Source organism: Micromys minutus, assembly GCF_963924665.1.
Source record: "Micromys minutus genome assembly, chromosome: 12".
In the NCBI taxonomy this organism is placed as follows: domain Eukaryota; kingdom Metazoa; phylum Chordata; class Mammalia; order Rodentia; family Muridae; genus Micromys; species Micromys minutus.
The window spans coordinates 27,788,392-27,860,100 of record NC_137981.1 but is presented as its reverse complement, the minus strand read 5'-3'; the positions used below and the strand labels follow the sequence as shown (position 1 = coordinate 27,860,100).

The window sequence follows — 71,709 nt, the reverse complement described above, 5'->3', positions numbered from 1 at the left end:
CCTGCCTGCTCTACATAGTGAGTTCCAGCCCAGCTAAATCTATGCAGAGAGACCCTGTCTGAAAAAAACAAAACTCCAAACTAAACAGCAGCAGGAATAAAAGTAGGATAGGTACAGAAGCCCCTAAGTGTGACAAACATATTTACATATAGGAACACAACACATTAGACCCATCAGGGACACCAGAGCCCATGCTAGGCCCCAGCCTGCCACAAACAACATGTGCTAAAGATGACAGGAATGAGGAGACAGAGGAGAATGCCGCCTGATGATCTTCCTTGACATCTCTTAGGGACCATATTAATCACTGTCTACCACATCCAGGCATGGTATCTTGAGTCTTTAATCCCACCCATGTAAGGCAGAAGCAGGCAGATCTCTGAGTTCAAGGCCAGCCTCCACAATTTGGAGACAAATTCAGGACAAGAAGAAAGCAAGAATCAGGGAAGTAGGATAAGTTAATGCACACGGAGGCTGTGGCCTAAGAAACCTTCAGATGCGTGGATGCCGTGACCTCACCAAGCTGCGCGTGTCAGGATTAGAAAAAGAAGATGCACTAAAAGACTCCCGTAACCTAACAGTGTGTCACAGCATTTATCCAACTAATTCTAGCATTTTCTTTTTTTATCTCTTCCGCTAGTCTAAAATCTATGAGGTGAAAATAAATTAGTATCTCATTGCTAGAATATGCTTTTCCTTTAATGAACATAGATATATATTCCCCTTATTTTCTTTCTTGGTTCTTATTTTTCTTATGCCTATCCCAGGAATCTTGAGAGAACAGCCCTTACCCCCATCACAATATCCTTTGCAACTTGAAAGCGAATTGTATTAGTCAGGGTTCTCTAGAGGAACATAACTGGCAGACTGACTTTGCTTCTTGTGGTCCCTATGGGCAAGTACCTAGAAAAGGGCATTTTCCAGATCAATGACTTCATACCGTGTACCAGGAGATGTGTTAATCTGCTCAAGTAAGGACACTACATCTGGTTCAGCAGCTGCAGTTGGAGTCACTATCTGATTTAGTTTTTGATAGTGAACTGTCATTCTCCATGATTCATTTGTCTTCTGCACTGGCCAGAGAGGAGAGTTAAAGGGAGATGTGCTGGGAACCTCCACTCCTGCATCTTTCAAGTCCTTGATGGTGGCACTAATTTCTGTAGTTCCTCCAGGGATATAATCATGTTTTTGATTCACTATTTTTCCTGGCAGAGACAACTCTAAAGACTTCCATTTGGCCCTTCCAAATAACATACCTCACTCAGAGGTTCAAGGAACCAGTATGGGAATTCTGCCAACTCCTAAATACATCCATCCTGATTATATATTCTGGAACTGGATAAGCAACTACAGGATGAGACTGTGTGTATGTAGTTGACTTATTGTGAATCAGATTTCAGCCAAGACTCCATTATTCACCTGATGTCCTTAAGTTCCTACTGTAACTTGAGGACCACAATGTTTCTTAGGGTCTCCCAGAATCCGTGTCAATTCAGAACCAGTATCCAAAAGACCCCAGAAAGTCTCATTCTCCACTGTCTTCCACTCCAACAGTGTAAAGTTACTACTGTGAAGGGTCTTAGGTCTGTCTGAGAAAGGACAATAGGTATTGTATCCAGGACTTCCTAAGGGGAACATGCTGTCTTGAGTCGGGAAACTGGTCCATAGACAGAGATTCCCTTTTTCCATGAACCAATGTAGCTTTTCTTTTATTTACTTTTTTTCTCTGCTTATACTTACCAAATAAATGTGCAGTCGGCTTCTTATACAGTTTATCCTGAAACTATATATATATTGGTTGATATGACTGATTAGCCAGTACATAAGGTTCATATAAGTCACACCATCATAAAACTCACTTTGTCTGTACCGCACATATGGATCAGGCCCATTGCTTTGTCGACGCTGCCCATTATGATAACTACAGTTGTGGGTTGATGTTAAAGTGACTATTTAGTTGAGTTCAAAGGGTGTAGCAGAACACATAAAGCCCACCACAGATTTGGGATGTGTGTGTCTGAGGTTTGGCAACAACATGTCAAGGAGGAGTAAATGAAAACAGCACGCCAGGGTGGTTGTATCCACCCGGGACAGAAACAACACGGGTGGTGGAGTTAATCGGGCCAGAGTTCATAGAGGCCGCTAGAGGTTCCTGTAATGCAAGATGGCTGTGCAGGAACTGGTCGCCAGTGTTCCAGACTAAAAGAGAGACAGCTGAGAGAGAGTGGTGTGGGGACCGCATGGTGTGTGCTCCGCTCTATTAGAGCGGCATCCGCAGAGTGAGGCCGAGGGGCCAATAAAAATAGCCACTTTTTAATATTTACCGCAACAACAGTCATCTTGCCTTTGGAGATTCGGTGTCACCACCCGGCCCCTACTACTTTGGGGCCCAACTAAACCCACTGCATCTAATCCATCCAATGGAACAGCAGCATCTCCGACCCTTAGGTGTGGCACAAGCAGAAGGGTGACGGCAAAGCCCTGCAAATGTGCAGGTGACCCTCTTACCAGCTTGTGACTTAGCGAATTGGTGAAGGGCATGTCTTCCCATTGCAGCACTCCAATTTTGCTGAGGCTTAAAATCCCTTCATCAGCACTAAGCCAGGGGATATCAGACATCTCCAACTCATTTGGACAGTTGGTCATCTTTTGACAAATACTTCAGCCAACTATTCAAACTTCTGACATATTCTTTTTTACATATTTTTAAAGTATTTATATATACATTATATATATACACATCTGTAGCTGTCTTCAGACACACCAGAGAGGGCATCAGATTCTATTACAGATGGTTGTGAGCTACCACGTGGTTTCTGGGATTTGAACTCAGGACCTCTAGAAGAGCAGTCAGTGCTCTTAACCACTGAGCCCTCTCTCCAGCCCCATCTCACACCTTTAACATCCATTCCCATACATATTCCCCAGATTCTGCCTGAACAAGTTAGCGAAGTCATGGAGCGCTTCAATAGTGTTGCACACCTCCTTGTGGTGTACTTTTTACCACTCCTCTAGGACCTTCTTAGCCCTGGGTTCTCATGTCCTCAGGGACATCAGCAATGTCTTGCCTCAGGCAAGGAAGGATTAATTTCTTCAGTCAGCAGCCAAAAAGCAACATTTTAGGGATGGGGGTGGGAGAACATCTTTTTGTGAGAGTAGAAGGACTACCTCCTCAGGTGAGATAAACCCTTGAGAATCTGAGTTCAAGGTTCTCGGCTTCTTCCACTCCCCATCCCAAGTTACAGTATTCCATTCTTTATCAGTTAATGGCCTCACTTTAACTGCCAGTATCCTCCAAGTCTCGGACTTGAATTTGCTCTGTAATTCACTCTTATCGATGAGGACTGCCATTTGATTTTCTACAACTTGAACTCTGTGGCTGCTGGAGAGATGTTCCTCCAGGACACACTTAGAAACCTTGAGACTGTCCATATGAGCTGACCCCTTTATCATGGTCATCTTTCACCATATTCTGAGATGCTACAGATTGGCTAATTTTATTACTGAGATGATTTTTTTCCTTTGTCAATTTATTTGGAGATGCCAGATACCATCCACCATCATCATTTTCTTTATTTTTTTTTCTCCACAAGTTGTCAAAACTTATACAGAGCTACCAAATCCATTGCCTCACAAAACTGGTAAATCAGGATAATCAAGTGCATTTGTCTCCTTAAGTGTGTAAAATAGTTCACACCGTGGGTTTTCAGTACCCTCTCACCTCTCAAGAGAGGTGTCAGCATCTGGAGAGGCTTCATAACTGTAGGTGTTGGCAAATTGAAAAGCTTATTCCAGATACTTAAAAAAAAATTCATCCTTATACTTCTATTGCTATAGAACCACTCCTGGTACCAAAACCTGTGTTAGTCAGGGTTCTCTAGAGGAACAGAACTGATAGATATACGAGATTTATTAAAGTGGCGTACAGGCGGTGGTCCACCTAGTCCAATAATGGCTGTCTACCAACAGAAAGTTCAAGAATTCATTAGTTGTTCATTCCATGAGGCTGAACATCTCAGATGGTCCGGAATTCTGAAGAAGTAGGCTCAAATGCTATAAGAACTGGCAGGCAGAGAGACAGAGAGACAGTGAGATAGACAGAGACAGACACAGAGAGACAGACACAGAGAGAGACAGAGACACAGAGAGACAGAGACAGAGAGAGACACAGAGACAGAGAGACAGAGACAGAGACAAAGACAGACAGAGGGAGAAAGAAAGAGAGAGAAAGAGACTTCCATGTTCTTTATGTAGGCTGCCACCAGAAGGCTGGCCCAGATTGAAGATAGATCTTCCAACCTCTAAAGATCTGGATTAAAAGTAGGTCATTGCACTCCAAATAATTCAAGAAAAGTCTCAGTTGTAGTCAAGTTGACAACCAAGAATCTGCAGATGTTTCATTTCTCACACATTCTTAAGATAAAAGTCTCCAAAGTCTTTGATCATTCTGTTTATGACCTTGGAGGCCATATTATTTTCTAGACTTTGAACTATTGTTTTTTTCTTCCTCTCTCCCAGAGTTGACTGTAAACTAATCACTGCATTATTCGGTGCAGAGTCTAGTTCCGTGTCTGTGGCTGTTATGAAATACCCCGGCAAAAAGAAACCAAGGGAAGAAATGCATCTTTTGGTCTACATGTTCAGGTTACAGTTTGTTATCATTTTGTCTAAGCTCCACCCCACAGTTACCTAGCAACAATCAGGTGTGCCTGACTCACTATAAAAGGGGCTGCTTGCCCCCCTTTCTTGCTCTTGCTCTTGCCTTCCTGCTTTTGCTCTCTCCCCATCCCCTCTCCCATCCATATGCTGATAGCTGGCCTCTACTTATCTACTTCTCTATTCTCTCTGCCTTTCTCTGCCTCTACTGCCCTCTTGACTCCCCATCCCATGCCCTGAATAAGCTCAGGGGAAAGGGATGCCTCAGCATGGGCCTGTCTAGGCACCCCTTCCCCCATACCTGACTATACCTCCATAGAACATCTCTCCTCCTCTCTTTATCGTTTTATAAACACATCCTAGTCTGTAACTATCGGGAAACTGAGGCAGGAACTTGAATAACTTGCCACATCACATCACAGTCAAGAGTGTGAAGAAATGACCATGTGCATGTTTACTTGGACTCAATTCATTTTCTCCACTTTTCACAGTTTATGACTGTTGCATATTAAAACTTGACAACAGCTCTGCCATCTTATCATTCTGTTGCTTTATTTTGTAGCTCATGACCTTAACTTGACCTACTGTTCCTTGTCCTGACAAAAACAACTTGTATTTTGTCACTGAGCTTCAGAGCCTCGTGGACTTTGGAGATCCCCTAAAAGATCTCAAAACCTAGGAAATAAAAAATTTTCAATTCCCAGGCAAACAAACTAGGCCTCTCAGAGGGAGCCACTGACCGTGGGCCTTTAGTCAGTAATGACCCCAACTTAGGGAGGATAAGTCTGGAGCTCAGCCAGCTCCTGCGACACCTGGTTAGAGGAGATGACAAGCCCAGAACTGAGCTGGTTTCTGAAATTCTTCAAGGTCTCATCACATATGATGGAACTAACTTAGCAATCATCAAAACTGTACTAATGTCACGGCTTGGCCCCCTGCCAATAATATTAGAGGTTATCTAGCCCTTCTAGAAAATCATTCTAGGTCTGTCTAAAAAGGAGCCTGCATTCCCCTTAGTGGGTGGCCATTTTGATAAATGGTTGACCCCTATGTGCTGGTGATATCTGCAGAATAAATGTTCTTTACCTTTGAATGCTATTTGAGTCTGGGGTCTTCCATCAGTAGTTCTTGGATCCTAACACCCCTAGCCTCCTTGCCTCTAGACCCAAACTGTCAGCTTATGGGTCAGACTTTGTCTAGGTAGCCTAGAAGTTGTAAAAATCACAAATGCACTTGTTCGGCTCTTTTTTCCATATAAAAACTGGTTCTGAGAACCAAGAGAAGTCGAAGTTTTAGATCCTGACTTCTGGCTGCATCCCAACCATCCACTCCTGACTGACATTGGTGTCTGAGTGGTTAGTGTGGCTATTCCTGGACACCTGAGACCCCTTGATGACTCTTCCCACAACAGTTAACTTTATTAAGATAATCCTCCACCCTCATAGACATGCTGTTGTATAACAAAACTTTTCCTAGGTAGATGTAACATGCAAGCTTTTTTACCCACAACAGACAAAAGTATTGAACACCACCTAAGTCCTGCTTAGTGACTCATATTGGGGTTCCTTACAGGAGCAGAAATGATTCAAAGACAGCTGCATCACCAAAGCCCACCCCAGAATCCCACAAAGCGGGGAAGTTGGGACACACTCTGCAGCCTGTAGGCAGCTGAACTGGAGAGTGTCCTTTCTGGGTACCACAGTTTATCTAAAGCTCTTCCAGGCAGCTGGTCTGATCTCTGAACCTTCTTCAGAGCTTGGCTTGTCTCGGCTCTCAGTTTTGACTCAGGCAGGGAGGGATTACCGGATCTGGTCAGTTTCACAGACTTCCCGAAGCTATTTTGAGTTGTTTACTTTCCTGATTAAGGAGCTTCCCTGTGGGAAGGAATGTTTCAATCTCAGATAAAACTGTTACACAACACAGCCTCAAACCAACCCAAAGTAGACAATCCTGGATTGAGACTTTTTTCCAAGGTGATCATAGGCTGTGTCAAACGGGTAAAGCTAGCCCATCACAGAGCATTAAACAGGATGGATAACCTCGGGCTGCCAAATCATCTCTGTTCTTTAAGCCAGTGAGTGTCAAACTTACTTAACTGTGAAGTTTTTCAGAAGTTATGTCACTAATGCAGCTCATATGATCTTCTGTCCATGAACATCTCTGCAAAGCTCTTCCAACCTTTTCCATACCTGCTGTGTTTTAAATGTGTCTCCCCAAAGGTCACGTTGGAAACATAGTCCCCAATGCAACGGTGTTAGGGACTGGGATCTTTGAGGGCTTCCTTCGTGAATGGATCTATGCTGGCAGAGGGTTTGACCTCTGGGCTCTGTTCAATCTCTTGCACTCCTGACAGGATCATCCCCTGCTTTGGAAGGACAAAGTAAACAATCCTGATTTTTCTCCCCTCCTCTGCCTTCCCTTGTGTCTTTACCTTTCCTCCACGTCTTTCTTCCATGAACCGGGGATTAATTGCTTCGTCTCTCTAGAGTCTAGTCTGATGAGACCTTCCTCCCTTAACAGAAGGAGCCCACCATGTTCCAAGTCTGGCTAATGAAATGGTCCTGCTCTATTTTAAATTAAAACAGGTTTATAAAAACAAAAACCCCCAAAAAACAAAAAAAAAGTAGAAACTAAAACTAAAAATAAGCTTATATTTGCAGGAATCCCCACCCCACCAGGCTGTTTAAAGGAGAACATTTCTTGTCATTTTTTGCTTTCTGGGTTTTAGAGACATCTTGTTCCTTTGTGCTTCCAAACCCCGCTCTCTGGCCTGCCTCTCTACCCCAGATCCTTCCAGAAGACTTTCTGCTCTTAGATTAACCAGTGGTTTCTGCTGCTGATATCCAAAATACCTTGAGGAATGCTAAAGATGAAGAAACAGACAGGTTTCTAGATTTCAGACCCAATTTGCTTGGGACAGACACTAAACAGGCAAAACAACTGTAAAATTACTTATTGGAAAATATACGAACTAGGGGCTCTCAGAGAAAGCAAACGGGGGGCCTAGTTAATATTATGGGGCCACACGCCTCAATTAGGATCTTATGCAAGAACAGGCATAAGCCAGACAAAAAGTGCAGGGGAAGAGCCTCTCTGTTGAGGGCACAGAAGAGGCAAAGGCCCTGCCTGAGGCAGGGATGAGTTTGTTGCTAGGGTGTGTAGGAGAGCCCCTGAGCTGAAGCTGAGGAGGCAGGATTGAAACTATAAAAAAACCTAACTCTGTGTGTGTGTGTGTGTGTGTGTTGTGAGCATGTGTGTGTATGAGTGTGTGTGTATGTGCACATGTATGTTCATGTGTTGCATGTGTGTGTGGAGGGCAGAGGACAGCCTTGGGTGTCATTTCTCAGGGACTGCCCTTTAACAAGGTCTTTCACTGGTTTAAAGATTGCCAAGTATAACTAGGCTGTCTGGCCAGTGAGCCCCAGGGCCCCTCCTGTCTTTCCCTCCCCATCACTGGAATCACAGGCATACTACCACCACACCCAGCTCTTTAATTTCCTGTGTTCTGTGGCTTAAATTTAGGTTCTTATGCTTCCAAAGCAAGCACTGTACCAATGGAAGAATCTCTCCAGTTCTACCTGTTTGTCTGTCTGTCTATCATTTATCTACTAATTTTTAAAATAAAATCTCTTTTACTGCTTAAAAAAGATCTAACTTATGAGAGATAGAAAGATTATATGTAGCCTGGTGAGGTTGAGGGGGTGGGGGCTAAGAGCAGGAGAGAATGTCTTAAACACGTCTAAAGCTGATCCAGAAGGGTAAACAACCCTAGTTAAAATGGCTGGAGTCGGTGTGCAGACCTGCTACACCCAAGTGGACCTGCTTTGCGGGTTTGCATGAGAATGCTCTCCACAGGTTCATGTATCTAAATGCTTGGTCCTCAGTTGTTGGAACCGTTTGGAAAGAGTTAGGGGATACGGCCTTGTTGGTGGAGGTGTCACAGGAAATGATGGTCATAGAAGTTTCAAAAGACTTTTGCCATTACCAGTGTGTTCTCTGCGTGTGGTTGTGTCTCGGGGCAGGAGCTCTCAGATGCTGCCCCGGGTCCCCTTCGCCTGCTACCGTAGCTCACAGAATGTATGTTGTTGACAATAGAGTGGGCCGGTGAGGTGGCTCAGTGCTTTAGAGCACTTGTGAAAGACCCTAGTGCAATTCCTGGCGCCCACATGGCATCTCGAAAACATACATAACTCTACTTCCACGGAACCCAGTGCCCTTGCTGGCTTCCACCCTCCACTTCTGGCCTCAGGTACCAGACACTCAGGTAGTTCATGTCCACACAGCAGACCGCAGAGCTGAGTCTCTGAGTGGCTCCTCTCCTGCACTGCTGCTAACTCAGTGATGGCCCTGGAGTCTGCAGAGCCTCCAGCAGTGCCTGTGGGCGTGATGGTGAGCCTCCATCCACTGCTTTGTGCAGGCCACTCCTGTGCTGCTGAAGTGAGGCTCCGGAGGATGATCACTGAAGGTCTGTGCAGCCATTTCTACCCCTTCCCTGTGGTTTATGTAACCAGAAGCAGGCTTTGTCCAGTGCATAAGTCTTTTTGGCCTAATCATACAGCCCTATCACTTCTCTACCAGCTCTGCCTTCCATATCCTTTGGACCATTATGGGTTCTCTTCCTGGAACAATTCTACTCTTTGTCCAATCAGTGTCTGCACTGGTGGCATCAGCATCGTTGGGGCTGCAGATCAGTCTCTCACATCGCAGCTTGTTAGAAAGGCAAAGCTTCTGAGCTCTGCCCAGACCTCTGAAAGAAACTACAAGGGTGGCCCTGTCAGCTCTACTGGAGTAAGCCTTTCAGGTTATTTGAGATGCACCAGAATTTTAAGAACCACTACTCTTACGTTTTTTCAGGAAGAGCCACTTGGGCTGTAGCCAGCTGAGCTCAGCTGAAGCTATGGTTTACATATCTACATCAGGGGCTGATGTCCCTGACATTACCCAAAAATTGGGGCCCAGACTTTTGAAAGATGGTGACAGCTCAAAGCTGAGGAACCTAGTAAACTTGTCCAGGGTCTCCACTGGACCCTCTCAGCAGCTCTTTGCCCTCTGCAGCCAGGGACCAAAGAAATCTTCAAGGGGATCACAGGGTAGAGGTTCAGCAAGGAAAGGCATCCTGCACTTATGGCCTTTGGCCTTTGACCTCATGTCTCTGTTGCCCAGAACATTAATTGATTGGGGTCAGGCTGGCTTAGGGTAGTGGTCCCTCCTTGAATAAGGGGCTCAGGCAGGGGACACATAGGAATCTTTGTGGGCTCCTGTTTTAATTTTTGGGACCTCAATAAGAAAATATCACAGGCTAGTAGCTTTAACAATAAAATCTTGATTTTTAAATAATGTTTTTTAATCAATAATGTTTGATATATTAATTGCATGTGTGTGTATTTGTGTGTGTATGTGTGTAAAGGCATAGACATGCTAAGGCATATATGTGGAGGTCAGAATATAACCTTGGAGCATGGCCATCACCTACATATTTTGGAAAAGGTATTTCTTGGCTCTTTGCCACTGCATTCTTCAGGCTGGATGACCTTGAGCTACCAGGGGTTCTCCTGTCTCCATCTTCTTTAGGGGCACCGTGATTACAGCTGTGCACTACTGTGCCCAGCTTTAAAGGGTTCTGGGGATCTAAACTCTGGTCCTCCTGTCTGTGCCACAAACTCTTTATCCATCAGTTTATCTCTCTGAATTTGATCTTGTTCCGGCTAGTTCTAAAAGCAAGGTGTTGGCAGGTTTAGTCTCAGGCTTCCTTCAGATCCTATCCTCTTTGATCCCATGTAGTCCAGGCTAGCCTAAAGAATTCCAGTGGTCACACTACTCAGAATGGTTAAGGCAGAAGGATGGAATTTCAAGGCATCATGGATATCACCAAAGAAAGTGAGAATAGGAATGCTGAACATGGTGGCTGTCGCCATGGTTACCAGGAGGACTTTTCAAAGATCACATCTGAGACATGGCCTATGTATGTGTTCCCAAGATAGAATGTCTCACAGAAGCATGGAGATCTTAGATAAGCAAGCCTAGGTGGGAGCTGGGAAGTATGGCTCCATCTCTGGTCCCCAGAGCCCATGGTACGGGTTTCTCCCAGTGAGTCTGGGACAGGGTGAGCTTCTCCACTCACAGAGCCACTCAAGGCTCGAGAAGTTGACTCCTGAATTAAGTTCTCACTTACTTAACATAAGAGAATGTTCTCCCTGAGATTTCTCTCAGCAAAGTTTCCCTGGGAGTAGGCTGTGGATCACTGGGTCAATCGCTGGGAAAAAGCAACATTTGCCCAGGAAAAGGAATGTTTTCTTCATTTTGCAGGGTCAAAAAAAAATAAGATAACCTCATTGCTTTACTGCTGCTGTGACTGATAGAGAGCAAGCCTGGGAAAGAAAAGGCTCATTTGCCTCATGGGTTACAGTCCATCACTGAGGGAAGCTGAGGCAGGAAGTCAGGGCAAACACTTACAACAGGAACCAGCAGATAGATGCTGCTTAAGGCTTGTTTCCAGGCTTACCTTCAGCTATGCTTCCCATACAGTCCAGGCATATCTGTGCAGGGACAGTGCCACCCACAGTGGGCTGTGAGCTCTCAATTACCAAAAAAAAAAAAAAAAAAAAAAAAAAAAAAAAAAAAGTCCTCACTGACATGGCCACAGGCTATTTGCTAAAAACAATCATTAAATTGAGGTCCCCTGTTTCCCAATGTGTCAGGTTGACAACAAAACTAACCAGGACAGATGGGGGTGGGGTGGAGAAGTTAGCTATCCCTTAACCTCTGTAGAAAAATATGAAAACAGAAGGTTTTCCTATCTCCCGGCATTTTTATTTATCATCCTGCTCATAGCCACTGATTAGATTTGGGTCTCATTGAGTCTCTGGTCTCTGCAGTATTTCAACATGATAGAAGAAATTCCCCAAATAGCATTTGTTGAATAAGAGTCAAAGTGGAGGTAGAAGTGAGGAAGAAACACTGGGTCATCAGATGATAAAGACAACAAGGAACAGGTTATTTTGACTCATGGTTTCAGAGGTTATAGATCATGGTTGGCTAATGTCATTGTTTCTGGAACTGGAAGCTTGACTCTAATGTTTCCCTGACCTGTGCATCTCGCTCCCATTGCTGATTTAATCCATAATGTTTCTCGTCTGTTGAACTCTATGAGAACCTCTTGCAAACACTGAGCCCTCCCAGCCAGGATACACAACAGCATGTATGGTGTGACAGTTCATTTGGATTGCCAACTTAATGGACTAAGAAACACCTGCTGCCTTAGTGTGGCACACCTCTGGAAGTGTCATGAAGGTGTTTCCAGAGGGTAAGGAGACCTGCCCTCAAAGTGGGTGACATCATCCAGTAGGATTGAGTCCTGCTCTGAATAGGAAAGAGAGAAAGCTAACTGTGTGGTGGCAACCTTCTTTCTGCTACTGTCTACTGGGATGTGAGCAGGCAGCCTCATGTTCCTGCAGCCAGAGCTACAAGCTGTTCCTGTTGCTGCCTTCCCTGCCACCTAGGACTGTAATGCCTCAAATTATGAGTGACTAAGTAATCCTTTCCCTCCCTTAAATTGTCTTTATCAGGTATTTGGTCAAAGTAACAAGGCAGGTAACTGACACTAATGCAAAGTCACCAACCAGGTGAGTCACCAGAGCCTTGGGGAGTTATCTACATAGGCATTCAAGCCCCAAGGTTGTTTGAATAAGAATGACCACATAGATTTAAATGCATGGTCTCATAGATTTAAATGCATGGTCACCAGGAAGTGAGACTGTTTGAAAGTATTAGGAGGTGTGGCCTTGTTGGAGGAAGTTCACCATTGGAGGAGTGTGCTAAGGTTTAAGATCCCATGCCAAACCCAGGGTCTCTCCCTTGGTCTGCAGATCAGGATGTAGCTCTTAGTTACGTCTCTAGCACCATCTCTGTCGGCACACTGCCATGCTTTCTGCCATGATGATAATGGATGGAACCTCTGAAACTGTAAACCAGCCCTCAGTTAAATGCGTTCTTTTATAGGAATTGCCCTCACAGCAATAGAACGCTGATTAATACAAGCCCTATGGTCAGGCTTGTATTAATACATAGTCAAGGTTCCCACTGTGAGTCACATCGTTAACTTAGACTATCTGGAATTCTGGAATGGTCTAGAGCTCCTAGATAATCAGTGACATTTAGTCGAGCAGGATCTTTCTATTCAGGGTGAGGAGATGATCAAGAGCCAAAGGTTTCTTTGCAGCATGCAGGACTTGTACCATTTAGCCTTGGTTAGCTAACATTTTATTATACATGTATCTTCCTGCTCATTCTATCAGACAAAGGTGAAAGCAAAAGTAGGAGTGGGGGGTGTTATTTATACAACAAAAGGCATAGATACAGGGAGAGGTGCAGGGCTGAAGCCAGTGATACCATTGACTTTGTGAGGTCTGGGTAGCAATAGTAACCTTAACTGAGACTTGTTCTTAGCCAGGAGGTAGATGCACAGATCAGTTCTAGATGCTGTTTCTAGTCCAGGGTTGTCAGACTACCCTCTTGGTTCCTGCCTCTTTCTGTGGCTGTGTTGAATTAGTTAGAATCTTTACAATCCATGCCCCACTGCCCAGGCCTGTAAGCTACTTTATGAGCAGCTCTATTGCCTTTTCCGTGGCAGCCACAGCATGAATGTGGGATTGTGGACATGTGGTTTAAATCCGAACAACCCTTGGGCTATCTCGAAGCAGAGCTACACCAAACAATCACACAATCTGATTCCAAAGATGCCCTCTGTCGCCAAATTTCACCTCACTGAAGCCTACCTTAACCCGAAGTATGAAGCATGTCACCAAATTTCACCTCACTGAAGCCTACCTTAACCTGACGTTTGAAGCATCCTATGTACCTCCAAAATCACCTTCTTCTTTAAAAGAGTTTATTTATTTATTTATTTATTTATTTATTTATTTATTTATTTATTTATTTATTTAGTGTGAATACACTGCAGCTGTCTTCAGACCCCATTACAGATGGTTGTGACCCACGGTGTGGTTTTGGGGAATTGAACTCGGGACCTCTGGAAGAGCAGTCAGTGCTCTTAACCGCTGAGCCATCTCTCTAGCCCCCAAATCACCTGTTAATTGTTTTCTTCTTTTTAAGTGCTGTTTCCCCTTCAGGTTAAAGGCCATGTCCGTTCAGAATCACCTGCTCCTCACATGGGTCCTCATGGCTTAGTTCTTTTACAGTAGCTAGCAGATGGCCTCAAATAGACCCAGTGTCTTAACGTTAGGTCAAAACCCAAAGACAAAGAAGTCAAATGAGCTCTATGCCCATCCCATCCTTACCAACGCAGAGCCAAGGAACGAAGGAAGAGATTGGCCATCCTTAGGTAACAAAGCTAAGGTGGGGATTCAGACTTCAGGCCTCCCAAGATCATGATTTAAATACTCTCTCCCCTCCTCTACATATTCAGGAGTAGCAAAATTATGACCACTCAGAAATATCAAAACCAGCCCAAACAAGACAGAAATAAGCAATGAGAAGTAAGGAAAAGCCAGAGGAACAGGTGGTATACACTCTCAAGCCAGGGACAAGATTGAAACTTACTCTATTCGAGTCTTTAGCCTGCTACCTTGGAGATGGGAATAGTCCAGAGGGAAGCTAGTCTGTATAGTTTTCTTCTGCTCCATAAGAGCTGATTGTGTGGCCTAAAGCTACAACCCAGACAGGGTCACCTCTAGTTTGTCCCTACATGAGACCTGTTTATGGAGGATACCCCAGCTTCCTTCTGGATCCCTATGAGTGAATGCACAGTGAAGGCACCATGCTGACAACGTTAGTGGCCAGAAGTGTTCTGGGAAGGCCCATCTGGGGCCAAGGTCCAGGTAGAAGTTGGAGGAATCCTTCAGTGCTCTGTAAATGTTGATGTCACACATCGCCACGGGGCTTTGTTAAAATGCACACTCTGCTGCAACGGGCCAGAGGGTGGTAGCCTGCGAGGCTGCTGCCTCATGTGGTCCTGGTTGGTTTGAGTACCAAGATACCAGAGTAGCAGTGGCCCTCAAGGGCTGGCAGCAGGTCCAACATCTGCTATAGCTAAGAATTCTGATCCCTTTTAGCCGTGGAAGGATGGCCTGGGGTCATAGGTTCTCCGGGCTCAGACCTTCATGAAAGCATCAGCATCACCTCCAAACTTGCAACCAGTTCAGATCTCAGATCTTCTTCCAGACCTCAAAAATCAAAATTGTGAGGGCGGGGTCCCAGGGCCGGAGTTTCACCAAGCTCTCCCGGGTTCGCTGAAAGTGGTCAAACTACATTTTTCCTTGTTTTCCTCTCCTAATCTTATGCAATGAAAGGAACATGACATCACACAAAGTCAACAATAGGAGTTTCTTTTTAGAAATATTTGATCAAATCTAATCAAGAGAAAACAGATGTTCTTAGGCCTGACAATGATGTGTAGTTGTATCAGAATATCTTATAATCTATGATACATACGTGAGGAGTATGTTGAAATATATTTAGTGGTGAAATGTCAAATATCTGTAGTCTAGTTAAAATGTGTATGTGTGTGTGTGTGTGTGCATGCTCTCACATGTGCACACGCTTATGTAATAAGAGAGATAGAGATAGGAAGAGATTCTTGACTGGCAAACAAGAGAAGCGGTTGGTTTATAAGAATCTAATATGTAGTGCACCAAGGGCTTTCCCCACCCCCACTCATCTCCCTAATTTTACGAAGACTTGAGCTGTTTCATAATAAATGAGAAGTAATAATCTTGCTCATGTTCCAGTGCTCTCTGGTTCAAAGACTTTGGGATAAAGCTGAATATTAGTATAAAGTTTCACTCTCTTGATTCAAATGGACACCCAGTAGTACCAAGAACCTTGATTCTATGTGTAGCTGTTTTGTTTTGATTTTGGAAACTGGGTACAGGTATTGTTTCTTCAACAGGGCCATGGAAGCACTGGTGTCTCCAGGCCACTGGTTTAAAATGCAAATCCTGAATCTACAAGATGCTCAGGAATCTCTGTGTCTGGAGCAGAACCTTGGGGGAAGCACCATGGAGCAGTCTGGTGATAGTATGTGAGAATCCTTCTTGGAAGCTCCATCAAAGGGTATTAAGACACAGTTCAGGTGGTACCAGATCCCTGGGGTAAAACAAACAAACAAAGCAGGCCACATGCAAGCTGACAGGGGGTGTCTGGGACTGGAGCCAATGAGAATACATATGCTCAATTCAGAGTTCCAGCATCAGCTGATGCTAACAAAATGCTTTGCTGGTGCGACCCAGTGCAGCCAGCCATGTCCCACTTTTAATGTCACATATCCCACTCCAAATGTGTTAGCGATTAAAGGATATCTAAGCACCGTTCAATATGTCTTAGACTATAAAATTCAGCTTACTGAATATCTCTGAGCGTGTGCTCTCAGGTCCATAGTTCAAGTGTCCATGAAAAAAACTCCAGTACCCCACACTCTGGTCATAGCTTCATGTCCCCAACAATGGCTTCCTTTGCCAGGGTCCTCCAAAGCACTCAAGACAAAGTTCATCTTTCATGGCACTGTGTGTCCAGTCTCCTTCTGGAGCATTGGCTGAGGGAGAAGATGAATTCAGCATAATAAAGGTGACCTTCGGAGCTGGGTGGCATGGCATACCAGTGTCTCTCGCCAGCAGCTCAGAGCCATAGACCATAGCACCATACTTGTCACCCCTTGGAACCATCACAGAGCAAACATCTGGGAAGTCACTTGGTGAACTGTCTTGGGACTGAGAGCAGACGCGCTTCGTGAACGCCCCGCTCCAGACAGAGTCTTACACTGAAGACTTCCTACAGCTCCTGATCCAGCTGCTGTCTATAGAAAGCAGGATATGATGGCTCTGGTCCCATCAATATGTCCTGGTTTGTGGCTGGGGCAAGTCACAGCCCTGTCTGCCCTGACAAATGTTGCCTATGAAAGAGGATTATTGTCAATTTTTCAGCAGCAAATTTTTTTTTAATGTTAGTGAATTTTTACAACCAAAATCCCCCAAATAACTCAACCACAATAGAGGACTTCCTGGAGCAGATTCAGGGCTGACTAAGTGTGATCAAGACTCGCCCAACTTGTCGTGCACCCATTAGAATCCAGGGAATCGAGTTTGAAAACCACGAGGATTATTTATTTTCTCTGACTTTCCCCAATCTGGAAATGTCACACTCTGGATGCTTATGAGCAACTTCATGTTTTAACTAAAACCACAAGGAAGGCCACCTCTCTAGACAGTTGCTGAAGTCTCCTGGTTATGGAGAGCTAAGCTAGACACTATAATGGAGTCTAAGTGTGACCTTCAACCCTCAGGACTACAGTTGACCTGGATAGTGGTGACTGCTTAAATCAAAGTGTCTCCCAGCAGGAGCAGATGGAGCTGGCTAAGCTTCTGGAGGTCCCTGGAGTCCCAGACAAAAATGAGTTAACACTGTACAGCCTCCAACGTCCCCATCCTCACCCCCCACCTTTCTAGCTCATGGCTGGGCCATGACCATGGCTTAAGCACACATGACTGCAGGTGTATATAGGTCTGAGCACATAGTCCCTTCTTAAGAGGCCATACTTGGGAGCAGGTGACCCTTGGCTCCTCCACCAATCTGAAACCACTCACCTGAATCCTGAATGGTGCATAAAAGACCCCAATGACACTGGATGCCTCAGAAGATGGACAACGTAGCCTGGGGTAGACAGGGAGGCCAGAAGCTGGTATTTACTGAGATTCAGTAGGGCTCAAATGTGGGAGGGGGAAACAAGCAGGAAACCCAAACATCTGACATCCAAATAATCCGTCTGTGACAAAACGGCTTCCAACTAATTAAACACAGAAAACCCTCTTTTAGCAGAGATAATCCCACTGAATCAACTTGCATGATTTTTTCCAGCCAGCTTCTGTCTCTTGGAGTTTCAATTAAAAGCTGCCTGGCAGATGGTACCTTCTGAGTCAAAGTTAGTCTCTCTGGCAACCATATGTGTTTTCTGGCTTCTGGGGGATTCTGGCCATATAGATAGGGAAGAGAGCCCTTTCTGGGTGCCCAGTGACATGCACTCATCCACTGGAGCACACAGACCACGGCATCTCACATCTTATGGGGCTAGTTGGATGGGATCTCTGCTCATTCAGAAATCTAGGGCCCTGGAGCCATAGCAGGCCTTAAGGAGTTTGAACTCTAGAAGGGAAGAACTCGGAAGAGACACTGTTTAAAGTTTCCTCCCAAATGAGTCAGAGTCGGAGAAAAGATGGTGGAGCCTCTTGTCTGTACTTTGGGTACCCAATGGGTCTTCTGGACATTTTCTTGCATTCAAGGAACTCCTTGAGGGAAGCTTATCAAAGACTTGACAAACTGACTGGGGGCAGGAGGCTTGGAAAAGTCACTGCCTCCTGCCTCTTAACAGGATGTGTGTGTGTGTGTGTGTGTGTGTGTGTGTGTGTGTGTGTGTTTGCACACACATACATATATATTACAATTTTATTCTTTTCTCTTTAAGACCCCCACAAATACAGTAGTCACAGCTATCAAATAGCCCCAAAGCCAAAAACTGGTTAGAGGCAGCAAGGATAACTTTACTCAGGACTACTGCTGCAGCTGAAATAGCCTCAGCTAGCTCTACCAGAACACAAGGCAGAAGCAGTATGCACCAGCGAGATGCACTGGGTGAGCTAAAGCAAAGGTTTGAAAGGGTGTGCATTTGGGGGTGGGGGTGACGATGACAGCTGATGTCATCGGGCCTCTCACATTTGTCAACTGAAGCTCACTAAAGATAGATTCCCACTCCTCCACAGAGCCTAGGAAACAGAGGGGCAGAAGCCCCATCTGTCTTGATGTTTACAATGTTCTTGGATCCTTGGAAAAGATATTTCTGAGTTGTATGGCACATGCCATAATGGGTCAGAGAAATGATTCACAATGATCAAGTATTTTGTTTGTTAAGTAAACATTTCAAGGCGAGGGAGGGCAGGGACTGGTGGATTTTAGGACAAATAGTAAATTCTTTCAATAGAACTGAGCTTTCTTGGAAGGCACTCAAGAGGCCTGGGGTTGTCATAGGGATGTAGCCCTAAGCTACTAAAGACTGTTTTGAGTTTGAGGCTCTTAGTTGCCAGTGGAGAAATGATGCAAAGGCTGAGAGGGTACAACTTTGCAGGCAAAGACTAGGGCCTGTCTGAAGAGAGGGCTAGGAGGAGACACACACACAATTTTGCCCAAGATCAGTGCCACCTATCACAGTGTGTGTGTGTGTGTGTGTGTGTGTGTGTGTGTGTGTGTGTGTGTCCATGTGTGTGTCTATGTGTGCATGTGTCAGTGTACATCTCTGTATCTCTGTGTTTCTGTGTGTGTCTATGTGTCTGTGTGCATGTCTGTGTGTGTCTGTGTATCTGTATGTCTGTGTGTGTGTCTATGTGTGTGTGTGTGTATATGTCTGTGTGTATATGTGTGTGTGTCTGGGTTTGTCTGTGTGTGTGTGTCTGTATGTGTGTGTGTCTGTGTGTCTGTGTCTGTGTATGTCTCTGTGTGCACACTAGGGATTGAACCTAGGGCCGTGTAGCCTTATAAAGTGCTGTACTATTGACCTGTCCCCAGCAAACTGTCCTACTTTGAAGTTATATTTGAGGCAGAGTTTACTGTTGCCCAGGCTGGTTAGGACCGTACTGTAGCACAGGAAGTCTCAGACTTTAACCCCCTCGCCTTCACATCTTCAGTAGCTGGGATGCAGCCTGCACCACTGTGCCTGGCAGAGCATCTTTGTCAATGCTCTTATCAAACTTGACTGTCTTGTCTGTTGATTGAAGTATAACTCAGTGTTCCTCAGGGCAGTTTAACCCTGTGCCTCCGTGTTCTATGCTGTTTGGAGGCTGGCCTATGTTCTATATAGACTCTTCATGTTCTTAAAATCATGTTTCCCAAGCTAGAGTTCAAATTGTTTGAATACAAAGAACATACATTATATCCAGAAAAAAATAATCCTTTATACCTTCTAACTAGCTAGCCTGATAATCATCATTGGCCCCAAACTTCAGATTGCTTTCTGTTCTCAGTAGTGCCACCGAACAGACATTCCCCATGTCCCATTTCTCTAACCACCTCCGAGATGTCGTTTTTCTCCTTGAACTCTTTTTTTAACAAGAGAACAAAATAAGATTCAGTGACTTACTCTTTTGTTTTCTGTCTTCCAAAAAGGTTCCAAAGGATTCAGATACTCAAATATTTACTGAGCACTAAGGTCCTGGTCAGCACCTTGACACAACCCAGAGTCATCAAAGAGGAGAGCCTTCGCTGAGTAAGTGTCTCCATCTGATTGGCCTGTGGGCACTTGTCAGTGAGGACAGTCTTAATTATTAATTGATCAGGAAGACCCACCCACTGTGGAAGGAGACGTCATTCCCCTGGGTAAGAGGGCTCTGAGCAGTGTAAGAGAGAAATAAGCTAGCCGGTTGCAGGAAGCAAAGAAGGACCTTTGCCGTTGGCCTCTTTCTGCCCTGGACTGTGGATATGATTTTTTTAAGTTCCTGCTCTGACCTCATAAAAATTATCTGTGACCTGGAAGTGTAAGCCAACTAAACACTTTCCATGTTGTGTTTTGGCCAGGATATTTATCACAGCAACAGAAATGGAATTGGAACACAAGTCTTGGATGCTGGGGAGGAAGAATCAGCAGGCCAGGCTTCCTGCTCTTAAACCAATCAGAAAGCCTGGCAAGTACATCAGCAAGCCAGATTCCTAGTGAGAGCTCTGAGACAGAGGTGAATGCTCAGAAGAACCTCCTAACGTGTGTGTGTGTGTGTGTGTGTGTGTGTGTGTTGTTGTTGTTGTTGTTGTTATGTTGTGTGTGCATGGTGGTGTGTGTGTGTGTATGTTGTTGTTGTTGTTGTTGTTATGTTGTATGTGTATGGTGGTGTGTGTTGCTGTTGTTGTTGGCATTCCTTCTAGGCTCTGTCCAATAGCTAGGTGGGCCTGGCTTGTTATAAAAGGGGCTGCTTGACTCCTCCTAGCTCTTTCTCCCCTTTTCATTCTCTCTCTCTCTCTCTCTCTCTCTCTCTCTCTCTCTCTCTCTCTCTCTCTTTCCCCCTCCTCTTCTCTTCTCTTCCCTCCCCTCCATGCCCCTCCCCTCTCCTCCCCTCCCCTCTTCTTTCTTCTCCTCTCCTCTGTCTCTACTTTCTTCTCAAGTCCCCTTCCATGCCCTGAATAAACTATTCTATACTATCCCTGCTGTCCCACTAGTAGCTCAGGGGGAAGGGTCCCTCAGCACGGTCCTGCAGAGGCACCTCCCACTCACCATAAGGTGCTCTACAAAAGATATCCTGGCTCTTTTTATAAAACGCAGCAGTAGTTACTATTTGTTTGTTTTTGTGGTGAGAAGGCTAGGCTGATTCCATGACAGGCTTCAACTGACAGTTAAGGAGACTAGGCCTAAATCTCTGTTTCCAAGAACTAGTCAAGTCCAGACAAGTCCAGGCTTCAGAAGCTGCCCTGCCACCTGGACTAAGGCAAGGACAATGGGTCAGCAGCAGTTTCCAGACTTCCTCAACTTCTTCCTCAGTAACAGTTTCCAGACCTCCTCAGCAAGTTTCCAGAGAGATGGATCCAACAGATTAACATAGAGGTCACCTACCCTGGAATTCCCTAGTGTGCTTTATTTAAATCAGACCTTCGAGCTCACTTGGTGGTCTCTCTATTCTGGTAATGGGAGACCCCAGCATGCTGGACTTCTGCAGAATAAAACACTCTTTGCGTTTACACACTATTTATGTCCAGGGTGTCATTCACCAGGATGGATCTTTTCAGTAGAGCTCCAAACAGTGACTCATAGAAGCTTTGTGGACTTTTGAGTGGCTCCAGTTTACAAGGCTTTTTGCTCTCAGCAGAAGAGGTATTTCTCAAATCTCTGTCCTGTTTTTAGGTGCTTGATTTGTTTAATCTGTATCCAAAGGCCTCTGAAGCTCCACTACATCCATCTATTGTTCTGTAACTGTTTATTCAGCCTGTGTCTCCCTCCTCCCCCACCCCCACAGGTCATTAGCTGGGCCTGGTCCTAAATCCATTCCCTTTTAGCCAAACTGGTTGCTCAGGACCTAGTTCTGTCTGGAGTCTGCGGTTGATAAATTGGTATTTTGTTCTGTTTTTCTCTTTTCTTCAGAATTTGTTTTGTTTCGGAAGGATGAACACTGTGTAGCCTTTTCCCTCACCTCTGTGACCGATGATAGTTCTTGGCAATAGCACTTTCTTGAGGCCACACTTGACTTTGCTCATCGCCACATTTTCCTCTATGTAGTTTAATCTGCCCTCCCTGGGGAAATCACCACCTGGGGTGGGGGCTGATGCTTGTTTCTGTTTGTAATTATACTTCTACCCTATATAAATATACAGATAAATAAGGTTTCAGGAACCAAGAATTTATTGTGAATTCAACAAGTGCCAAAAGAAGATAAAAGTCTTTCATTGTGATAGTGTTGAGAACTGGCCGGACTAATACAGTTAAAACAGGTGGAATGCATAGGCTGGTAAGCACGAAACAAATTAAACATGGTTTGTAAACTCAACAGTTGTCTTACAATGTGGAATTTCTTCCCTCATGTTTCTGTCTCTCTTCCTCTCTCTCTCTCTCTCTCTCTCTCTCTCTCTCTCTCTCTCTCTCTCTCTCTCTCCCTCTCTCTCCCTCTTCCTCCCTCCCTCTCTCTCTCCCTCCCGCCCTTCTTCCCTCCCCCCTCTCTGCTTGTATGTATGTGTGAGTGTATGTATGTATGTGTGTGTGTGTATGTATGTATGTATACGGGTGTTTTTGCTGTAGGCTATTCTCTGCTGTGTAGCAAACCAGCTCTAAGTGGGTCAGGTGGTTGACTAGGCTCTTTCGGGCAGTAGCTAGGCATGATATCACCTCAAGTTTCCTCATTTGCATGTTTGGTACCCTGACTGAGAAGGTTTCTGCCTGAGACTAGAACAGATGGATGCTTCATGAATTCCTCTCTCTCTCTCTCTCCCTCCCTCCCTTCCTCCCTCCCTTCGTTATTGTGGAGCCATTCATCACAACAGCTCTCGTGTGGTCAGAGAGTCAGACTTGTCATGAGGTGGCTGATGACTTTTATGGTGAATTTCCCAACACAAACCAGAAGAGGCTACAAGGCCTTTTCTAATGAGAGTTGAAATTCTGGCACCATGGTTTCTGTCACATGTCATTCATCCAGGCATTCCCAGAAGTCCACCCACTCTCAAACAGAAACTCGGAGATGTCTTAATAGTAGGAGTCTCCAGCTGGGGGCGGCCATCTAGCTCACAGTGCTCAGCAAGACTCTTGAGACTCAAAGCGAGTATTTCTTGGGCTGAATGAGGAGCATCTTCCGCTAACCAAGGTGCACGTTTACCTTACTACAGTGACCCGCACAATCAAGAGCCCCACACTCTTTTGGTTCTTTTATCTCTGATATATGCTGTGCCATTTGTTTGTTTAGGACATGGTCTCACTATGTATCCCAGGCTGACCTCAATACTGAGATCCTCCTGCCTCAGCTTTCCAAGTGCTAGGATTGCAGCTCACTGTGTCTTTTTAGGGGGATAGGATGTGTTTGTGCATGTGATGTAGAGGCCAGGGGACAACTGGGTTATTTCTTGTGGGCACCTTACTTTTTGGGTTTTTGGTTTTCTTTCTCTTTTTTAACAGCGTCTCTCATTTTCCTGGAATATGTCAAACAGGCTAGGCTGGTTGTCTAGTGAGCTGGAGCGATCCTCCTGTCTCCACTTCCCCACCAATGGCCAGCTATGTTACTCATGTGGCTTCTGAGGACCAAATGTAAGTCCCCATATTTGTCAGACAAACTTTACAACCTCAGCACAATGGCAGCGTGAGTGTGTCACTTTCAAACACACCTAATGGCCACTGAAACTTGTGCTTTACATTTCATTTCTCTTTTTGGGGGTGGGGAGACTTAGAGGATGAATAATTAAATTGAGGTTGTTGTTGTTGTTGTTGTTGTTGTGTGTGTGTGTGTGTGTGTGTGTGTGTGTGTTTTCCACAAAGAACCTTGACAACTACAAATCTCTCCTCCCAAAATTTTTCATGTGAACTCTGGCAACTGCTGGCTCCGGAGGTGCATGGGAGTTTGGGGGGTGGGGGTGAGGATCACCTCTCAGAGGATGGCAAACCAATCAATGGAAGAATTCACCACAAGTGATGCTTTTAAAACCCATATTTTTGGCTAAATGGGGGGAAAAGAAACATTGATGACTCATCAGCTGAAATCAAATCCTTCAAACCCTGAAAAAGTGTTTTTTACAAGGAAATAAAGTGTTTTTTTCCCCTCCATTCCCCAGACGGTATAATATTTGGGACTTCTTTTCTCTGAGTAATCCATTCCATCGCCAAGGAAAATTATGGCTTCACCTTCAGAGAGCCCTGGGTGAGTTCAGGCATCCCCCTCATCCATACCAACACAGCGCCCACCTTCCTTCCTTCTTTTGGCTGGCTATCAGTCTGTTCTTCTGAAGACCCTAGAATGGAATGAAGCGCTAAAGAGATCGTTCGTAAACAGTGTCAGGGTACAAATGAGCATGGCAGGTCTTCAAGAGCCCAGTCACATTCCGTGTCTCCCTCAAAGCCAGCTTCCCACATGGCAGCCATTGTTCCTCTCATTCCTCTCAGAGTTCTCCGCACAGGATACTTTCTTCCTGACATTTCTTTCCTGAGCCTACAATTCTGAAAAAAAGCAATGTGATACATTTCTGGTCCAGGAAAGCAGATATTCTGCTCTGTTCCTCTTGTCTCCTTAGACGTCCACACACGTATCCTCTCTATAAAACAAAAGGGCAGAAGTTCTATTCATTTCTGTTTCAGAATAAAGCTCATGGGGGGGGGGGAAATCCTGTGTGAAACACAGGCCTTCTGAACCAAGAGGGTGTTTAGGAGGGACACACATCATGAGAGTCATAGCCAAGAGCCAGAAGAGATACAAACAGTAGTCCTCACGTTGGTTGTGGACAAAAGTGGGGGAGGATTTAGTGACCCGCTGCTGAGAACTGAGTTATACCATAGTCCACGTGGTGCCACCTTAATGCCCATCTGTGTGACTGTGCTTGGGGGTAGGCCTCGGAGATGCTAGTTAGATAGAACTGTAACTACCAGGTTCTCGGAATAGGAGGGAACTAGATGCTCTTGAAAGAGAAGGCAAATGAAGGGTACTTCAGCTTTCTCCTTCTCCTCTACCTTCTCTACCTTCTCCTCCTTCCCCCCTTCTCCCCTTTCTCACTGCTCCTCTCTCTTTCCCCTTTATACTTTCACCTCAGCTCTGAAGACACAATGGTAAGTCAATTGTCCACAAGCCAGGGAAGGTGCTCACTGGGACCTGAACATCCTGGTACCCTGACCTTGGACTTCCACCTTCCAGAGCTCAGGCTACAAGTTTCCCTTGTTTATAGCCCCCAAGTCTCGGGGACCCACACTGACCCAGGGCTCACAATTTCCTGGGACTCCGAGAATCCTGAGATACTAAATTTTTAATTTTCCAATCCAGAAGATCCCAGGAACAAAGGGAAAAGTGGTATTAAGATGGAGTCTCCTCTCCAGGTCTCTGTATCATCAGAAAAAGTCTAAAAGTTGAAAAAAAATTAAAATTTGCATAACCTTCATTGTTCATACTACCTAAGAGACATTAGCTTTCTTGTACGACTAGTACTTACTCTTTTAAAAAAAAAATTTAAAACATCTTTTAGTTCATGCATGCATGTATGTATTTATCTAAGCACTATGCATCTTGGGAAGTTAGAATGCGGCTGTCCTACTCCCTGGCCATTTTTGGCTTCTGTTGGACTCTCAGAAATGCAGCTCTGAGGTCTAAACAGAGGCTCACCCCTGTGATTTCAGCACTCAGAGGGCAGAGGCAGGAAGATTGGAGTTTGAGACCAGTGTGGACGGTGTAGCAAAACTCCATACCAAAAACCGGAAATCAAACGAACAAATCCACAGAGGAAGGGTGGCCCTTCCGCACAACTGACATAAAAAGCTGAACATTCTTTTGCAAAAGGAATTGGTCAATCTTGGAATCACACAATTGTAGCCAACTGACCAATGTGATGTCTAATCATGAAAAATTGAAAACAATGGCAGTATCTCAGCATCACAATGCAATTATCATATTGTAGCATAGAATTATGCAACTAAAGACACAGCTATCTGCAGGACTGTTTCAGCAACACAGAATATGCTGGAGCTCCAGGAAAGAGTGTCACGTGCACTGTGAGAAGTAGAAGGTAAGTAAACATGAACTCATCTGCTGGGAGGGATTGTCTGGAAGTTTTCTTGATATTATTTTTTTTCCAAACGATATTGCTCAACATTTCGATGAAAAAAAAAAAAAAGTATTGAAAAGGAAAGCTCAAAGCTGGAAGAGGTTGCACATGATTCTAATGTGATACCACTTATGGACACGTATGTTCCATGTGGTTCTGAAACCAAGACCCTTGTTAATGACCTGAAACCTCACCACACTTCCTGTAGCACTCCCCTCTGAAGGCTGTGAAGACTTCACTCTGGCTCTGTGGTGCTGTGTGACTTCGGTGAGAATATGCCAGATCCTGTCATGATGGGTGGATTTGGGGCAGGGGACTTCCAAAGGCTAATGAGGACACAGGAGAGCTCAACTCTTAGAACCAGGGATGGAAGTGTTTGTTAGTCCTACTGTGTACAGTCTCCTGGGGAGGCGCTTGGGTCCCCTTAGTAGGATAACCATGAATTCCATCTGTCCACTGTAGACTTCATGGCACCAATCCAAGTACCAAAGATCCTATTTAGCTGACCCTAACACACCCTTCAACCAGGTTGATAAATATAGTCAGCAGAACCCTGCCCCCAGCTGGCAACCCTGGGCACATACCCCATGCCCAGCATCCCATGCACTCAGAGGACTCTTGTTTGAACTGGCTGGAAAAGAGGTGCCAAGCTGCTCTTCTGAGGACAGACCTTTCCCTCCCCACCCTCTTGGAAGAGACCACAAAAACAAAGGCCAGGCCAGCTTCCATCTAAGAGGACTGTTTTCACCCTTCCTGAGCACTGTGCAGCTCCTTGGCCTAGAACACAGACAATAAAACCTTTACAAGGCTCCCCATGCAGCCAGCCTGCACCTGCCGGCCCTGATGTCCCTTGGCGTCACTTTCCTTTCCCTGGAAGCTGATGTTTTTCTGTTTGTTCATCTTCTAAGTGCAAGTGTTTACAAACACATCTTACTGGCGCTCTTAAAAGCCTTTTCTCGGAGTCCTGGCTCCAATGAGTCATACTCTGCTTTGTATGTTGGTGCCTTGGCAGTTGTACAAGGTCATACGTCACTCATGGGTCATGTTTTTACATTTCTTTATACTCTGGCTGCTAACATGGTGCTCAGCATTGAAAAATAAATGGCTTTTGGCAATCTGGAACCAACTCAAAATGATCATCAGGAGAAGAATGGGTAAACAAAGTCTGGTCTGCACACCAAAATAGTTCTCAGTTTTGAAAAAGAATGATCCTTAACATTGTATCCACGCAACAACATGAATGAATCTCAAAAAGACCATTCCATTAAGTGAAAAAGAGAGAGAAAAACCCCACCTGACATGCAAGGGTACAGACTGTGTGCTTCCACTGGCATGAAGTTTAGAACCACCAACACTAATTCATACGCTGGAGGCCTGTTGTGGACTGGGTGTATTCTCACTCCCAAATTCATAGGCTGAACTCCCAACTCCCAATGAAACTCAAACCCACAGCTTCTGAAGGAGCAACTGAAGGAACAGATGTCAGAGGATGGCATCTTGAGCCTTATTCAAAGGAACGCTGGGAAGCTCACACCTCTCTTCTTCACCAACATGATGGTGACTCTCTATCATCTACTAGACTCTCTGAGACTCTAGGCCTCTGGAGATGCCTGTGAGGGAATATCTTGATTGGGTTAATAGAGATGGGAAGACCTGTCCACTGTGGGAGGCATCATTCCCCGGGCTTGGATCCTGGACTATTACAAAGAAGAAAGCAATGTAAACAATACCATTCATTCCTTTCCCTCAGCTTCTTGACTGTAGCTGTAATATGACCCTCAGCTCTATGGTCCTGTCCCCATGCCTTCGCTGCCACAAGAGATTGACTGTGTCCTGGAACTGTGAGCCAGAATAAACACTTCTTTCCCCGAGTCATTTTTGTCAGGTGTTTTATCACAGCAACAGAAAAGTAAGACAAAAAACCGTGTGAGGCTGAAGAGAGCAAGGGCATCAACAAGGTACAAAGAGACCGGTCTTGAGAGAACTGCGAATTTTAGCTGCTGGAATTGTGCTAGTTTGTTTTGAAAGTGTGAATAAACCAAACTAAGGGAAGGTCAGAATAATAGTGTCTTAGTCAGTTTGAGTTTGGGCAGCTGGAACAAAAATACAGTGGACTAAGGTCAAACTACAGGCACATCTGTACCTGGTGACAGCTCTCCTCCAGGTTTGTAGATGAACGTCCTCGTGTTAGAAGGGGTGTGCTCTCGGACCTTTCCTCTTCTTGTAAGAACAGGAATCACAGTTTGGAGCTTCACCTTCATGGCCTTTAAAACGCAATGGCTGAGTCCATTGAGCTCCATAGAGACAGCGCGAGGGCAAGTGAGAGGCTGAGTCCATTGAGCTCCATAGAGACAGCGCGAGGGCAAGTGAGAGCCGGACCGGCACTGGGCAACTCTGCCTCGCGGAGGAAAATCAACTAAACATGGGCAAAGCCGAGAGGCAAAATGTCCTGATACGCATTCTTTGTGCAAACCTGCCTGGAGGAGCACAAGAAGAAGCACGCTATGAGAAGAAGGCCGCCAAGCTGAAGAAGTACGAGAAGGACACTGCTGCCTACAGAGCTAAAGGAAAACCTGATGCAGTGGAAAAGGGGGGTGGTCGAGGCTGAAAAGAGCAAGAAAAAGAAGGAAGAGGAAGATGAGGAGGAGGATGAAGAGGATGAGGAAGGAGATGAAGATGAAGACGAAGATGATGATGATGAATAAGTTGGTTCTAGCACAGTTTTTTTTCTTGTCTATAAAGCATTTAACCCCCCTGTACACAACTCACTTCTTTTAAAGAAAAAAATTGAAATGTAAGGCTGTGTAAGATTTGTTTTTAAACTGCACAGTATATTTTTTTTATAGTTAACATACTACTGAAGGTGTCTTTAGATAGTTCTGTCCTGGTGGTAATTTCAACCTTCCTGGTACAGTCTGGAGGTTATAAATTGGCATGGAAATGTAAAGCAGGTTCTTGTTGGTGCACAGCACAGATTAGTTAGATATGAGGACAGTAGTTTGGTTTTTTTTTCCTTTTTTTTTTTTTTCTTTTGTGTTTTTTTCATCTTCCATTGTCTCTGATGCAGCCTATACAAAGATAATTGTTGTTCTGCTAACTGAATACCACTCAGTAATTGCAAAAACATCATGTCTGTTTTGTTGACATTCTGAATGCTTCTAAGTAAATACAATTTTTTTTTGTTAAAAAAAACAAAACTTAATTGCTCTCAAGGACCTGTCCTTTAGACACCAAACAGTTGAAGACGGGGCTTCCATACACAAGTACTGGGGGAAAACAATAAGTAGTGAGTGGTTGCACAGGGCCGGTAGGCAAGGTGTTGACTGACAGACAGGGAACGTGCAAGGATAACTGATGGCCGAAGGGTTTTTTTTTTTTTTTTTTTGCAATGCACAAAAACTGTGCTGGTGTTATGATTGAGATGTATGCATCTCACATACATATAAATTGCACCTCAATTAAAAGAAAAAGAAATAAAAGCCTACTGGATAATGAACATCCCTCCATTCTCTCTATCAGTGTGAAAAGATTTATCAGGTGCAGCACAGACTCTGCACCCATAGCAGGAGGGTTGGGGGAGCACTAGGGAGGAGCAGCCCGCTTCCTGGGTCTTTGGGAGACTTTTCAGCTTCAAAACCAGTTTTTTGGAAATTCTCAGATCACAGACAGCCACAGAGGCAGATTGTGCCAAGTGCTAACAGCTTGTTAAGAGAATCAGACCCCAGAGAAACAGCATTAACTCTATGTTTTCCTGGAGGCAGCTACAGCCCGGGTCTTCTGAGAACCAGCCAGAGCCTAGATCTGCTCAGCTGATGGCCACTCTACAGGGAGAGACAAAAAGGAGTGGGAAAGCCAGTGCAGACCATCTTAATGAGGCTTTAAACTGTGATTCTGACTTACAGACAGGTTGTACTCAAGCCAACCAGGCAGAAGACAACTTATCCTGTCCTTCAGCACGGACTCCCCTGGAAGGTGCATCATTTAAAAGGTGTTGGTACCTTGAGACAGTACGGACCCTTCCCAAGCTGTCCATGTTCCTTTTTTCCCAGGACGTCGTTAACACTAATGAGATACAGTTAGACAGCACAGAAGCTTTGTGACTGGAGACCAACAAGGGATGGGGGAATATTCCCTTTCCTTTGGGAACATCAAACTGTTTGAAAAACACATCACACACATCACACAAACACACTTACAACCTATGTTATGAATCACTACATGTGGCATGTCATATGTAGCACAATCCCACCTCTATTCCTTAGCAGACATCATTAATAGATCACAGCACTAATCATCATTGATCCCAGTGCTGGGCTGATCCAACTGGTACTAACTCTTGAGAGCCAATGGGGCTTTGGTTTATGATGTTTTGGGTGGGGGAGGTTGTTTGGTTTGCTAGCCAGTTGCTAAATACATTTATTGAAAGTTTATTTGTGGGGTTATACTTAAATTAAATTATATCAAAATATAATAGTGACCCCAAATTCCTTTTTTTTTATTTTACACTTACCTGTCATTCTTGTGTTAATTACTTTTATATAACTGAAAGTCTACAAACTGGTGGGTAGACATCTTTTCCCAACCCTGTGTTCAGTAATCAGTGACCTGAAATAAACAGCAATGTCTGCATGGCAGTATTTAACTCACAGAATTGTAACAATGTTAGGACTCAATGCATTTACTTCCATAACCTTTGTTCCCCACTGTGAGCAAGTCAGACACTCACCAGCATAAGCTGCTTCGCACAACCAGGAGAATGTCCACCAACCAAGTCCCTGCAAACGTGATTTAAACTTAATTTCTTTAAACTCCTAGTGATTCCTCTTGAGTTTCCCATCGAGTATGCTAGTTCCATACATCTCTTCATAGCTGCCCTCTGCCCCAACCTATTCCCAAAAGAAAATAACCAGCAAAAATAAACAAACAAACAAAACTAGTGAAGCATAGAAAACATATCATTGAGGAAGCCATAGTGTGTTACAATGTGTCCCTTGGTACACCCTCTGTCCACACATCTTCACTTGCAAATATTCATTGCATTGAATCATTGTCTGACTTGAGGCCTCTGGCTTCTGCTACACTATCAATACCTGACCCTCACTGGGACTCCTCTTTCGTATCCTGCTATTGCTGCATGTCACGGAGATCCTGTGTCATGGAGATCCTGCAGCTCTGGTTCAGCAGGACTGGCCCTTTCACAAACTCGAGCAGTTCAAAGAATGAAGTAGGTGTTACAGTGAGCCAACCCAAAGCCTGGGCCTGGGTGGTGGCTGAATTTGTCAGCTCCTGGCCCCACCAGGGTGAGCTCTCCAGCACTTCCCCAGATAACCCGTCCAATGCTGCAGCCAGAAGTGAGCAGGGTGGGCTCTCATACCCTTGAGACTGGCTCGCCCACGTCATTGCCATCAGAACCAATTTCACTGTGTTGCCCAGGAGAGCTGCTAGTCCCTGACTACAGAAGATGGCAAGGGACAAGGAGGGGAGGACACCACCCTGCACTCATGCCATCTCCTAGCAAATGAATGGCAGGACCACCTCCTCCCTAGCTCACACTCTCAGGGCAGGCTCACCCACACCCCCAGCACCAGGGCCAGTTCTGCTGTGCTGCCTGGGAGAGGAGCTGCAACTAGTGAGGGGCAGGGCTAGTTCTGCACAACCCCAGGCATCTACATGGTCCCAGGCAACTGCCCAGATCCAGATAATCTTTAGGGGTAACGTGAGCCACAGACATTGATACAGACCCCAGCCGGTTCAGCTACAATGCATTGTTCCGTAATAATATTCCAAGCAATATGCATGGCATCAGTGCTGAAGGTGTTGTGGGGGTGGTAGCAATTTCTCTTCTGAATAAAAGATTAAAAGGCTTGTCTAGGATCACACAGTGTTAGTACTGAGAGCCAGACCGCATGGTGTTTGCTAAGCAAACCAGAATCAGTTGCAGAAACTTTACATCTAGAATATCGAGTCAATGTCTCTAGAGTTCCTTCCAGTCCCTGTGTGTCCCCGTAACACCTCTGTGTGTCAGTAATTGGGATACACAACTATCTGTACACAGATTGGGGCTCTGGGGGGCGAACAGAGTTCTCCGCACAGCCCAAGTTTGTGTTCTCTGTAATCAGAGGACCCCTCCTTCTTGCCTGCCTTGCTCCTGCTTATTAGCAAACCCCTGCCATCAGCATCATCTTCCACTTGTACACGCCGAGGTGCTCTAAGGCTTTCTTCAGAGACAGCCTGACTTTGCAAAGATGATCACACTGCATCTGACATACCAGAAGGTGGCCCAGTCCACCATCCAGGGGACGGTCTCTCTGCCTTGCTGAACCTGAATTTCCCACCCATCCCCACCACCCCCACACCAAGTATTTAGAGAGAGCACTGCCTGAACTGGTGGGAAGGTGAGAAAAGAGAGGGATGGTCTCCTCTCCACTCCCCGGGGTGGCGCTAAGCCAAGTGCTCACAAATTCATCTCCCTTTCAGCTTGGATTTTATGACAGCTGTAATGGTTTGAGTATGCTTGGTCCATGGGAAGTGGCAGTGTTAGGAGGTGTGGCCTTGTTGGAGGAAGTACATCACTGTGGGGGTGGGCTTTGAGGTTCTATGCTCAAGCTCCACTCAGCGCAGAAAGGAGTGTCTCCTGACTCTCTGTGGGAAAACAGGTCTACTTCTAGCTGCCTTCAGATTAAGATGTAGAACTTTCAGCTCCTTCTCCAGCACCATGTCTGCCTGCCTGCTGCCATGCTTCCCACCATGATAATGGACTAAACCTCAGTACCTATAACTCAGCATTAGTTAAAAGTTTTCCTTTCTAAGAGTTGCCTTGGTCATGGTGTCTCTTCACAGCAATGGAAACTCTTTTGTCTCTCTGCCTCAAATGGCAGCTGAAGAGCTTAGGTCCAGCCATGGTTCCAATAAGTCATGAGCTGAAGGCATAGGGCTGGTTGTTTGGTGTCTAGGACTCATTCTAGTATGGCTGGCTGGCTGGAGTTCACACACACACACACACACACACACACACACACACACACACACACACACCTGCTAATTCCCTCTCTAGCCTGCTGCAGCAGGGAGACAGAGGCTTTCGAAGGCGATGGTAAACAAGGAGCTCACAGCCCCAAGCAACCCAGCCTGCCACAGCCCAGCCAAGAAAACAGTCCTGGTGGGGACAAAAGCCCCGAGGCCACTCTGAGTCAAGAAATCAGGTCGGTGGGTATAATCAGGCAGGGACCACAGGTTGGGAGAGTCATTTAGAGTGGCCCCTTAGGGCTAAAGAAGCTCACATACAACCTGCTGCTTTCCTTCCACCCTGGGTTTGACTCTCCTGATACAGTCACCAGCCTGTAACCAATAAATTATCTAGCTGCCTTCTCCCAGAACTGAATACCTTAGCATTACCAGGAGGGGGTTGTTTTAAAGAAATCTAATAGTCTTTACTCCCTACACCCCTGCTTCTGCTCTGGTTTCCCAGACACCTATGGACTTTGGAAGTTCCTTGGGTCTGGGGTACTCACTCTACGCCATCATGATAGTTAAAATTGATAGTAAATTTGATCGGCTCTAGAATCACCTAGAAGACAGAGCTCTGGGCATATCTGTGAGGGAGCTTCTAGACTGAGCAGGGCACACTATTCCATGGGAGAGAGTCTCAGACAGATTGAAAGGAGAAACTGGGTCAAGCATCAGATTTCTCTCTCTGCTGGGTGCAAGGTCGAGGTAAGTCTGTGCTGGGAATCCTGGCTTCCAGAACCTTCATTGCAAAGGTTTGGTGGTTCTTGTATAGGCAAGCCGATCTGTTACACTGGCCAAGATGGTCATAAACCTCACTGCAGAAAGCTCCTCTGGGGGTGACAGGGAGCTTTGGACCTTTAACCAACAGATTCCACCACACTTGACTCGGGATGATTCAAAACATAGATACTCAGGCACCCTAGTGGTAAGAGAGGTCTGCCAGCCTTTGAGGTAAAATACAGGAGACCATCAGAAGCAGGTGGACAGAGGAAATGATGGCCACTGTAGTTCACACATGTTGTTGATCTACTGATGCAGCTCAGGGCAGGAAACAGTGGCTGGCAGGACTGCAGATGCTCTATCTTCCTGGTGGTTCCTTCAGCACCCTTCTCCCACAGGTGTGGGCCTGTGTGTAGCTCCATAGCCACATGCCTCGGTTTCTCCAGGATGCCTGTTCCAACTGTCAGAAGCAACAGGAGTTCACATGAATTTAGTCCACTTTCATAGGGGCTCTGCTTTGGTAGAACCAGCTACTTACAGGTATCTCCACGTATCCATCTGTCCTTCCCAAGAGTCCACCCTGCAGATGGAAGCCTGGGGAGGCAGCTTTATTCTCAGCTGTTTGGTGGGCTGGCTGGTTGTTTCAAGAATTCCTTCCCTATAAAGATTTTTTCCATCCCCTTCTCATCCCCAGTGACAAATGTACCACAGGAGTCCACACTGCTCATCCTGGGGAACCAATAAGTTTATTAGGCTTACTGTGGGATGGGTGGTGCTAGCAGCAGGTGGGAGGTGCTAGCAGCAGGTGGGAGGTGCTAGCAGCAGGTGGGAGGTGCTAGCAGCAGGTGGGAGGTGCTAGCAGCAGGTGGGAGGTGCTAGCAGCAGGTGGGAGGTGTTAGCAGCAGTGTAGCTGACCCGAAAGCAACTGCAGTGATAAGGTTTCTCCCAGTGTAAATGAGGGCTTCCCTGTAACTGCATAGACGGAGCCCCTTTTTCTTAGCCCTCCCTAGCCTTTATAATCTAGTAGTACCTCCTAACCCCAAAAGTCACATGCAATTAAGGCAGAATTGCATATAAATGCTTGGAAGGAAGGGCTAGAATCTCAGATAAAGGTCAAAGACCCTCCACACCCACTTTTTCTGTGGGAACTGTCAACAGTCAGCAAAACCAACCAGGATAGATTCTTGCAAGCAGGCGTGGCTGGTCCAATAAAAGGATAGCTGTTTGTTGAAGGACCACATTCTACAACACTGGTAGTGAATGTCAGCAGCTAACAGATGGACAGCCCACTAGGCTTGGCCAATGTCTCACAAGAAGGAAGACACAAACAACATACTAGAGATTTCCATGAGTCATAAAAAACAATGATTCTTGGACATCTCATAATCCTCGAGAAATATGGGAATGATCTGGCTATCACCTCTGTTACCCCATTGAGCCTCAGTGCCAATCCAGCTGATCTGGCTGGCTGGGCAGGTGTCCCCTTCTTTCCTCACCACTCAAGGTTTTACTGCTGCTGCCACCGCCGCTGCCACCACCACCGCCACCATCATAAGTTGACATTCTGTGTATGAGAGGGCACACAAGAGGGAAGAGGAGTTAGGGTCGGAGAAGGGTGGATAGTGGGGTGGGCCAAAAGAAAGTATCTACTTCCAACAGCTGCTGAGACAAGGCTCCACAGGCGTGGGGGTTTAAACAGCTGTTGTTCCCCAGTGGTGATACCAAAAGTCTGAAAAGGACCTCAGAGAGCCTGCTGCATGACACCCCAGCCTTAGCCTTCATCTTACAAGTTTCTCCCCTTGCTGTGTCTTTTCCCCAACTGTCCCCACTGTAAGGGCACCTCATATTGAACCAGAAACTCATGATACCATTTTATCTGATCATCCAAAGTCTGCTTTTTCTATGAAGGGCCCATCCCAGATCTAGAGGAAGAGGTAAGTCCTTAATATCTAAGAGGACAGGAAGGAAGAGTTAGAGACCAAGTTTCTGGCCTTAGACCCCCAGAGAGCTCAGGCAGTGCAACACTGAGGTGTGGAGCCATGAGGAATCCCAGTGAATTCCTGTTTCTGGGACCAGGAGAAACAGATGGATAGAAGGACTTTTGTTGTGTATTTGTGGAATCTAGGGCTTTGTTAGTTTTAATTATAGTGGACAGGGAAGGAGGGATGCTTGGTGCTACTTCCAGGGGCCACTAAAAGGAAGACTCTGGCTATGAGAGAACCGAAGCCAAGGCCAGAACTGTGGACTGAAGGCACACTGCTGGTGTCTGGAGATGAAAGCCAGGAGGAGACATGTAAGGAAAATGGAGTGTGCCCTATGAGCCAGGCATCAGGGGCAGACGGAGCAGACATAATAGTGCATTGAAGCTGGGGTTCAGAGTTTCCTGCTCCCTCTAATCTAGAGCGGTGCTAAGAAGCCTTTAACACTGCAGTGAAGCCTTGGCAGGGCCCGCAGGGGCCCATTAAATGAATGTCCCGGGAGCTTCAAGGGATCTGAGTCTGAGAGAGGGTGACTTAGCTCCTCTGTGGCAGGCACACCATCTATTGCAGCCCTGAGCACCCGCAGCAGTGTGGAGTGGTTCAAGCATCTTCTGAGTTTACTGTCTATGTTGGAGACCCTAGGAATCCAGTCTTAAAATGTCATCCCATGATCAGACCAAGCTGATCCCAATCCCAGAGTAGGAGAAAAGAAAATATCACCCAGATCATAAGAGCTAGACAGCTGTCTCCACGTTCATTCTCCAAATCTCGATGGAGCAATTTTTCCATATAGATGTAGGTTTGGTCACTGAAAAAAAAAAAAACTAGCCAACCACGATCTTTGATGAGCATATATCTTATACAGGTGGGTGAGAAGATCAGACATTCCGGGTGTTCAGAAGAGCTATATCCCCCAAAGAAAGCAGAGACAAGGCTGGAGGGTACAGTACATGAGCGAAGGGGCGAAGGGGCGTAGAAAAGAGGGAAGCTCTGGTATATAAATGCTTGCCAATGTCACATGTCCCCAGATAATCCACTGCTATTCACCTCCTTCCTCGCTCAGTCGATGGTGACCTCAGTCTTACATCTTCTCACTGAACCCTTCTATAACCTTCCTCTCCCCCATATGCCAGCGTATAGTCACACTGTGGGTTCTTTCTAAACTCTGTCACTGCTCAGTTCTCATCGTCTCTGCCGAGGTCACTCTGAGCTTCACCAATGATTTGTTTCTCTGCTTCTGTCCTTTGTAATCTCTACCCAACAGGAGGAGGGATTCAGTTAAACCCCGAGTCAGAGGTCTCTCTTCTGCCCACAAGTCTCCACAGGCTCTCGGGCCACTCAGAGGGAAAGCCAAGGTCCCTTCCATGCCCTACCTAGATGTCCTCCCTCATTCGCCACCCTTCTCGGTCATCTCCGGTAGTCAGCGATCTGCCTCCTGCCAATCCACTTCCCACCCAGCTTTGCCTCCACGGTGCTTCAGCTCCCATGATGCTCTACTTCCCATCATGCTCACTCCTCATTATAAATTGAACCATTCCCCAGGGAGGGAGGGAGGGAGGGAGGGAAAGGCTCAGGAGGTGAACAAAGGGTTCCATGTCTGGGAAGTGGAAACTCGGAGGTTCTCAGAGACCTCTCTCCTGCTTTATAAAGGTCTTCCCTGAGAAGGAGGCGTTAACAGCAGAGCTGCAGGGATTCTTTGGACCTCTCAGCTGCCTGCAGGTTGTGCAGAGAGAGCTCAGGGTCACAGCTTTCATGAGCTACCACCCGTGGGAGGGTAGACATGATGCTTTTCAATGATGCTGCTGCTTTCTGCACGATCCCTGTAACCCCTGACCCATATGCCCGTTGGTAACCCCAACTAAAACTCATCAACACACCAAACTGTACTTTGGTGCAGTCATTACTTTGATATGCTGTGGGTTTCTTTTCTGGGGACATGCATCTGTCCCACAACCATGTCCCATCTCCATTTTCCTTCACTCCCTTCGCTCTATGTTCCCTCCCGTTGTCCTGCCTCTGACGTCACACGACCTCCCGTCAGGCTCCGCCTACTGCCCTGTGCCATCTCCCATGGTACCCCACTTCCCAGCATGCTCCATCTCCCAGCATGCCTTACTTCTCATTAAGCCACCTCCCACCATGCTCTGCCTCCTGTTGTGTCTCCTTTTGCCTCAGCTCCAACCATGCCCTCCCTCCCGCCCTCCCTTTGTGCTTCCCCTCCTATCTCGGCTCCATCACAGTGCACGTGGCCTGCTCTGTTCTGGCCCACACTGGCTCTTCGCTGTTCCATACACTAGACCCACTCCTTGCAGAACCTCGCCTTGATTATTCATTCTGCCTGGCTTACCATCGCACAGATGCTGGCTCTTCTCGGAAAAACCCAGTGCCGCTTCAGATTGAATTTTGCCTCCAGCTCATATTCCCTAGCTCCCATCTCTGCCTCATATCCCCCAACCCCGTCCCTTGACATTGCCTGACCTGCAGACACCAACAGACCATCTCTCCATCTCCCTCATTGTCATGTAAGCATCAGGAGATCTCATCTTGACTTTTTTTCTCTGTTATACTCCTGGCCCAGGGAACAGTTTGGTGGCATACAGCAGTTGCTTACTATGTGTATATGAGCTAAATGGTATTGGAAGACTGGAAGGAGCTTGAAGTATGCCTCTCCTCCATCAACCTCCAGGTGCTGTGGGAGCCAGGGAGCCAGACTTACAAGAGCTCCCTCGGCTCCTCACTTTTAGAAAGGAAAGGCTGGCAGGCCCCAGGAAGGAGCACAACATATCCGGGCAGATTGCCTAGGGAGATTGAAGGTGCTGACAGACAGCTGGCTCCTGGCATCTGCGTCACCTTGGCAGCCTGTCCGAACCAGGAGGGAATTCTCCTTCCTACTCTGGGTGGGGAGAGGATGCCTCCCTGTGAATGGTGCTCAAGTCTGAACCCCTGGGAGGATGCTGTTTTGGACGGGCTCTTGGGGTGATGGCTGTGTGGCTGTGCAAAGCCTAGAAAAGCGAGGGCATTAGGACCAGGAGCGAGACGCATGCTTGGCTCTCGTAGTGTCTGGCAGAGGGCTCCGGCAGAGCAGGAGGTATGTGTGAAAGGAAACCCGGACAGTGCCTGCCGGCTTTACATCTGCTGCTCTGACCTGACTCAGGGCATCCAAAGGAGAGTGTCTGTCATCTTGGCCTGACTGAACCCCCAGCAACTCACCCCAGACAGCCTGTAGGACCTGAGCACTCATGCAGAGTGGGAAAGAACATGGGGTTAATCACCAGAGCAGGATGGACCAGAACAGGATGAGCGGGGAGCCAACAACCGGAGACCCTTCTCAGAAGACAACCAATACTCAGAGAGGACCCCAGGACCCCAGGCTCCATTGCTTTCTGATTCCAGGGGGCAGCGGGTCTTACAAATGCTGTTAGCCAATGTCTGGTGGGATAAAAGGAGCAGGTGACTGGCAAAAAGCCTTTCATCTGGAATGAACAGCTCAGGTTCAGGTACCTGGAGCGCAAGGAGGGAGTAAACTTGATCTGTTGCTTCCGGCGAGTGGCTGCAACATGCTCCTGAGGAAGCGACCCAGGAGTGGACGTTCCAGGCTTCCGTACCTCCTACTCTTTCTGACTCTGGGATGTGTCCTGATGATGGTGATCGTACTTCATCCTCCCCCGCCCACCCTGCACCAGGCTATCCCAGGCCAGGCCAGCAAACGCAGCCCTGACACGGGGTATCGCCTGGACTTTGGGGACTCTCAGGAGTGGGTTCTGGAGGATGAGGGTGAGGAGTACAGTTTCTTGGATGGCCTGCCACCCTTCATCTCCCTGCAGGAGGATCAATTGCTGGTGGCCGTGGCCTCACCCAGGGCTAGAAGGAATCAGAGCCAGGACAGAAGACAGGGCAGCTACCAGCTCATCAAACACATGGGCAGGAGGCGGGATGAGGAAGCCCCTGAGAAGGATTGGAGGACCGAGGAGGATGGGGAGGAATCAGAAGAAGAGGCACTCAGACTAGACTCAGATGGTCTCAACAAGCTACTCAGTGCCCGCCTGCCCCTGAGGAGAGTCCTGCCTGAGGCACGGCACCCGCTGTAAGTAAGGGCCCTGTAATCTCTTCTCTGGTCTAAGTGTGTGACTCAGTGGTAGTAAAGTCCCAGGTGCCGACTCTGCAGCCTGTCTCTCTCATCCTGGGGACCGTGCTCCTTAAGATGTGGTCCCTGGGGCCAGACATCAGCCTTGCTGATGAAGTGCCTGAATTGAAGATTCTCAAATCCCACCTCAGACCTGCCCAGCCAGAGGCCCCAGAGCCACCGATCTGCTACTAACAAGTCCCACGAGAGATGGCCTCAGTCGCTTATTCTGTTCCCCGCCCTGCCTTTAGTCCCTCTAGGTCATACAGCTTTAATCATGAGAGGGGAACAGAAGCTTCCATCTCTCATGCTGACTCCAGAACAATTTTATATGTGATTACCTATAACTAGGGCCAAAGAAGCAGCTGCAAAGATCGCAAGGCTATGTACCTCTTGCTATGTGCCTGGCTTTAATCTAAGAGCTTCCCCTAGTGCAACCCATAACACCATGGCAAAGTCCTCTTGCACTATGCTAGTGATAGCCTCGTGCCTAGTTTGTACAGTTGTAAGGCACAGAGAGGCCCTGTGGCTTGCCCAGTGTTACACAGCTACTGAGTGCTGATGGAGGAATCTGAATTCAGGCATTTAAGTGCCAGGGGGTCTGCAACACCACTTTCTGGTACTCTCCTCCGTCCCTACAAGAAAGCAACAGTTCCAGTGCCTGAGAGTTTGTGTGTTTCACTGCCTACAGCTCAGCCTGCAGGGTACCCCACCGCAGGAGGCAGCTGCCAGGTGTATGTGACAGGCAGATTTGTGCCCAGGGAGACTCATTCTTAGTTCTTGGTCTCCTTCCACCATGGATAGCCACAGAGACAGACAAGAGATTGCCTGCTCACACCCTGAAGCAATGTGGTTGGGGAGCTAGAGAGGTCTAGGGCCCCCGACCTAAAAGCCATGACTCTTTCTACAGCCCACTGAGCTTTCTGAAAATCAAACAGATCTTCTAGCCCTGGAAGCTAATTGACACACGTGGGATACCTGGAAAGAGGGTTGTGATTCTTTGGACCCCTAGTCCTCTCAGCCTGCTGAGCCACTCGCATGCACAGATGTGCAGATCGCCTGGGAGCACAGATGGCCTTAGGTTGTGTGTCCTAGAAAACTAGCCTACCTGCCCATAGCCCCAGCTCTGCTATACTGACTTTATACCTTGGCTTTAAAAGTTTTGCCCAGAAAACTCCTACCTTACTCTGGTTTCGAGCGCTCTTTAAAGTCACAGCACCTTGTAGAGTAGACATTGTGCTGTGTATATTAAATGGGAGTGTGTGATGTGTAGTACGTGTGTATAGTAGTTTGGGGTTCGGTATCTGCAGGTTATGTGTGTGGTATGATTGGCACAGGTATGATCTATATTGATAGGATGTCATGTGTGCATACATGCTGTGGATGTGTACAGTACATGCATTGGGGCATGTACTATGTGGAACTGTGTGTTGTGTTGTGTGTTTATCTTGTTTCTATGTAGTATGGATGTGTATTGTGCTGGGTCAGTGTTTCATATGTATTGAGACTTTGTGTGTTTAGTGCCAGTGCATATATGTGTTATAAGTATTGTATGTGCTGTGCATGTGCTGTAAGTGCACTGTATGTAGGACACATGTGTATGTGTTATGCATTTATTATGCAGTACATGGATATGTTGTGTATACAGCACAAACTGGGTGCTTTTATGATATGATTACTGGACACAGGTGCAGATGTTACTGTGTATAGCATGCAGGAGTATAATGTGTATACATATGGTCTATGTTGTATGTTTGATGTGACATGTACTATGCCTATATGAATACATTATGACACAATATTTTACATGTTCTATGGGGCATTTATATGTTCTATAGGTTGTATTGTATAATACATTTCTTGCGAATGTTTCTTGCAATGTGCTTGTGTGAAAGTGTGTTTCACATGTATTTACTTGTGGTGTGATGTGTATGTGTGCACAGGGAGTTGGTGATACAAGTGGGTATAGGTTTGTTTAATGTAAACAAGCTTGGCTATGTACATACATGTTGGGCTGAACACTTCATTGGCTGTTTCTTCCCTCCATGGTAACCATGCATCTTAGCTGTCTGGGACCTGCCCCGTTCCCACACTGAAAGGTCTCTCTGGCAGTCAAGAAACCTCTTTGCTTCAAGGGAAGCGTACCTGTGAGAACTCCATCCTGGGATTCTCAGTTACCAGCTCTATATAGAAGTGGACAGCGCCCTCTGCTGGCCACCAGCAGTGAGTGCAGCCAATGCAACCAGAGCTCACACCTACAATCAGATTCCAGGGCCATGCAAAGCCAGGCACAACCCCTACCCAAGGTAGCAGTGCCCCTCGCCCCGTTCTACTGGGTAGAAAAACAAGAGATGCCTCATAATAAGCATCTGTAGGCGGTATGGAGACCTGAGCTTCCCTACCAGAGCTGGAAGACTGTCTCTGGTGTCCTCTGTCTCACACTCCTCCAGTCTCTCATCTCCTCCTTGACTCCTAGCCCAAGCATGCCCTCCTGACCTTCATTCAGACCACACCCTGGTGTTTGTCAGTCCCCTGGTTATGTTCCAGGTCTCCTCTAGAGTCGCAGCCGGAGATCAGTTTGCATAGAGGACGTTCAATGAACTTACCGATAATGAGAAACTGAAATAGAAAAATACACTAGAGTAAAAGAAGCCAAAAGACAGTCTCTGTGGCCAGGTGTGATGGTAAATGCCTGTGAATCCAGCACTCAGCGAGGGAGGATGGGGCAGGAGAATTGTGAGTTTAAGGACAGCCTGAGCTACACAGTGAGACTCCATCTCAGAACAAATGTCTCCAGAAAGAGAGGCGAAACTCTAGTGAGCTTTTAGTGATCATATAATACGTACTACAGACTCTTCCAGTAAGTGGTTTTTAATTCCTTAATCTGCTTCACAGATCTGTTCAGTGGGTTTCATCTTATGAGGAGGAAGACTGAGGTGTAGAAGGGGGAATGGATTAGTGTCATGTGACCCAACAACATACCTGATGCCAAAGACTCCAAGTCTGCCAATTTCTGGACCAGACCTGGGAAAGTCATCTAAATTACAGACATTTAAAGCTTGCCAGTCTTAAAGCCAGCCACCTCCCAAGCCCCAAGAGCATGTGAGCGGATGCCTACCACAGAATCTTCAGTAGTACTAAGGAGCTGAAGCCACCCAGTGTCTCATCCCAGGACACCAGAGGGCTAGATACAACCTACAAAGTGCCCATCTGGCTTAACACCTAATACTCACGATGTGATCCAATCACCCAGAAGACTTGTTTGAAGTACAGGTTCTTGGGCACTACAGAGGCTCTGAAGATGTTATGGGAACCCTGTTCAAAGTCAACTCTCTAGGCCAGGTTAGCCGGAACAGGGATCTTCAACCGTCAGTCCCTGTGAGCACGCAGTCGTGGGTGGACAGGCAGAGCTGGACTCGGGAAGTCTGGGCTGCAGCCTGAGAAGCCAGGTCTGCCCTGCTGCCCCCCCCCCTTCAGCATCCAGGGACTAGACCAGCAAATCTCAAGTACGTGCGTGCCCAGATCACCTGCTGTGCGTTAAAACACAGACATTTGGTCTTTGTGCCCCACCTCATACTTGACCCGTGAGAGTGAGAGGGGCTCCCGCAGGCAGCCAGGCCGAGAACCAGGGTCTAATTGCACGAGGCTGGTCCCCACTGGGAAGCTGGGGAGAGGTCTCTTCTCCTGAGCTGGGATCAGAGCTAGGATCAAAGGGGAAGGGAAGCACTTTGGAGATAGTTGTGTTGTTGGACAGAAAGCAGTGTCATAATTCTCAGGGTCCGTTCCAGTCCCTGAGAAGCCTGGGGTATCCCAAGCAGTGATGACTCTCTGCCCCCCTTGTGAGTTCAACAGCCTGACCTGTAAGAGACAATGGAGCCATGGTTGACAGGCATCAGTTAGTCAGAGAGGAACCTGAGAAGCAGAGGGAGAGGAAAATGGGACTAGGGAGGGACCCAGCATCCCCATTCCCACTGAAACATTGTCAGTGAAGTTTCTATCTGGGCCATGCGGGACAATGTTTTCTCTGATCTCTCCTGCGGCCACATAGTTGTGGCAGAAACTGCTTAGTATAACCCATAGGTCCACAGTACTTATGGGTGCCAGTGTGAGGGAGGGGGGCTTTCTCTGTGTACCCACAATTCCAGCTGACCTTGGGGATCTGAGTAGAGAAGTCAGCTTGCACGTGATTCCCCTCAATTCCTAAGAAGGAGAATTCATCCCAGTGTTATTTACCTGAGCCCACCCAAGTGGGATCCGCGGACCTACAACAACAACACTGAAGACTCCAAGGTCCCACTCAGGTGGCATTTATACTCATATGAGTGTTTGATGCGCAGGACATAGTTCAGTGCAAGGGAGCTTGCCTAGCCAAGAATCAAGCCCCAGTACAGGGGGATATGAGGAAGCGGCTCAGCAGTTAGAGCTGCCGCTGCTCTCTTGCAAACAGCTGAGCTTGGATCCCAGCTCCCATGCTGTGTAGCTCATAGCTGCCTATAAATCCAGCTCCAGAGGATCCAGTGCCCTCTGCTGGCCTCTGCAGGTACCTGTGATCACATGTGAACACACAGACACATACACACACATGCATACACACCCATATACATACACACACATACACACACATGCATACACACCCATATACATACACACACACACACACACAAAATCCCCCACACACTTTCCTTTAGAATGTTTTCCCATCAGTCAATAGAAAAGCAGGCAGAAAGCAGACTTCTATCTCAGTCATAGTTGATAATGCCTCAGCTTAATTCACAATCTTTCCTGATATTATTCATAGGACGTGAGGTCAATTTTCTGAAAATACCCTAAAATTACACACGCTTGCCCGCAACTTTTAAAAAGGCTGTTGAAAGTATATTTAAATGTGCCTTCTCGGTGTCTGAGTTTAAACTCTCCCAAAGTTAAATGGACGGCTGCTGGGGGTAAAGTTATTGTCACAGTAAGAGCCTAGGATGGAGAGGTATAAGGCAAGTTGAGGGCACTGGACGCTGGCCAAGCACACACTCCACTTAGAGCAGACTATCCAGGCCTTTCTGTGCTCAGAGGCTCACCTGGCCCGGCAGGTAAATCTTACTTTATTGTGTTCTATTGTTTCATATTTACTTGTTCCACTATTTTGTAACTAGGGCAAAGTGAGAGATACAATTAGTCTAAGAATGATTAGCCATACCTCAAACTTACTCAAATACTTTTATCCTTTTGAACACACACCTAACTTCTTCCTACAGTTATTTTTAAAGATAAACAGTAAGTTAGTTGAAAAGACAGGTAGAGCATGGGACTAAGGATCGCCACCACCCTTGGGCATGGCAGTTGTGAGTGAGCAGCCCAATGGTGGTGCACAGGAAGGGCTAATGAGTCTCCTCCAGGAAGGCCTGAGGCCTAACTGGTACGCCTGCTTGGAGGTGGGGCCACCGCCATAATGGATTTTTCTAATGAGTTGTTTCAGTGGCTCACAGCAGTTTTAGCTTTTTTTTTCCATTCAGATCCGTCAGATTGTTTCTGTCTGTACATAGTACTTTAATCGAATGTGGCGAAGTCTTCTCTCATAGTCTACGTACAACGTGACTCATTGGGGTGCCATGTGCTCTCATACCGCTCTGCCTTCGATAGTGGGGCGCCTCACGTCATAGGCCGATGTAGCTGCACTTCTGTCTTCCAGTTATCTGAAATATTTTCTGTCCTTCAGTTATCCGAAACATTGTCTGTCTTCCGGTTATCTGAAACATAATCTGTCCTCCAGTTATCCGGAACATGCTCATCGGTCACTAGTTTTCTGAAAACTGCCTCTGCAGTGGGCGAACACCAAATGTTACCGAGGCACATGAACAGCATTGATGAGGGCTAACCTCCGCCATCTTTCAGTGCCGACCCTGGAGCCCAGTGACCTCATTAGGACATACAAACGGGGTTTTTATTGTTTGTTTGCTTGCTTGCTTGTTTGTTTGTTTTTTTCAGTCTCGCACTTTATTGTCGTTGTCATCTCAGGCCTTGACTGCGCGCTTGCGCAGTGAGTACAGCCGCTCCTTCCGCTGCTGCTTCTTGGTCTTCAGCTTCTCCTCGTGTTTGATGAGCCGGCGGCGCATGGCTCTAGTCTTCTTGGGTCGCAGGTTCAGGGGCTTGTACTACCCCTTGTAGAATTTCCTGAGGTTTTCCTTTTGAGTCTAATTAATGACAGTTAAGACTCGGGCGATGGATTTGCGTACGACTCATATCTTGGAGAGCTTGGATGCAGCACCGCCTGTCACTTTGGTGACGGGAAGCTGGGACAGTTCCACCTTCAGATCGTCCAGTTGTTCCAACAGCTTCTCCTTCTTGCCAGGCAGGTCCTGAGCCTTAACCTTGGCCATTGCTGCGTTGTTCACGGCCGAGGCCGCCCGATTCGAGAGCACAATTTTTTTTTTAATGTATGAAAAATTAGTGAGTCTCCTACCAGAACAGGATTGGCTGGAACTTGCCTTCTGATTCACTCTAATATGTGAGCAGCCAGGAACATTCACAAGGTCCTCTTAGGTATAAGGACAGAGACACTCACCTTACTTAAGGGACTGGCCTTAGACTGGCCTAAAGTGAGGGCACAAGGGAAGGGCAAGACTGAAGAACAGACACATGTGAGGGGCTCCTAACCCATTGCCAAGGTGCTGGCTTTTTGGACACCCCCAGAACAGGCATGCTGGCTCCTGCCCAACTACTCTGCCTGTCACTTGGCCTATTACTATTCTGCTACTGCAATTATAGCTGTGGCTCAGGCTTCCACACCACCCAGAAATTTGCTTGAAGTGCAAGGTTTCAAGGCCCCATGCAGCCATGCTTGGTGTGACTGTATGTTCAACAAGATCCTGTTGACTATGGTGCCCACTAGCATCAGGGAGCTCTGAGCTAAGCAGGGGTGTCCTGCTTCGTCTGTGGCCTTCTCTCAGTGGCTGGCCCTCTATGAACTTCCAGAAAACAAACTCTTCAGGTAAAATTCTGGATCTGGTCAGGTATGACTTGATTGGGTGCCCATCTGTGATCCAGACCAAGGATCCAGGGACAGAGGTAACAAGGGTTACTCTCATGGAGTCCTACAGAGAGAGTGTTACTGCCCCTGAGAATGTGTGCCCTGGTGGAAGATGGCAGGTGGTGGTGGTACAGGTGGCGGTGATATAGGTGACACTGGTGCAGTGGCACTTAATGCGGATGGCAGTGGTTCAGGTGGCAGTGGTACAGGTGACACTGGTGCAGGCAGCAGTGGTGCAGGTGACACTGGTGCAGGCGGCAGTGGTGCAAGTGACACTGGTGCAGGTGACACTGGTGCAGGTGGCAGTGGTGCAGGTGGTACTGTTGCAGGTGACACTGGTGGAGGTGGCAGTGGTGCAGGTGGCACTGGTGCAGTGGCACTTAATGTGGATGGCAGTGGTGCAGGTGGCAGTGGTGCAGGTGACACTGGTGCAGGTAGCAGTGGTGCAGGTGACACTGGTGCAGGTAGCAGTGGTGCAGGTGACACTGGTGCAGGTAGCAGTGGTGCAGGTGACACTGGTGCAGGTGACACTGGTGCAGGTGGCAGTGGTGCAGGTGGTACTGTTGCAGGTGACACTGGTGCAGGTGGCACTGGTGCAGGTGACACTGGTGCAGGTGACACTGGTGCAGGTGGCAGTGGTGCAGGTGGCACTGTTGCAGGTGACACTGGTGCAGGTGGCACTGGTACAGGTGACACTGGTGCAGGTGGCACTGGTGCAGGTGGCAGTGGTACAGGTGGTACTTATGCAGATGGCAGTGGTACAGGTGACACTGGTGCAGGTGGCACTGGTACAGGTGGCACTTATGCAGATGGTAGTGGTGCAGGTGGCACTGGTTAAGGTGGTGGTACGGGTGGCAGTGGTGACTTCCTCTGATGACTCTGCCCTTTGCATATACCTGTATCACCTGCAAATATCTGGTGTACTGTCCTAAAGATTTCTCTCCAGCCCTGCCCTGGCCCTGACATCCCCAGGCCTTGTGTGGAGGTCGCTATTCCAAACAATTACCTACAGGCAAGGTACAGAGTTAGGGTTTTCTTCTCATGATGAAGTTGGCTCTATGGTAATGACCCCCGTCAGTTAGTGCTGTGTGCTCCCTCAGTACACGGCCATCCTGGATAAGACCAAGAACAGAGTCTTCCTTCGTTCTTTGAGCAAATCCTTGTTTCCTATTTATTTATTTTATGTGTTTGGCCTGTGTGTGTGTATGTGCACCATGTAGGTGCCTGGTACATGCCCAGGAGGTCAGAGGAGGGCATCAGATCTGTGGAACTGAGGTTAAGGATGGTTGTGAACTGTTTGTGGATGTTGGGAACCAAACCTGGGTCCTCTGCTTTAGCAACAAGTGTTCTTAACTACAGAGTCATCTCTCCAGCCCCTGAAAAGATCTTATTTAACAGTTATTACGAGTAAGAAGATGAACGGGACCAGTCCTAGTCCCAGCCCTGAAGAGTTCTGGGTACGCTGGAAACACTGACAAGAGATGAGATATGAAAGGCAACCTAGTAGGGGGCCCCACTGGTGTCGTGGGGACAGTAAAGCCAACACGGCTTTAGGGAACTGACAGAAGGCTTTCTACCCTGGCCAGGCGATGTGGGTGGGAGAGGCTAGTGCTCCAGCCAGGCCATCTGGTACAGTGCGGTGACTCAGCCTCTTCAGAACCACCATCCAAATGCATTTGCCAAGTTCATGGGAGGGGAGAGGGGCAGGGGGTAGAGCTTAGGGGGAGGAGTGGACTGAAACCTGGCCCCTGGGGTCTTGAAGTATGACCCAGACAGCGAGTATGCTTTGACATGCTTCTCAGCGTGGGGCCTGTCCCTTTGAATTCAGGCCACAACGCCTGCCCTGGAGAAAGGTGTTTGTGCCTCCATGCTGGCTAATTGGTGATGTCAGTAGCAAAGGCGGGCTCCAAACCTGGGTCAGCTTTGCTCCTCTTTAAGCTCTCCCAATGTTCCATTCAGAAGGTGAGGCAGTGTGGGCAGGGCTGGGCTTCCGGACACATGGCCAGGACTTTAAAACTGGGTTGGAAAAAAACAAAAAACTGGGTTGGTAAGATATTTGCCAGACAGTGATAGAAACTCAAAGCAGCCCCACCATTTAATAAAACCAGTGCCCGTGTCTTTCAAGGCCTTAGCCTGGTCACCTCTACAAGGTCTTTGTAGCTTACCTCTCACTGATAAACCGTGCTGTGCCACAGAGGTGGCCAGAAGGACTCACATTCAACACTGATGTTTTAAGAGACAAAGTAACCTATTGGCCCAGGGCCTCTGGCCTGGATCAATAGTAGTTCAATTGCTTTGAAATGACCTAAGAAGCATACACCACAAAATAGAAAATTGTTATTGTAAACTTTTTGTAACATAACCTAAATATAGATACCTTTGTATTTTGGAATATGTTATCTCAGCTCTGGGTACAAGCTGAGTCCCTTCCCCTACCTGGTCCCTAGCAGAGGTACCTGCTAAGGACCTGCCTGCCCCATCCTGTCTGAACTGCCCTCTCCCATCTTCATGACCCCACATCCCACAGGCCTCCTTTGAGTACTTGTATAGCTTTTGTATCTGGGTTTTGTTTTCTATGGTTGGATGCAAGCCCCATGGTTGTAGCAGATCTGACACAGGAATGGTCTTTGGTGAGGGTCCTGGGAAGCCCTGGCAGAGCCTGGGAAGGTGTACCAAGCTGAGAAGGCTACCAGGGCAAGCTGTGTCTTCAAGGTGGCTGCCCCTGGAAGCCGCTGGAGTTCAGGTCTGCTGGGGAGTTCCAGGAGATGCTGTAGTGTATAACTCTAGAGTTGTCCGCCATGCAGATTTCATACCACTTGTGCAAGTTTCAGAAGGAACTGATCCAGGATTTGAACCCAGGGCCAACCTTCTGCTACAGAGAAGGTTCTGGGAAGCCAAGGAGAAGTCGTGGCCTGACTGCCCAGCACTCTCCTAGATCACAGCTGTGGAATCTGCAGCCAGAGTTGTCTGAAAGAGCTAGAACTGAAAGGTTGACCTCTCAAAGGGGTCTCGATCCTGTGCCTGGCTTGATGCTAAGCCCGTTATGGGACTTGTTCCTCACAGAAGCTCTGAAGTGACATCTGTTGGCATTTGCATCATGAGGAGAAGGGAAACCCAACATGAAAGTAGTCAGTGAGTGTCTGTGATGGTTTGAATATGCTTGTCCCAGGGAATGGCACTGTTAGGAGGTGTGGCCCTGTTGTGTGTGTGTCACTGTGGGGTTGGGCTTTAAGACCCTTGTCCTACCTGCCTAGAGGGCAGTCCTCTCCTAGCAGCCTTCAGATGAAGATGTAGAACTCTCAGCTCCTCCTGCACCATGCCTGCCTGGACGCTGCCATGCTCCCACCTTGATGATAATGGACTGAACCTCTGAACCTTTAAAACTAGCCTGAGCTACATAGTCTCACCTATCTAAATAAGTAAGTAAAGGCTAGAGATGTAGCTCAGTGTTAAAGCACATTCCTAAGTGAGCTCCACACAGCACTGACAAATTGCATACATACATACCTACATATACATTCATACACACCTATACATACATACACACATATACATACGGATACCTGGCTCAAGAGGAAAATGGTACTAATTTATAAAATGAGGAAACTGATATTTCCAAACAATGAACAAAGCTATCAAAAGGACATAGCAGCTAAGGGCACTTGCTGCCAGGCCCAAAGACCCATTTCGTTCCTGGAACCTACATGGTTGCAGGAGAGAATGGTCTCCAGCAAGTTGTCCTCTGACCTCCATGCATGTGATTATGTGCACACGCACTCATGAGTGCACACACACACAAACACAGGTGCACACACGTAGATGTAAAATCTTACAAATGTTGGGTGTAGTGGTTACTTTTCTCACCTGTGTGACTGGTTAATAGAAGTGCCACAGGAAGGCACACATATTTGAGCTTATTTTGGCCCGTGGTTGATAGGATTAAGTCCATCATGTCTGGAGCAGTTTAGTCCACAGCTCCCAAATGTCACCAGTCTCTGTCCTAAGTGTCACTACTACTCAGTAAAAGCTTCCACTCTGGTGAGGAAGGGACAAGGCAGAGGGACACTCAGCATCACTGGGGAACTGTGTCCCTCAGACAGGGCCAGACCCAGAGTAGTGATTTCTCCCTGCAGAGGAACCTGAGAAGAAGTTTCTCTTTAGGCTGGCCCTTTTGTTCAGGGCTGCTCTGTGTCTTAAGCTGTAATCAGTTTCCTCTACAGTGGACTGAGCCTCAGTTCCCTCATCTGACATACTGACATCATCACCTTTCCCACTATACAGTCGGGCCACCATCTCAACGAATGGGACCAAAGTACAAAGAAGGAGCTGGCTGGGTTCAGCAGGGCTCTTGTGATCTGAAGGCTGAGAGCTAGAAAGTGCTGCTGTAGTGTGCTTTGGGATTTCTGCATGGCTACTTGAAATCCCAGGAGAGCCACTGAACTGGGAGAAAGCTATGGCTACAGTGGACCAGCCGGGCATGAAAAGTGCGGTGCGGCAGGCTTCTCTGCAGAAGAAACGTTCTCAGCTTCCTCTGCAAGGCTCTCTAACACTCTTCCCCAACAGGTGTCTACAGCAGCATCCTACAAGTGGCCTACCCACAGCCAGCGTCATCCTCTGCTTCCATAACAAGGCCTGGCCCACGCTCTTGAGAACTGTCCACAGCATCCTGGACACAGCACCCAGGGCCTTGCTGCAGGAGATCATCCTTGTAGACGACCTCAGTCAGCAAGGTAACCCAGGATCACTGGGAGGAATTGGCCTTGGACCAGAAGGGAGGAGGGAAGGACAGAAGGAAGGGGGATTTCACGTAAAAGAGGGAGTTCACACCCATAGGCAAACTTCCATGAATCAGGAGCATATACTCCAGTGTGAATAATTAATGGCTAAAGGACCCCAGAGAAGATTAGTAAGGCAACAAGGAGGGGCAGAAGAGGAATAATCTAACCCAGAAAGGACAAGGACAGGGAAGTCCCTGGAGTGGGTAAACCCAAGAGGCTCCTGGGGAGAGTCTGAGTCAGCTGGGGACTTCCTACACACCCTATTAGCCTCTCCCCAAGATAAAAGTGTCTAAAGAAGGTGACCTTTACATGGGTGCTCACTGCCTCTTAGGTGCTGGGCAAAACTTGCCTGCTGTCCAGAAGGAAAAATTGAGGACCAAAGATGAGAAAAAATGGCCAGAGCTAAGTTGTACTAAGTGATGGAGAGTTAGGCCCAGAGCCCAGACTATAGGATGTGGTGGATGCTTCCTCTGGCAGGATGCTCAGGACTAGAAACAGCATAAAAAGAAGGAATTGACAAGGCTGGAGAGATAGCTCAGTGGTTAAGAGCACTGACTGCTCCTCCAGAGGTTCTGAGTTCAAGTTCCAGCAACCACATGGTGGCTCACAACCATCTGTAATGGGATCTGATGCCCTTTTCTGGTGTGTCTAAGACAACTACAGTGTACTTGTATATAATAAATAAATATTTTTTAAAAGATAAAGAATTTGACAGAGAATTTTCTGATGACCTCCAAGTGAATGGGTCTCAGACTTCCATTTCCTGAACCTCCTAGACAAACCTATTAAAACTGACTGTGGTTGTGGGGTGGAAGGAAGAGACTGTAATCCCAGCTATTTAGATTGCTGAGGCAGAGGGTTCACAAGTTTTAGAAGGCTATCCTGTACTACAGATAGAGTTTAAGACCAGATTAAACAATTTAATGAGAACTTACAGCAAATTTTTTAAGAATATGAGCCAGGCATGGTGGCACACACCTTTAATCCCAGTACTGTAGAGGCAAAGGCAATCAGATCTCTGTGAGTTCAAGACCAGCTTAGGCTACATATTGAAACCCTGTCTCAAAGAAAACAAATATCAAACATGCCAAACTGAGCAGGGAAGTTGAGGCACATTGAATGAAGAGCTCAATGAAGAGCTAGGTCACGGAGAAAAGCTGAGAGCAGGGGGTGTGGTCCTCCCCAGGGAAGAATATACCAATAGGTTATTCAATGACAAACAGTCATCCCTGAAAACATAAATACAAAAAACATTATATGAACTCAACAGGTTATACTTAGAAATATATATAATTCCTGTAGGTAGGTAGGTAGGTTGGTAGGTAGGTAGGTAGATAGATAGATAGATAGATAATGAATGGATGATGTGTGAATAAATGGATGGATGGATGGATGGATAGATTAGATAGATAAATAGATAGATAGATAGATAATTAGATAGATAGATAGATAGATAGATAATGAATGGATGATGTATGAATAAATGGATGGATGGATGGATGGATGGATAGATTAGATAGATAAATAGATAAATAGATAATTAGATAGATAGATAGATAGATAGATAGATAGATAGATAGATAGATATGATAATAATTAGTGAAAAAGAGGCCATGAATGTGAGGGGTACATGGGAGGGTTTAGGGGGAGAAAGGTACGGGAAGAAATGTTATAATTAAATTATAATCTCACAAGTAAAGCAAACAAAGGGCTGGGAAATGGTTCAGTGGTGGTGAAGTGATACCATCATCTGAGGGCCCACAATTTTAGAACTGATTGGGTCTTTGCTTGGGGATCAAAGTCCTCCATTCTTGCTCAATTTAATGACATTTAGCAGCCCCTCCCCCTGGCTTCAGGTGAAAGCTGAGCCCTTGCTGAGGTCTGCATAGCACCTCTAACAAGGGAGGATGGCAAGGAGGGGCTGAGCCTTTCTTGGTGCTGTTGTGGTAAAAACAGATCTGCAGTTATCAGTCCTGCATAAAGAGAGATTCCCCCAGAGCCACTCCAGAGAGGAGCTGAGTGCCCGGTCTCTTTCTCGAGCCACAAACTGCCTTCTCCCAGCTTTTCCCTTGCCAGACGGGAACCTTGCTCACATTCTCCACTGCCCAGTAAAATCATGACTCAACAATCAATAAGTTATCAACAGATTTGTATGTTAAGTTCTCAATCCACAATCTAGCCACACAATAACCTTAACAACCAGTTGACAAAGATATAAACCGCCTACCTATGTAAGATAAACCTATAGAAATCCATCCCTTAGAACGTATACATAGCTACCTATGGCTACTCAGAACCACGCTGAAGGAGAAGGGTCATCTTCATCTTCCATCTTGAATCTCCTCCTCCTTCCCAGTCTTTTCCCCAGCCTATCCTTCCTTCTCATCCAATGATAGGCTTCATCTTATCTTGGACCTGCCTTGTTGTATAATGACATCATCCTACATGGTGCTTTTTGAGGTTCTCCCATATTGAATTTGCCAGGTTAGCCATAGCAGAGGGTCAGAGCTGCTGGAGGCACTAAAATGGTGTACAGTGCACAAGACACATTTGGCTAGCATCTGTTGAGCTGTAGGCAGTAGGTATGCTGGGTAAAATTACCTAAAGACTCTTCAGGCACTGGCTAGGGCAGAGTCCTCCAAGGGCTGACCTGTTGTCCCTTCTTATCAACTGCTGAACTGACTCAGTTCCTGCTATGAATTCATGCTCTTTCTTCCCTCAATGAAAGATTATAGCCTGAAAATTGTAAAACAAAATAAACTCTTTCCTCCCCAAGTTTCTTTTTTGTTGTTATGTTTCTATCACAGTAGAAACCTGAGACAGGATTCCTCCCAAGTCCTCAGCTTCTGCCTTTCCCACCAAAGGGCATTTGATCCTTATTTAGCCCCTGAACCACAGCCTTTGCTTCCTTCCAAAAGTACACAACTAGAAGTAGCCCTGGTCTCTCATCTCTCTCCTCTTCTCAGACTCACCCTACCACTGGGATGAAACCTCTGGCACAAACATCTCAGGGGTTTACCAGCTACAAAGTTTTATGACTCTCAGGTTCTTAACCCCATTGTCCACTGTCTTAGTTTGGGTTCTCTGGATAAAAGCCTGCAGCTGGGGTGTAAGAGCGGGTTTTATTGGGTATACTCCCATTTGGAGAGCATTTACAAGGTCTTTTCCACTTTATCCCTCCTGGTGGTTTTAAGCCAACCCAAACCTTAGAAATGATCATCCTTTAATAAAACACTGGGGGCTGAGCGCCTGGTACTTGGTGTGGCTTCTAAGAGAATGATCTTTGTAATGCTCAGCACAGACCTGTTCGATGTGGCATTTGTGACCCCCATTGACAGGGACCTGTCAATTCCAGAACCACTGAAATCTGCTCTCAGTGACTATGTGGCCAAGCTGGAGGCTGTGAAGTTGCTCAGGAGCAACAAGAGGCTTGGCACCATCGGGGCCCGAATGCTGGGGGCCACCAGGGCCACAGGGGACGTGCTGGTTTTCATGGATGCCCACTGCGAGTGCCACCCTGGCTGGCTGGAGCCCCTCCTCAGCAGAATAGCTGATGACAGGTAATTCATTCTACATGGGATCTTCAGAGAAAAGAGTGGGTCTGGGAGAGATAGCCCATAGGGGCAGTCGCTCAAAGAACAGGGCAGCCCCCCGCCATTTGAGAAGTACTTTGTTCTCCACTATTTCCTATATATTCCAGATGCTTGACCCTTGAAGTAAGTATGGAGAGTTCCTCCTGGAAGGGAGGCTAGAGAACAGCCTTGAGATCAGCTTGTGTCATGCTCAAATGCAGCCAATCCTGTTGGGCTTCACATACCTTTGCCTTTGACAGAGGTTCCATTGATTGTAACACACCATGGGGGAACACATTTCTAAACTAGCCTAGACCACAGGCCATCCATGCCCAGGAAGAAGAACTAGATCCCCCCATCATTTGTCCTGACAACTCTCTTTGTTCCTCTGTATTACACACAGTGTGGTGATCTAACTAGGCCAAGTCCTGGGAGTGTGGAGTTGAGAGGGCTTCCACATCCCGTGGGTTAGCAGTGCTCTACCATCATGGTTCTTTTCCCATGCCCTCTTTCTCATCTCCAATGCCTCCTGAGCCTGACCCATCTATCATGTTCTCAATATAAATATCCTATTCGGGAAACCTAATCTTGGTAACTAGCTCACCTAGGAGTGCCAGGAAGGACCTCAGTCACCCACCATCCCTGCCCCTCAAGCAGTCCTGAGACATAGTAGGACCTCCCGGCTCCCAGCCAGATGGAGCTGTTAGATTAGAACTAGACCTCATGGTTCCAATTCTTGCACTCTGGTTTGATCTCATTTGAAGTTGTGGTTGAGCACACAGAAGAAAAAATATGTATGAACCAAGACAGACTCACTTGGCCCAATTCTATGATGAATATCTCTACCCACTCTTGGCCTGCATCCCGATAAAGAAAGCAGATGTGCAATAAGTTTAGCACCAGACTGAGGACAGGAGACATTCACCAAGCCTACAAGGAGGCCATCTTTGATTCTGTTGCATGTGTACTAGCTCTCTCAAAATTGTGAAGCCCTTGCTGATTGGAGGTTTTCTGGGCCATTCCCCATCTAATCCTCACCCTGACGTAACAGATGGGTGCCTTGGGGCACCTTGGAGATCACCTTGCCCTGCGTCGTGACTTTGTGTTAAAGAACATTTGGGAACCGAGATGTCTCATGCCCAGCTCTTCAGTGACTCCCCTCCCCATCCCATGAAGTGGCTCAGGGCACTTCTTTCCTGCTTCTGTTTCTTGGGGAGGGAACCTGAGGTTCAGAGAGGCAAAGCCATTTACAGAATGTGTAGGTCAGATGTCTGTCTGGTCAGACTGTCTGGTACCAAGTGTGATTTCTTCTTATGAACCACTGAAGCTATTCAAAGAGAGACAGTTCCTCCTGCCCTCTCTCTGGTGCTGGAACATGTTAAACATGGTTGTCACTCTTCATGTCCTCTCAGAATTAGTAGTCCTCATTGTAGGCTGAGAGGGGAATAGCCAAGCCTCTGCAACCCTTGGATGAAACCTGTGGAACTCCCTCTGGTACATACTGCTCCAACTCCTTTGTATCCGTCTTTCTCTGTTTTATGCATGCCCCCAGAGCCTTTGATCTTGGGATTTTAATGTTTGGGGGACTTCTCTTCACATGCCCACTGCTCTCTGAGATTGAACCATCTTTTTATCCTCCCATGGCCTCTTCATGACTTTTACTCACTTTTTCCTCTGGCCCACCTTGTCTAGGTCATTGAGAACCTGAGAGAAGCCACCTCTCAGCCACCTGAGTTCTCCTCTCTGGAGTATCCACACCATGGCACTCTGAGAACGGGGCAAGTCTAAGGCCCCCTTTCCTGATGTGTGTAAGACTCTGTCCTACCAGCTCTTCTAAGCTGCCTGACACTGCTCACAGCACACAACACAACACAACACAACACACCTTAGTGAAAGAAAAGCTGCTCTGTCCTTCGTGCAAGGGCTAGTTGCTGCTCTCTGAGAGAAAAAGGATCCCTGCTGCCTCTCAAGTCTGTATCAGGGGACATTCTGTCATCAGATGAAGACCCAGTGTCTCCAAAGGAGGACAAATTTCTAAGAGCCTCATTACCTAGGTGTAGTGGGAATATGAAGAGCAGTGTGGGAGCCATACAGCTGCTTTGAGCCGTAACTTCCTCCACTCCCTGGCCCAAGGATCTGGAGTCTGTTATCAACCCTGGTTCCCTGGTCCTGACATGTATCTTATTAAACCCAGTGTATCCAAAAGATAGTATCAGTGTGTAACCAATACATAATTATTTAAAGATTTTACATCCCCCCTTTTTCATAATAAATCTTCTAAATTGAGATTCTTACCTGGGACAAAGCACAGTTTCAAGTCCAACAGGTGTGAGTAGCCCGTGGTTGCTACACTGTACCAGAAGTGCATTACCTAGATCTTGTTTCTGTCCCCCAGCTAGTGAGTGATCTGCACCGTTGTCTGATCCTCTGGTTCTTTCCAGGAGCCGAGTAGTGTCTCCAGTTGTAGACGTGATTGACTGGAAGACACTTCGGTACTCTGCCTCCCAACTGCAGCGAGGGGTGCCGGACTGGAAGCTGGATTTCCGATGGGAGCCCTTGGGGGAGCAGGAGCAAAAAGCCCTTCCATCCCCCATCAGCCCTGTCAGGTGAGGTCCCGCTGCCTCCTTCCCTTCCCTGAGTTCACACTTGAACAGCAAGCTCTTTCACGTGTGTGCCAGCTTCCTAAGGGCTTCAAGCCTTCAAGACAGTACCACAGTCTGGGGGGTGGAGTGTTCAAAATACGAATCTGTGGGAGACGTTCCAGAGTCAAGTCATAACAAGAGAACCTGACTGCACCCCTTGGTGTGGACCCAGCAACTGCCTTCCTCTAACTAACCCCTTCCTCTCAGACATCTCTAGAGAAACTCAAGCGAATCACTGGTCCCTTCTATAGGAAAGGACCCGAGGACAGGCTATATGGGCCCAGACAAGCCGAGTTCCCTTATTCTCCAGTCTCGTTTGTAAGCATGTGTCTGTGTGAGGACATGCTGTATCTGCAGGTGCCACAAGCACCCAGAGGAGGGGCTCACACTGCCCAGAGCTGGAGTCACAGGCAAATGTGAGCTTCCTGACAAGGGTGTTACACTAAACTGGAGTCCTCTGGAAAAGCAGCAAGCACTCCACCCCTGAGCCTTCTCTCTAGCCCACAGTTCCTTTATAAAATCCTTGGATTCCAGACGTGTTTGCTCTGCTCCAGCCTGTGACTCAAAAGAGCTTCACCAGAGCCCAGAGTCATCAGTCCAAATCACTGGACCTGCCTCTGGGAAGCCCGGCCGTTTCTGTGCTTGAAGTGGAACTACAGTTTCCTACCTGGGTTCTCCGTGCAGGAGCCCTGTGGTGCCCCAAGAGGTGGTGGCTGTGGACAGACATTACTTCCAAAACACCGGAGCTTATGATCCCCTTCTGTCACCGTGGGGCAGTGACAATCTCGAGATGTCCTTCAAGGTAGGTCCTATGTCAACAGTGGATGTGGGTGGTAACTCTGGAGTCATGTATGTAGCTTGGGGTGTGCTGTTTCAGATAGGAATTAGGGATAAAGTTGTGGGCACATTATATAAAGCCATTACCGCATGGCATGTCAAACCTCCCTTCTCCCGCAGGCCAGATCTCTTATGACCTACCTTGATTTTACTCTCAGCCTCTTCTGTGAACTTGACCTTCAAAATCCTCTCAGGAGATGGTATACTATCAGGCTCTGCTCTTGGCGCAGAGAACTCAGAGCTTTTGGTACATTCTCAGTCTGCAGCCCCCTTAGTATCTAGGGCAGCGGTTCTCAACCTGATGGGTTCTGACCTCTCACAGGGGTCACCTAAGACCTTCAGAAAACACACATTCAGATTCATAGCAGTAGCAAAATGACAGCTGTGATATAGCAATGAAAATAATTTTATGATTGGGGGTCACCACAACATGAGAAACTGTATTAAAGGTGCAGCATTAGGAAGGTCTAGGGGATCATTTACAGCATCCACCAGGCAAATGTGAAACCACTCCTGCCACTGAGTAGTTACACCCGAAGACTGAGGACCTGTTGGGTGTAGCTCAGCCTCTCCGTCCTGGGAACTATGCTGGGTCTACTTGGCCATCTGTCCTAGAAACCATGCTGGATCCGGACAGCCACCGTCTTCACTGTCTGCTCCACACTGGTCCTAGCATTGTGCTTGCTGGTCAGTCACACTAACTGTCCAAAGTCCAACCCAAACAAGATACCCATCCTACAACATAGGCAGACCAATCTAATGTGGGTGTGTGAATTGTATCAGGCTTGTAGTTTGCATAATGACCAAGTTTGCTGCCTCTCTAACTAATGATAAATGTCTGCAGTGCCCTTTGAGTTCCCTGAGGTATCTTGGGGCGTAGGCATTGAGAACCCCATGCCTTGTGTGCTTTTTAGTTCTCAAACCAAGGCCTGTCTCAGCACTACTTTACAGTAATTTCTGTCACCAACTATAAAATGAAGGCTTCTTGTCCAATGAGCAGTGGGGAGCTGGGAGAAGCTTCTAGAAGGAGCGAAGGGGGGGGTGCTTTCATCTCTGGTGTCTGCGCAGCAGGAGGCAGCACTGGGTTTTAGGAATCCCCTAGTCACTGCAGACATATTTTCCTGAGAAAGCATTGCCTGGTGGGTGGGGGTGCTGACCGCTGAACTTCTTTGTAGACTGGACATGTTTCCAGGTAGTATGTTCAGGAAGTTGCATAGGTGTCAGCCATTACCTCTCATTCCAGTCTAGAAACTGCCCTCTGCTGCCCTGTCTTACTGCCCAAACTCTGGGCACTCTGGGCATTTGAAATAGTCACTGTGGCTCACTGACAGGGAGGTGGGAAGGAGAGAGCCACTCACCTTCTTCTGTGACAGGCCTGGCTCTGTGGAGGCTCTGTTGAAATCCTTCCCTGCTCTCGAGTGGGACACATCTACCGAAGCCAAGATGCCAGCTCCAGGACTGACCCTGAGGTCATCTTGAGGAACAAGATCCGCATTGCTGAGACCTGGCTATCATCCTTCAAAGAAACTTTCTACAGGCACATCCCAGAGGCCTTTGCCCTGAGTAAGGTAAGGAGGGACATAAGACCAGCTTAAGGTCAGCCAAGGGGGATCCACTCCCTTATTCCTGGCTTGAGCTTCCCTGACTTGACCCTCTAGAATGACCCTTCTCTCTGTTGGGGCTGTCCTCTGTCCCTGCCAGAACCTCCCTGGAGCATCACAGTTGACCTCTGTCTGGACTTCCCAGATTGTTATAAGATGCTGTGCCCTGAATGCGACCTTTCACTACAGAGCCCTAGGGGAGGTGGGCCCAAATAAGAGACAAACCACATCTCTGAGGGCCCTTTCATCTTGAGTGGTGCTCAGAGGTTAGGGAATATCCAAGACAAAGAACAGATCTGTGTATAAAAATAAATATAAAGCTCAAAAAAGCCACAGAAAGTTGAAGCTTTAACCATGTGATTAAATGCCCCTCAGAGTGCTCTGAGTTGGTCAGTTCCTGTGGAATGACATACAATACTGTGAGTCACAGGCTGGACCAGCATAGTCAGGACACCTCTCTCACCAGACCCTCACCAGCCCACTGCTAGACAGCACAGATGAAGGTGAGGTGCTCTGAAAGACCACATGCAGGGAAAGCCAGAAAAGATTAAGCCATGAAGGAGCCCCAGTACCCACTTTTCTTGAGATCCTTAGGATTTTTTTTTTAATTCAAATGAACTCTCTTCCCTACAACAGACAGCCTCCAGACAGTTCTCAGAAGTGTATCTGTGGCCTCTAGTAGGAGATGATATATCAAATTCCAACGCAGGCCCAAGCTCGAGGCAGACAAAATTCCCTCTGGATCCCAAGTATCACTCAGAGTAGTACCAGTTCCACACAAGGGAGAGACCCCACTACTGTAGCTCCTGGCTTGGTTTGTAAAGAAGGGTTGGAGATAAGAGGGTAATTCTCAGCAGGACTTACGTCTAGACACCCAGACGTCTGCTGCAACTGTGGTTGCCTGGAATCACTCAGGCATCAGAGGTTGGAAGAAGGTCCTGAAGCCGCTGCTGAGGGCTGAGCTGAAGAATTTAGTTTGCACACGGACAGTGGGAAAAAGGTCTCCTTCTGTGGAGTTCTATAGAGCACCATAGAGCAACCATGGCTTTTAGGTTCTGGGCTTCCTTAAAGCTAAAGCATCTTTTCTTTCCTCTTGTGTAATGGGTGTCAATTCAGTATTTTCTCTTTGCTTTCACATGACCCTTGTTAAGTGTCAATACACTTTCATTTATAAAGGAAAAGAATTAAATATATCCAGGCTTCTGATCTACCTGGGCCAACCTTCCATTAGACAGGCTCATTTAGAACACAGCATGTTGGATGTAGTCAGTCCAACACAGTATGTAAAGTATTTACAGCCAACTGGGCCCCTCTGTGCCTTACTGAAAACCAGAGACCACCAACGTGGAATCCTGGTGTGGCTATCACCCAACCACACCCACTCAAACCCACCGACACCCACTCCTCTTCTTCCCACTTCCTAGTCCCTCCTTCCTCACTGCCACTGTGCAGTATTTGGTTATTCCAACCCCTCCCTAAAGCCTCTCTCCCGGGGCATTTATTCTAACCTTCTACATGGGTTCCTTCATATCTTACCAAGCAGTCTAAAGCATTAAACTAGCATTGAGGGCCGGTGTTCACCCTGCTACAGTTGTTTATAAAGAACATCAACAGTAGGGGCCAGTGGAGCCTAAACCAGTGGCTCATCAATGGGGAAAACTGAGATTCAGGGAAGAAGCCAACTTGCCTCTCCTTGTAGCCCCCATCCTGAAACTTCCCAGAAGACTTCGTTGCCTCTGGACCAGTTCTTGCCTTTATAAGACCCATGGTCCAATCCAGGTAGAGCCCATATTTCTTCATACCCCCAGAGAAAACTCCTTAATAGACACGGTGGTCTCTGTAGGCTGAAGGTCTGTGAGAAGAGATAGTGCTGCCTCTAATTTTGGTGGTTCTATACCTCTTTCTAGAGACGATACTCAACTTTGTCTTCTAAACCTCTCTCAACATAGGACCCTTCCTCCTGTTGGCAATCCTGAGATGTGTGATGACTCTGTCCCAACCTTCTGCTCCTCCCTGTCTGTCCCAACCTTCTCCTCCTCGTCTATGTCTAGCCCCCCCCAACTGTGTGAGTTTGGGGGTGTAACTAGCTTTCCTGGCCTTATTCCCTATGCTCTCCCTCTACCTGCAGGTTGCAAAGCCAGACTGTACCGAGCGCCTGAAGCTGCAAAGGAGGCTGGGATGCCGGACATTCCACTGGTTTCTGGCCAATGTCTACCCTGAGCTGTACCCATCTGAGCACAGGCCCAGATTCTCTGGAAAGGCAAGGCATGGCCTGAGACAGGGGAGGGCACTTGTCAAGACAAGATCACTCATCCTCTACACTGGGCAACCGGTTATAGGCTCAGCAGGGTTTCAGAGGCCTTTGGACTTCCCCTCCCTGCCTTCCCTGCCAGCCCAAGGAAGGCAGCCATGTTTCCCTATAATCTATGTAAATCTATAGTCTGACTCCTGGAAGCTTCTGTCTTAAGTGGTTTGGGCTTGATTCATCTCAGTTTGACTGAACCAGGCACACTGGGAAAAGGTCTATAGAGAACAGGGGATTAGAACCTGTTTCACTGTAAATGTGAACTGCTTCGAGGCATCTTCACAGTGGAGGTCAAGTTCACATCTATGTGGATATCTATTTTCAGCTCCACAACACTGGATTTGACCTCTGTGCAGACTGTCAAGCAGAAGGTGACATCCTGGGCTGCCCCATGACACTGGCTCCTTGCAATAACAACCGGCAGCAACAGGTGGGTGATGCTACTTCTCGGGATGGCTATCATCCCAACTTATAAGTGGTGCTGTTTCCTAGGGTGCCCTCCAATTCCCCCCAGAGTAGCTCCTTTCTGTGGTCCCAGACTGGACCAGCATCAAAGAATGAAGCATCTCAGTTAGAAGGAATGAAGGGGCTACTTATTCATCCCTTGCATCTGCCACATGAAGAAACTGTGTCACAGATCCACCAGCCCAGGAATGCTCACCTCAGATCCTCCAGCATTGAGTCCAAGAGTCGGGATAGGCAAGAAGTGAGAAAGTCAGTGGAGAACCTAGATTCACATGGACCCCTTGGCCATTTGGAAGAATGCTGTGCTCTTTACAGTGTGTCTTACATACTTTAATTTTTCATCGTAGGAATAACCGTCCCAGGTAACAGAAAGCTGCCATACTGGCTGAGAGATCATGGGTCCGCTTCATCTCATAACCTGAATAACTTCTCCCTGTGGCCCGGGCCCAGATCTGGCTCAGTCTGTGGTAGGGGTTCTTTGAATTGAGCTGTCACACTCCAAAGCTGCCTAATGAGTTAAGTGAGTCGGGGAACCTGGGGTGAAGGAGGAAGCATCTCCATGGAAACATCTCCATAGGATGTTTGGGGCCCAGCCCTGCAGTGCAAGCCTAGGACATCTCTATGGGAAGCTGGTCCTAGCCTTCTAGTTGGAATCTAAAGTGCTAGGTGGGCTCAGAGCCTGGAGAGTACACAGGGAAGGAGTTGGCTCAGGTTGGTCTCTTACATCTTTTTACTTTACCATTTTTCCCTAAAATACCAGTGGGGATTCGTACATTAGTAAGTTTTCTCATCTCTATGATCTAAATACCTGACAGAAACATGGGAGGAAAGACTTTTTTTTTTTTTTTGTCTTCGTTTTTTAAGATGGCTGTCTCAAGAGGATTTCAGTTACTTTTGAAACATGAGGGAAAGGCATGGCGGTGGGGGTGGTGCAGGACAGGGGGCAGTGGGAGTGGCTTGTCTCTGGTGACATAGTATGAGGTATTTGGTAGCTTGCTCACATGGTGCAGAGTAAGCAACAGATAAAGCAAGCTAGGACCAGGGGCGGATATAACCTTCAGAAGGCTTGCCTCCAGAGACCAACTTCCACCAGCTAGGCCCCACCTCCTAAGGCTCCAAGGAGTTGGAGATGAGACTTCATATTACCCAGCTGTGACTGTCACAGGGAAGTCTGTCCTGGCAAAGGGACACTCAAAATGCCTCCCCCATGACCGCAAGGAAACGACAGGAAAATTATCTGCCACTACAGATGGGATTTTTGAATAGGAAAAAAAAATTACTCTCCCTTTGCCCACAGCTTGTTTCTGAGATGTGTTTAAGGTCCAAATTTATGCTAACTGTGCAGTTTTGGAATTAATTTTCAAGCAAGGCAGACCACTATATTTAATTTGCAAATTAGTAGGGCCTGATGCAAATGGAAGATGTGATTACTCTAATTCAGCCAGTGGCAGCAATGAATAAACTAAACAGATTGAATCAAGGTTGGCATAAAACCAACCTTTCTGGGCAAAGGGCTCACCTGCCTACGTGGGCTCTACACCATGATGCCAGGCCTGTCTCAGTCTCACAGCATAAAAAGAAGTTCCGGACTGTGTGACTCCCTGCCCCGGAAATCATCATCAGGGTTCACAGGGGTTCGAGGGATTCGAAAGCCCCATGAGTACGTATGGTCAAGGATCACACTAGAACCAGCTGCAGGGAGTCCGATCAACTTTACTTGGGGTGATCCAAGGCTCATATAATTTGGGGGATGGGGAGGTAGAAACATCCAGGACGAGCAAAAGTCGTTGGCTGATGGCTTCGGGTACCGAATTGTCCCATCAGCAATAGGGAATCATTTTAGGAATTTCCGGCGCTAGCTGAAAAGTTTAGGAAGTTGATCCTGTAACCTAACTGAGGCTACCTAATTGAGGCGTGGCGGGGGGGTTGAATTCTCCAGACAAGGTCAGAAAAGAAGCAGCCCTGTTAATGAAGGAAGTCTTCCATTACACACCAAGCCTCAGAAAACTATCTGCTCAGTGGTTTTCCCACAGACTGCATCTGGCAGGAGTAAACAGAAGATGGGGTTGCCAAAACATGTCCTCCAACGGTCAGCACAGGTCCCTCACAGTGAAAGCCCCTCTGTAAAAGTTCACACACTCCAGCTTCTATCAAACCCTGGAGGCAATGGGAACCACAGATACCACAGACAGCAGGAAATTAGTCAGGAGCAGGTAAGATGTAGCTAGAAGGAAATCAGCCTGGGCCTCAGAGAGGTCCCCTCACCTGGCCTTCCAGTAATGCGCACCCAGCACTTGCAGCCTTATCTACAGACAGGAAACAGGAGCGTGCGGATGTGGAAATAGAATCCTGAGAAAGGCCAGGATGCCTTTCTTGGTTCCTGAGCACCCAGGAAGAGGCTTTGTTGCTGCCCCTGTAGAATGTGAAAATGCTCTCTAGAACTCTTCTGTGCATTCCTTTGTCTCCCCTGGGCTCTGGACAGCGTGTCCTTTGGCTGTGCTAACTGCCACCCCCTCTGCCCAGAACCTGGAGCACACCAGCAGGAAGGAGATCCTCTTCGGCAGCCCCCTGCACCTGTGCTTCGACGTCAGCGGAGAGCAGGTGATTCTGCAGAACTGCACGGAGGAAGGCGCTGCCATCCATCAACAGCACTGGGACTTCCAGGAGGTAATTAACCCGTTCTGGAAATGCAGGTTGACCACACGGAACTTCTGGTCAGCCAGAACGCCTGGGCAGATTGGCCTTTTTAGCATGGCATCCTGGGCTTTTCCAAGACCTCAGATACTCTCCACAGTGGTACTTCTGTTGTTGGGGTCTCTGGTCCCCAGCCTCAGGAGACATACTGACTTGTCCCATGCTATTACAGATTATAAACTTGGATTAGCTTCGATGATGGAGCATGATCCACAAACAACCCTCTCAGTGGTGTAGATTTAGGAGTGGCACCATTTAAAGTTTAAAAGAAGTAGCTATTGAGATAGATAACTAGGAGGTTAAGAACACTGTTGCTCTTTAAGAGGACCCAGATTCAATTCCTCGCCTGCACTTGGAGGCTGGCAACTCTCTATAACTCTAGTTCAAGAGGATCTGCTGCCCTCTTCTGGCCTCTGCACAGTATGTGTTCATGCAGTCTCCTCTCCACATCCTTTCCGAGTTCAGTCAGGGAACCACAAGGCAAAGAGACACATATCTACATTTTTTTCTTCACATTCTGACTGAGAAGAAAGCAGTCAAAATTAGTGGAACTCCACACCAGTGATTCATAGAGCAGAAGAAAATCCCATCATAGAAAACTTAAGCTGAATTCCCAACAAGCAACAAAGACATAGATCAGTAAGACACACGTGGCAATATTTCCAGGCATCAAACTATGTGTCTGGAGATTTAGTTCAGTGGTCTAGAGCACTTGCCCATTTTACATAAGGCCCTGGGGGGGCAGTTTTCAAGAATATACATACATACTATGTTTGTGTGTGTGTGTGTGTGTGTGTGTGTGTGTGTGTGTATATATGTGTGTGTCTGTCTGTCTGCGTGTGTATGTGTGTGTGTAAGGTATTCTTCAACCAAGAAAAGAATGAGGCATTATTCTTGGTGGACTATTTATAACATAAAAGTGCTGCAAAAAACCTAAGAATCCATCATGGCTGGACACACATCTATCCTAAAGCTTATTTCTTAGGTACGACCACTTATCTTCTGGGAGTAATTCCAAGTAGTGAAATATGACTCAGCCTTAAAGTGAAAGTTCTGTCATGTGGCACAAATTGTAGTGACCCTGGAGAACATTAGGCTAGATTAAATAACATACACACAAACGTACACATGCATGCATGCGTGCACACACGCACTTGCTCACACACACACACCCAAACTGCATCATTTCACCATATGTATTTTATGTGAAGCAGTTAAAGTCTTAGAAACATCAAGTGAACAGTGCTTATCTGTGGCTGAAGAAGGAAGAATTATTGCTCAATGAGAAGAAAATATTTCCACAAGGAAAAAGTTATGGAAAACTAACATTTAATATTTCTCAACTTTAGGATTGAAAATGCTTAAAAACTAACAGGTTTTAGTATGTTTTTACTACAGTAAAAAGAAAGGAAAAAAAACATTGTAGTACTAGTTTTTGCCTCAACATGAATAAATCTGGAAAACATGCCAAAGGAAGGAGGCTAGTTATAAAGGAACAATTGTGCTTATATGAGTTTATACATATTTCACAATTGTACAACCGTTCTAATATGAAACGTCTAGAATAGGAAATTCGCCGATTAGTTACAGATTAGTTAAGAATGAAATTCAGCTCTTTATTTGAGCATGTGAAAGGCAAATGCCTTTTTATGAGTGAATTTTAATAATAGCCAATCATGAGTCTTTGATTATACCTTGTGGAGGATGACCCAGAGAATCTTTGCCTGCCCCGTTTGATTCTCTTGAATTTTTCTAGTTCTTCAGGGGTTGGTTCTCCCTCTGTCCCAGCTGATCCAGATCACTCTGGAAGGGGTTCACAGCCTGTTCTCCTTTCCTGTCAGAACAAATGCAGAGCCTTTCTCCCAAAATAGCATCACATCCTTGAGGCAGTAACTGGAAAATCCTTTAGCTTGACCTCACTCTCAGAAGAATAATAGTATAACCACAAAACCCAAAGTCACACTTATTTTGATAATTAAAACAATTCCAAGCAAATAAAGCAAACTAAACAAATGCTGTCTGTGCCTATTTAAACCCAGAATTCTTGTGGATGCCACGTTCAAAGAATTTGAGTAATCCTGCAAGATTTATTTCCTAGAGCGTTTCTTCATTCAATCTCCCTTGTATCCTTTAAATGTTTATTGGAGGCAGGAGCCTTCGCTCCGCCTTCCTCCACTACACAGCAGGGGAGTCCAGAGTCCCAGAGCTGAGACTCCCCGGAGTTTTTGTTTAAGGTTCCCCGAGCTGGAGCCACCACGTGACTCACTCCTCTAGCCGAGAAACCAATTTCCTCCTCTTTGTAGACCTGCATCACTGGGAATGTGTGATCAGTCCAAGAATTACTAAAATAGTGGACTCTCGCCTACCACTCGCATGCCATCCGTTGCGTGTAGTTTTTAAAACACACTACCACCTTTGCCTGGGGTCTCGGCCCTGGCTCTGGTCCCTCCCGACTGCCTTTTGTTCTACCCTGCTTAGCTCCAGGATCGGCAGCTGCCAGCCCTAACCTAGCTTCCTTTTCTACCCGCCTTTGCTCCAGGAGCAGTTGAGTTACCAGCCCACTCCTGAGACCACAGTTAAGAGACACACGGACAGCTTTATTACTTCAGAGTTTGCCTGCTAGGCACAATTGCTGGGCGCAGAGAACTCCCACCTGGAAAGGCGTGTCCTTATCAATGTATTATTGTCTCTCCTTCCACCCTAAACATAGTGGCTTAGATCAGCTAGCCTCTGCCAACATCCTTGGCCATCCGCACAGGCCCTTGCTGCCCCCAAGCGAGGCCTTATATGAATGCGGCATCCTTTTTCCTCCAAAGCATAGCAAAAAAAAGCCTCTCTTCTCTTCCTTTTCTCTTACCTTCTGCCCAGAAATTGGCTCCCGTCTTCTTTATTGACAAATCAAGAACCAATTAGGAACTAGACTTTAGTATCAGCACCTCCCCTTACACATACTACAGAAAGAAGATTGCTGATTCTCTGGCTAGAAGGAAGACAGAAGGGCATATGACTGCTACTGGGTACTGGTGTCTTGGCAGTGATGGAAATAGTCTGGAATATGCTAAAGACAACGAGGTTGTGCATTTTAAACAGTCTGTATCTTGGAATATCTCAACAATGTAGAAAAATTTATAACATTGTGACTAAAGCTGTTTAATTTTGTAAAGAAATCTTTTTTTTTTTTTTTCTTGAGAGGGCAGCGTTAAGGTTGATATTAAATCTGCTAGTTATACCTTTCGTATGTCTCTTGGGCAAGGCTAGTCTGAGTAGACCTTCAGGATACCCTCAGTCTTGCTCGCTTCTGCAACCTGGTGGCCACAATGTCAAATTGCAGGTTTTGCACAGTGGTGCTGCTGAACCCTGTGGAAAGCTGACTCAGAAATGCAATGGTAACAGTGGCTCTAACAACACAGCAGGAAGACTGGACACGCCCTGACCAGAGTTATCCTGACCAAAACTTTCTAAGAAATGACAGGATCATATAAATACAAATAATTGAGCTTATGACCCCATGGGCTTGAGTGACGTCTAAAAGTTAGGGTTAGTTGAATTCTATTTTCTATTAACTAACAATCCTACTATCCCTTCCAGGCTAGTTCACACCACCACAGTTAGTCTTTAATGCTCAGCAAAGATCTTTAAAAATGTCGTTCGTTGATGACTCTCAGGAACTGGGCTCCTTCTTTCTCTTTTCAGGATGGAATGATCATCCACGTTCTTTCCGGAAAATGCATGGAAGCTGGGGTTCGGCCAAGCACTAAGGATTTGTACTTAAGTCAGTGTGATGGTAAAGTCAGTCAGCTGTGGCGATTTGACCAGACCCACCCTGTGGATGAACGATGAGTAACCTTGACAGAGAGCAAACAGATGCTTGGCATCACATTTCTCTGCCCCTCTATGTCCTGAGCCAGCCCCTGGTGTCTGGGCTTCTGGAAAAGAAGAGAAGAAATTCCATTATAACAAACAAACAACAACAAACATAGAAAATCTCTCCAGGTACCTTATGTCATTGTTGACTGTTTTTTATTGTTTGGTTTGGTTTTACAAGACATGGAGGGTTTCTCTGTATATCCCTGGCTGTCCTGATACTCACTCTGTAGACCAGACTGGCCTGAAACTCATAGCAATCCACCTGCCTCTGCCTCCTGAGTGCTGCGACTAAGAGATCCACCACCACCTGGCAATGTTGGCTACTTTTCTTTTTTTTTCAGAAAGAGAAACAGTGGATTCATTGTCTTCATCACCAGATGTGATTATCACCAAGGGGAAGAGTCTTCCTCAGCCCCCTCCCCACTCCCTGCCCACACTGAGCACTTAACATTCCCTTTTATCCCTGACTGTGGGAAGAGGCATAGCATTGTCTGACAGCACTTCTGGGAGACATCAAATCCAGTAAATAAATTTCCCGTAGCCTTCGCTCAGTGTATGTGGCCAGTCGTGAAAGTTAGACAGGGAGCTGTGCCAACTGCCTGGCAGCCCCAACCTTCTGACTCGGCTTACTAGCCTACGTTTCATGTTCATTCGTTGAACCCGAGCTCAAAAGGAAGCAGAGCGGTACAGGGAGGAATGGAGTGGGGCTGGGAAGGAGACAGGAAAGAGATTTGATCCAACCATCCAGCTTAGCACTGCCCACTGAGGAATCAGCAGACCTGGTTAAGGTGTTTTCATCTTCCGGACAGTTTCCCTTGAAACTTTCTACCTCCATTCACACCTGCTCTAGCTCTTCCCTAGCTCACAGGCAGAATTCCCTGCAATATATTCTTTCTCGGGTCGGCAGTGCTGGAAGCATCAACACATCCGAGCATGCTCACAAGCAAAGGTGCTACGGGAGATAACGTCTCTTAGTGCCCAATTAGGAGAGCCGCCTTAGCTCAATGAGAAATAGCAACTTCTGAAAGGGGGAAACCCAAACTCTTTACAAGGCAAAAGAGATCTAGTAAATGTCCCTGAGGTTTGGCCTGTCACCTATGAGCCTATAACAATTGCTCAAGACCCTCTAAATGTGGCTTATGGTTAAATACTCACATGGTTGAGGGAAATCCACCACAACCAGAGAAGAACCTAGGCTCAGCCATTGCTGAGTGAGTTAGGATGCTGTTGAGGAAAAAAAAATTCTTGGCCATTTCTTTCTGAATGGAATTAGCTTTCTATATGGTAAGCTTAGAAACTTCCCATTAAAAAATGCCCCTGTCCTCTGGACTGTCTCCGAACACAGTTGTTTCAAATAAGAACTGGAGAAAACCTGTGGGTTCTGAAATTCCTGAGTAATATCTGTTACTTCTCCAACTTCCAAATCAATGGTCACTGTTTCTCTAGCCTTGGGGTCATTCCAGAGTGACGCTATCTAATATCATGACCACAAATCCAGTGTGGCCATTTTGATGAAAATTCACCACAACTTTGGAAATTTTCAAACAGTTCCTTGACTGGACTGGCACTTCGGGAGTTCAGTAGCCACCTGTGGCAAATGGCTACTGAAGCTGAGAACACAGTTATAAAATGGCGCACCATCACAAGCAGCAGTCCTTGCTAGCACTAGATAGATTCAGCCCCTAGAGAGGGAAGAGATTTGGGCCACCATTTTCTTGCTTCAGACCTGTCTGCATTTAAAACAAATTCTTCTAACATAATGAGGCTGGGATGGGGCTAAAATTTTTCAAAGGACAACCTTGTAAAGGGTGGTAATGGTTGAAGAATATTTTAAAAGATCTTTATGTTGGAATGAACTCTATTATTAGCATTGTGAGTAGCTGAAGTTGTTGGGATAAATTAATATAGCTAAATAAAAGACTAAATTCTGTTGTGTATGTTCTGGTGATTAACTAAAGGACCCAGATGGCTCATTGCTTAATTGTTTTAACAAAACAAGAGTGTGGTATTTCTTGTATCCTTAACTATCCCCGTGATTTATTATTTTATTACAAAAATGGCCATCAACTCAGTCCCTGGCTGGTACTTCTGAATTTAAACAGAACAGACGCTTCTTCTTGCTTCTGAAAAACAGTCTCCTCACAGTGAAACTAGTTCATTGGGTTCTTATCAATGGTCTGCGT

General features: G+C 46.8%; 1 protein-coding gene and 1 pseudogene across 2 annotated transcripts; one reads left to right on the top strand and one right to left on the bottom strand.

The window, feature by feature from the left end:
* The first annotated feature begins 38,611 nt into the window (after window positions 1-38,611).
* Window positions 38,612-71,439, top strand: GALNT15 (polypeptide N-acetylgalactosaminyltransferase 15). The gene is made up of 10 exons (XM_080926405.1): window positions 38,612-39,705; window positions 51,329-51,495; window positions 54,899-55,103; window positions 57,557-57,721; window positions 58,442-58,559; window positions 59,968-60,162; window positions 62,324-62,455; window positions 62,826-62,930; window positions 65,489-65,632; window positions 69,353-71,439. Exons 1-10 carry the CDS (start codon window positions 39,179-39,181, stop codon window positions 69,497-69,499), a joined length of 1,905 nt encoding a protein of 634 aa, XP_080782531.1. The 5' UTR covers window positions 38,612-39,178; the 3' UTR covers window positions 69,500-71,439.
* LOC308428111 (large ribosomal subunit protein uL29-like) lies at window positions 45,750-46,115 on the bottom strand (annotated as a pseudogene). Its single transcript has one exon. The product of its transcript is annotated as a large ribosomal subunit protein uL29-like (transcript).
* Window positions 71,440-71,709: the final 270 nt, after the last annotated feature.

What these genes read in the sequence shown, in the direction of transcription:
- GALNT15 (XM_080926405.1), top strand. Translation starts at nt 39,179, where the DNA reads ATGCTCCTGAGGAAGCGACCCAGGAGTGGACGTTCCAGGCTTCCGTAC. An exon ending in GGCCCAGATTCTCTGGAAAG is followed by an intron (nt 62,456 to 62,825) that starts GCAAGGCATGGC and finishes ATCTATTTTCAG; the next exon opens with CTCCACAACACTGGATTTGA. An exon ending in ATAACAACCGGCAGCAACAG is followed by an intron (nt 62,931 to 65,488) that starts GTGGGTGATGCT and finishes CCCTCTGCCCAG; the next exon opens with AACCTGGAGCACACCAGCAG.